The sequence below is a fragment of the Leuresthes tenuis genome, unplaced genomic scaffold, assembly GCF_036924035.1.
Source record: "Leuresthes tenuis unplaced genomic scaffold, fLeuTen1.0.hap1 SCAF_5, whole genome shotgun sequence".
NCBI lineage: Eukaryota > Metazoa > Chordata > Actinopteri > Atheriniformes > Atherinopsidae > Leuresthes > Leuresthes tenuis.
The window spans coordinates 31,770,602-31,842,690 of NW_027325359.1; the positions used below are offsets into that span (position 1 = coordinate 31,770,602).

The following is a 72,089-nucleotide window of genomic DNA, read 5'->3' on the forward strand; positions in this document are numbered from 1 at the left end:
ACATACTCAACAACTTAATGTCACTTCTGAACCCCAGAAAGAGGAAAGTTACGGGTGAAAACCGCAGTGATTTTGGTTAATTTGGAGAAACTTGAGGCATTAGACCTGTAAAAGCCATCTGTCCTCTGCTAATGTCTCCAAGAGGTGCTCAGTGTGGGCTGCACTTTATTTCTGAAAGGCCAGGAGGGGAAACCTGCTTGTGAAATCATCTTTATTCAGATAATTTATTTAATTTTCAACATTTGACTCAAATTTCATTATATCTGGTTTCCTTTACTTTTAGTTATAGCCACATTTATCTAAAATTTGTAGTATTCATATTGTCGATCCGTGCATCTGTGCGGTTTGAAATTCCTCCACAACCATGTGAGAGACTGATAAAGTCACACAGAAAAACCATTACTTCAACTTAGTGCTGCTTAGTGGTGTCTGCACCTTATGAACTTCTCATTGTTTTGACAGTGTAATATGTCGTGTTTTGTTGGTCATCTGAGGTCTTAGTTGCCTGATTTTATGAGCTGGTGTGGACCAGATGATTCTTTATCATGTCCTGATTCAAAAAATGCTCAGAACTGAAAGGTTTACTGTCTTTTTCACATGACTGTATTCCTCCGCTGAAACTATAAAGTATAAAGTAAAGCTTTATGCTCCTGTGATGAAAGTAGCTCATATTTTACTGGTATGACTCAGGGGCTGATTTCAGGGAAGAAATAAAAAAAAGTCAAATGATAACAAGGTGAATAGGTTGATTGTCAATTACTGCAAAGCACTTTAAGACACATAATTCTGCCCTGAGCGCGCTGACTGTGCCGAAGTTTACCCACAGCTCTGACCTCCTTTTGTGCAAAAAATGTAGAACATTTAGTAAAATAGAAGACCAAAGGATAAATTATGTGAAAACATCAAAATGGCCAAACACACAATTCAATAACTGAGAACATAAAGAAAGCACACAGCTCAGTTCACCTTGGTCTATTGCTGCTTTCAGAATCTAAACAGTTAGAAAAGACCAGTTTAGAGAAATCCTTAAGCAACAGCTCCAAACAAAACACAAACATTCTTCGGTTCAGACATTGTAATGAATGCTTTCATCACAATGCAGTTGTGCAATTTAGGTGCTGCAACTAAAACGGAGACCAAAGTAGAACAATTGTTTTAACCATCCACCACTGCAGGAAAAAGTACACAGGAAACGCTTTCTCAACTCACAAGCCGCAGTGAGGTGTAAGTGTTTTAAACATATGTAAAATAAAAAAAGGAATGCGGAGGTGACAGCTGAATGCAGCGTGATAAATGAGTCACCGATATCACAAACCCCCACACCAAGACCTGTGGTGCCAAACCTTTATCGCTGGTTTGTCAGCATTTTACCAGAGATGATGAGTAGCAGAAATCAGCCAGGAATAGGTAAGTTCCCTCCTCCGAACTTACATAATTAGTTGGGTTAAATGTGCAATCAAAGTGTCACATGATCTCAGTATATATACACGTGTTGGGAAATAGTCTCCTGCACCGCCGAGCGAGCAGCCCAGTTAGGATCGAGGAGCTCCTCAAACAGGTCAGAGTTATAAAGAAGTACAGATGAGGGTTGGGTTGCAGGAAATATGGTAACCTCTGTTTATACCGAGGTCGAAGGTCATCGACACAGCTGGCCAAAACTGAGTGAATGATGGATGATGCTAAATACAGGCAAATTCTTCAGGGCTCGAAACAAAGGCTCCACATAAGGTGAATACTCACCTTTCCTGTGTTTCATGATCCTCAACTGTTCTGCAATTCAGGATATTTGGCCTGCAAAGAGCCGTAGATATGCAGTTTTGGTCAAATGACAGAAAGCCCATAAAAATCTTTTTTATTCCAAGTTGTTGGGCAACAAAATAGTCCTGTGGAAATAATCATTTTGGAAAGCACAGTGGACAGGCTGCAGATGTCCAGCGGGTGGAAACGGCTGGATATTCAAAGTATCGACCATTTCTTAAGTTTATCCTTACATTAAATATGTCACAAACTCTTTATAAGCCAGGACTATGTCTCCAAAAGTGAACGCTGTATCAGTTAGGTGGATCTGGTGCAAAAGCTTTGTATAAATTTCATTGCACAGTAATGGGTTACTTAATGTAGCGCCAAAACATATGCCATCCCACTTCAAAGGCACTTCAAAGATGCACTTCAAAGATGCAGTCCAGCTCAAGCCAATTAGAATTCAATTAATTGTAATACAATCATATTAAATTCATTATAATTCAGATTAGCCCAGTTCATACAGAGTCAATAAAAGAAAAGTCGCCTTGCTAAGGAAACCAACAGATTGCATCAAAACTTCACTTCAATCCAAGTCCTCAGCGTGCACGAGGCGACGGTGGAGAGAAAAAACTCGCTTTTAACAGGAAGAAACCAGAATCAGGGGGTTGAGAGGACAAGTGGTAAATGGACTGTACTTGTATAGCACTTTTCTGGTCTAACTGACCACTCAAAGCACTTCTAACACTATATGCCACATTTACACACACACTCATACACACATCTTAGTCTGTGTATAACTCACTTCCTATCTATTCACACACACTCATACACTGATGGATGCAGTGGTAGGCAACGTGGGGTTCAGTGTCTCGTCCAAAGACGCTTCGACATGTGGCCCAAGGAAGCCAGTGTTGAACTACTGACCCTCCGATTGGTGCATAGCTCCTCTTTCATCTGAGCTACAGCTGACAACAAGCGCCATAACACCAGGCCAGGGATACCTGCTGAGAAAGAGAAGGTGGCGTCTGATTCCTGAAGCCAAACTGGCAGCTGGTTCCACAGCGAGGGGCCTGATAACTGAAGGCTCTTCCTCCCATTCTGCTGTTAGAAACTCTGGGAACCACAAGTAAACCGCAATTTACTGAGAGCAAAGAGCTCTGTTGGGAAAACATCCAACTATGAGATCTTTAAGATATGATGGAGCGTGGTCATTTAGAGCTTTAAGAGCTTTCATAGAATTTTAAATTCTATTCTGGATTTCACCAATGAAAAGAAACTAAAACTGGAGAAATATGTCATTCTCATCAATGACGACTACTGAATCATTCCAAGATCCCTGATAACAGTGTAGTGATATCAGAGCAAAATTAAGCTTCTTTTAAACAGGCATTTCTTTTCTGTTCAAGAAAAACTGACCTTAAGGGATTTCTCCCATCTCTACATCGCAAGCTTGTAACGTCAGACGCAATCACACGCTCCAGAGTGAAGTCATTCTTTAATTACGATGGTCATCCATCCTCAGCTCACATGTTCACATGTTTACTAGATACATTTATCACAGCAGGGAACAGTGTTGTTGTGCTTTGCATGTTTAACAAACCTGCCCTCGTGGTCGTCTTACTTCTCACTGAGCAAGCTCTACTCTGCCTTTGTTCTAAGTGGGAAGGTTTGCTCTGACCATGTTGTGTATCACACGTCCAGAAGCAGAGACCAGATGTGGCTGTGCTGCATTTGAGGCCTTGCTATTCTCTGTGAAACAAATCATTATGCTCTTGTTGTTACGCAACTTAAATAAGCTGCTGTCAGCAGAGCGCCAGGCTGGAACGAGGCTCTGTGTTGACAGCAGGCTGACATGTAAAACACAGCCAGATGGGGGGGGGGGGGGGTGTGCTCAGACTGGTGCTACTTGATGGATGGAGTCCAGATTCAGAGGGAAAAATAACATACTTTGTTTGGATTCTGTCTTTTTGCTGTGAATATTAATTGAGCCGTATGATGGGAAAGAAACCTGAAGCAGTGCCGTGTCGGGTTTATCGCCTCTTATGGGGAATAAGTAATGTCCTCAGGGAAAGATTATCATCACTTCACAGGAAGGATTTCACAGTTTAAACCACATTCATCAAAGCCGGTAACACTGTTCAGCAGCAGATGCTATTAAACAATGCTTCTCATCAACAGTAATGGACCAAGTTGGAGATGTACGCAGCGTAACTCGTAGTAACGCATGTGTTCAGTTAATAACCGCGTTTAAACATTTTGTACATATTAAGCTCATCGAACAATTATACTTGGAGACAACTTGGCATGTTTATCAGAAACATGCTATTAACTCGATGTTAATACAGTGGCACACGTCGTTCATGGCAGCAAACTCTGCTGGAACATTCCCCTGAAATATAGTTTATCCACTGGGCTCTTATATCCTCTGAGGCTGCTGCCAGATGGAAGATGCATGCTCCTCAGTACAGCTGACAGCAGAACATTTCCACCAGAAGCTGGCTTCATCCATCTAGCTGGGCGGATGTGAGTGGGCGGGGCTTAGCAGAGGAGGTGGAGTCAACTGAAGGAGTGATGTAAATTCGAAACAAAATGTTGTTTTACCACAACGCACCACAACGTTTTGCTTTACGGTCGCTTCACATCTTTATGGTGTCAAATTCACGTGTATGGCTGTGCATGTACAGGGCTCACATGGTTATTTGCTTTTGCGACAGTCAGTGTGGTCACATGCGGGCAATCGGATCGGATTAATGGCTAAATTACAATAAGATTGAGTTATTCAGTTCATGTCAACACCTTAATCTGACAATAAATCGAATCGGGTTACTTACTCGCCGCCGTCAGAAAGAAACAAACAACGCGATGGAGAATGCGCCGTTGTGCATCGTCTGTTCCATAACCAGCTCATCACAAATGGAGAGGGACGCAGCTTCATCTCGCTCTGCGTTCCCCATCTTTCTGAATGCCTGAGTTTGTTGTTGTTGGTGGTGAAGACGCCAACAGGAAGTGGCTCTATTAGCGATAGCTGAAATGGGGACAGCGCCACCTATCGTACCGGGGTATGACATGCTTTGTGCCAGTGATTCCATTCATTCACCGCCATATATCCAAGGATAATTACCCTCAGATAAGGAGCAGAACCCAACTGTAGCTGTAATCCAGTTAATCTCATCATGTAAACCCACTGACTAACGTTACGTCTCACAACTGTTGGGGAAGCCAAAGAGCTACAAATTCTGTGGTGGAAATTGCCATCAGGAGAAACAGGAGATATCTTAGTGGGACGCTGAACGGTTTTAGAACAGGCTGGGTGAAAAAAAAAAAAAAAAAAAAAAGAGCAGTTTAAAAGTGATCGATATGTTCCCCGATCAACTGGTTATTGTACGATTACCGACTGGCCCAGAGGGGACGTTTTAATTCAGAAATCCTTTCCTTGAGCCAGCTGACTTTTATCCACATGGGAGTAAAGTTATTCCACATGTTCCACACTCAAGTAAACCGGTGGGGTTAAATCATCTTGGATCAATGATCCATTAAAAAGAACATCACAGATACGAGTTCTGTACAGCTGCTCTGCTTTGGCTTCCATTTCCTCCATAATCTATTCCTTCTGAGCAGAGGTGATTTCTGCACTTAAGAGCAGCTAAACAGGAGTTCATCATTTTCAAAATGTGTTTTAGTGGCTCATTTGGTAAAGGTACTACTCTTGAATAAAAAGTAGCCCAAGACCCCTCCTGAGAAAAGTTTAGTTTACAGCAGGACGTCCAAGAATAAATTCCCAGGTCTTTTTTCCTTTTCTTTTCCATTACATCCCTGGATAACACCCCTGAAAACCAATGTTTGTGAGCACAGTTAAAAACAGCCTCCAAGAAATAGGTATTTTCTTTTTCCACAGGATCCGACCACCTTCTGAAACTGGAATGTAAAGTAATGTTATTGGTCATTAAACCAGTTAAGGGCATCACAAAAAGCCTTGATTGGTTTACTTTGTTGCATCGGTCCTGCTCAGCACATTGGTTAAGCCTGCAGTCAACACTTAACAGGTGTAGATGCTCTGAATGAACAACAAAACGCCTGCTTTGTTGAACATACTGTTTCACCTCGACTTGAACGCACCTAAATTGTTGCCTTTCACTGAAGATGGGGCACTCAGAAAACACGAAATATAAGTTCACAAATCTTTTGTCTGATGGTTTCCTCACACACTGGCAGAAAAATGACATAAACACATGGTATACAGTACAAAAACAACTTTATTTACAAAAAAACAGACCACTGCCCCTGTCCCACAAACCCCGAAGTCCAGTGATTTCTGTGGAATGCTGTGTCTGTGGTTGGGAATTTACTGGACTGACAGGAACAACACCCAGTACAAACCTTCAGTATTTTTCCACCCACTTATTTAGTCTGAGTTTACCCATCGTCTAATGACACAGTCAGACAAAACACTTCTTATACTGCGGCCTGAAGCGTACTCTGAGAGCGAGGTCAGCTTCTGTTTGGCTCCCAGTCGTGAGTGAGTGAGTGAGCAATATGTATGAATGAGCTGGCAGAAAATGAGTCATTAAAGAACCAGTTCGGGGCTCAAAAAGATGTTCAAACAATGGGTCTATAATCTAATTAACACGTTAAAATAATCACAAACAGAAGCTCGTCTCTTTCATGACAAGGCAAAAATATTCTCAGCTTTCAGGCTTTCATAGCCCTCTGTCCCAGCAGTGTGAAATTCATATCATGAGTACGTAAGATGAACCTTCTGAACCAGGTTGATTTGAAAAAGAAAAAAAAGGCACTCAATCAGCTGTTATCGCTGGCTGAGAACGGATGCACAGATGATTCCGGTTTGGTTTGCAGGCTATGAGCAAAGATGAGAAGAATTCACACAGCTTTATGTGCGATGATAAAATGCAACAAAGTGAAACGAAGCCGGCACTTTGAGTTGTTTCCATGCTGAGGTGCTGCATGTGTGGTTTGAGCTGACAACAGCAGGGAGGATGTGCCAAAAACTCACTTGAAATTCTTAGTAAGTGCGTCAGTGAACACGTCTGTGTGGCATTACTGTTCACCAAGCCGTGTGGGAGAAGACTGTCACACTTGAATGCAGGTACTTAAATTGATAAAAAAAAAAGGGTTCCTGTGGGTTTTAATCGAAGGTGGCTGATGAGAAACGGTTACAAGACGGCGTGGTTTGTTGAACGTTCCCACGCTGCGTCTGTGAACTGTTACCAGAGAAAGCCAGAAAGCTGAGTCCTTAAAGGGCTCGTACGGTTGCACAGCTGCATGTGTGCGTCACACTCATCGCGTTAATGCATTCGTAAAATGAATGCACTGTGGGTCTGCGTGCGTTTTTAGAAAGCGTAACGAGTGCGAATGTCCTCCAGCTTCTTGGAGACTTCCGGTGGCGTCCTGTCCAGCTCCTCCGCCACACTTTTCTGCTTGTGTGGATCCATGCTGTTGAACTGCTCACACAGATCTCCATCAATCACATTCTGGAGCAGAAGAAAACACAGAAGACAAAAATCTGTTAAATGTTCACAGAGGGGCTGATGGACAGTGATGTCAGCACCTCGTTGCTTTCAGAGGCTCCAGGCTCTGAAATTAAATATCTGTGACAGTTTTACCCAAACAAAGCATTATTAGAAAAACTCTGACATCTACATGAAGGCTGCGACTGTAACAGTAAGCACCGTTTCACACAACATCTGCACTCTTAAGCTGGATTTATAGTCGTCCGGAATGTTGCCAGCATCGACGTGACATCCATTGAGCAAGTTCTGCGTCGAGGGAACACATTTTTGGGGGGGGGGGGGGGGGGGGGTGTGTGTGTGTGTGTGTGTGTGGCTGTGTGTTTGTGTGATTTAAGTGATTATAGCCAAATCCTTGCCTTGTCTTCCGGTCACAGTTAACAACAGTAAACGATGGAGCAGCTGTATTTGCAGTTGAAGCTCATCAATATTGAACAACAAATGCTTATATTGCAAATGTTGAGGCGCAGGCGACAGAGAGGATGTTTGCGGAGGTGGTCTGTGCGGTGTAGAAAGAAAAAAATAGAAGGAACACCGGAAAAGGCAACTGCTGGAAATTACGTTCTGAGCAGACCAATCACAGCCCTCGTGTGGTTAGGATTTTTGGGAGGTGCACGTCAGGCTACGGCGGAGGGGCAACGGCGACATCACGTTGAAGCATAAACTACGACATAGACTCATCTTAGATTTGATGCCAGCGACATGTTCTACTGAAAACAGCTGGCAGAAGGAAAGGCTCCCGTTAGAAAACCTGATTTCATTGTTCATCATCCAACTTTGGGAGGCTCTATAACATTAGATCATCATAAATGTGTCAGACACCTGTGGTGAGAGGAGAACTACACATTACTTTATTATAATGAGCAGACCCATCACGTGTCTGCAAAGGACTGAGGAGTGCACGGGATGAAGGATTTAATGCACTTTTTTGTTTCGACACTGCAGCTACATCCCAGCTGAGTGTAAGAGCCGCCAGCTTCTCTTTACAGCAGTCTCCTCCTTTAGGATTTCACTTCACGTCTTTCTTTAACCTCATGACGGCTGAATCAAGACAGTTTTTTGTAGGTCACGAGTCTTTGTGATGCTAATGAACGCAGGCGTGTTAGCTTTGCACACCTGTAAGAAGGTGGAACACGAAGGCATGCCCGGCGAGCACCTTTTTCACTGAACGAAAAAAGAAAAGACAACATAATTCATCTCTACTGACAACACAAACCTTGACTGGGAAGTAGTAGGACCTGAAGCTGAGATGGTCTCTGCCACAGAGAGGAGGGAACTCGGAGCGCATATGCATCTCCAGATGTTGGAAGAAGTCGTGATCCTGGATAGAAGAAGGCAAAAAAACATGAAAAACACGAGCAAATAAAAGTCATTACACAAGATAAGCTGCATTACAGTGAAGTCTATGAGCCAGCAGACAAATCTGGTGACCAAACCTGAAGTCTCTGCAGTGGGCGTGAGCTCTTCAGATGTTCAAAGCTTCGAGGCGTTTACAGAAACATCCGAAGTCAGGGTGAAGGCCACAAAGCCCAGCAGGACGCTGTTGGTTATGTTCAGAGGTGCTGATGAATTTCATGGAATTGGAAATCTACACGCCGAAGTGCTTTCTATTAAAACATCGTGACCCGGACGCCACTGCTCCCCATGATGAGACCCAATAACAGCACAGCAGCTATGAGCTAACAGAGCTATAGTACGCGTTCATGCATTCATTCTTCTTAAAGTATTGGTGAAATAAAGACAGATAATGCCTTATTTAGAGGCTGCATCGTCCCGTTCACTCCGTTATATGGAACTCGAGAAATCTAAATATCGACTTTCACCAAACTGTTCTAGGTTTAAAAATAACAGAGTTCCTCTTTAAGACAACCAAATCAAACATGTTTAATATTATCGTTACATTTTAGTCTCGTTTCTGCAGAGGAAGTGTAGAAGAAAAATGCAGTAGGTAAAAAAAACTGGTTGGAACCGGCTTGGTCCGGTCTGAGAACACATGACATCATCACCTCAGACGGAAGGAAACTGAGATGTCGGCTGAAAGCCAAACCAATCGGGGAGAAGTATTGAGCGAGATCCAAAAATATATTTTAAGCAGAAATTGAGTGAATAAAATCTGTACGATGCGATTATAATAAAAAAAAAAAATTAATTAAAAAAAATTATTTTTCCAGAAAGAACTGGTTTAATCCTTCTTCCTACACTTCATTTTTTTACTCTCTCCAGTGTCTTTTTTTGGCTATTTCTGACTAACAAACTTTAAAAGAATTCTGCTTTTGCCACCAGTACTAGTGTAATAGGGCACTTTTAATAAATGTTTGTTTGGGTGTCCACATCGGTTCAATTGGACCGTACAAAAGGACGAGCAGGTTCTTCAGCCCACAACACTGCAGCTGTGCTCGCCACAGAATGGTGGGAATCTCCACCAGGTGCATGATGGGATATTTCCAAGACCACATCAAGATTTTTCTTTGCTAAATCTTTAGTCTGTGACTGAAAACTCGGTCTTCAGATGTGAGAGGGTGTCGGCCGTCGGTCTTTAGGCACCATTTGATGCACACATTTACTCAGTAAAATCAACTAAAATAAATGTGACTGATGGTTTTGTCCAAGTTTTGCAGCTTCTTCTTTCAGCACGTGTGCATGCAAGCTCGGTGGAGGAAAAAACACTCATGTGGCGTCGCACAGCATTTCGAGGGTGAATGATATTTGATATTTTCCACACATGTACGCTTGCATTTTACCTCGTGTGAAGTGAATGGGACCAGTATACCGATGCCGCCGGACAGTGTGGTGTAGACCAGGGACTCTGAACCTCCGGGGATCAGAGTGGTTTTCTGGAGCGACAACACGGTCTCTCCTACATGGTAGTTCACTATAATTTCAGCCTGGAGGGACAGAAAGTAAGAAGTGTGTGAGTGAAAGAAAAAAATGATGTGTTTTTGTTGTCACATACAGCTGGTAACTTCAGTCTATCCACAGTCAAAACTGAAAATTATAGAGAATTTAGTTAAGACATGAAAAATTTGATCACATAACAACATGTCAGATATGTCACCTGAAGCCATTTTGGGTCTCAGCTCCCAACAAGATCCGTCTGTTCTGGAAGTGCATTAAGGAAATTAAGAGTGCCAGGGTCAAAGAGGAGGCACGCTGTCATCCTCTGCTTGGAGGAAATTGCTATAGATGGTTTAACCCAATAGCCATCAGAAAACTGCAGCACCAATACTGAGAGGTAATCATCAGAAAGGGGCTCAGCTACAGAGGCTGCACTGGGTGGTGATAAATCCTGGGCTGATCAAGATAAGTTTAGGACATACATGATTCTGACAGCGTGAGACCAAGAGAGCAAAAGCGAAGTTAAAAAAGACTGGCGTGGAGACACGAATGACTTAGCCTTGCAGAGGACACAGCCTCCCTCTGATGGGGAACAACAGCTGCTCTGTGTGAGGCTAACAACTTGGTCTCATGAGAGGGGAGACACAAGCCCTTCGCGTGACTCCTCATAAACCCCCCCCAAAGTAGCCACATAATGTGAAACCTTTAGATCACTGCAGATTAGGGCTGCACGATTATAACCAAAACCAGAATCACGATTATTTTGATCAATATTGTATGTAATCATGATTATTAATCATGTGGGGACAAACATGTATTTTTATTGCACCATTTATATAAAAAAAACAACGTGCCAACAATTTTCAGTGAAAAATTATACTTTAAATTAGAATAAATGATAAATAATGCAAAATAAAAACAAAAACCTAATCATTTTAAATTTTAAAGTACTGACTGTATTGATCGGACACGTCTTTGGCCAAATAAAAACACATTGCGTCTGTTATTATGGGGCGTCTTTGGGAGGTAGATGGATGGGGTTCTGCCCGGTGCAGGCTGCTGTAAAGATGGGTCGGGTTCTGCCCGGTGCAGGGCTGCTGTAGAGATTGATGGGGTTCTGCCCGGTGCAGGGCGGCTGTAAAGATGGATGAGGTTCTGCCCGGTGCAGGCGGCTGTAAAGATGGATGGGGTTCTGCCCGGTGCAGGCTGCTGTAAAGATGGATGGGGTTCTGCCCGGTGCAGGCGGCTGTAAAGATGGATGGGGTTCTGCCCGGTGCAGGCTGCTGTAAAGATGGATGGGGTTCTGCCCGGTGCAGGGTTGCTGTAAAGAGTGATGGGGTTCTGCCCGGTGCAGGGTTGCTGTAAAGAGTGATGGGGTTCTGCCCGGTGCAGGGCTGCTGTAAAGATGGTTCGGGTTCTGCCCGGTGCAGGGCTGCTGTAAAGATGGGTCGGGTTCTGCCCGGTGCAGGGCTGCTGTAAAGACGGATGGGGTTCTGCCCGGTGCAGGGCGGCTGTAAAGATGGATGGGGTTCTGCCCGGTGCAGGGCGGCTGTAAAGATGGGTCGGGTTCTGCCCGGTGCAGGCTGCTGTAAAGATGGATGGGGTTCTACCCGGTGCAGGGCTGCTGTAAAGATGGATGGGGTTCTGCCCGGTGCAGGGCTGCTGTAAAGATGGATGGGGTTCTGCCCGGTGCAGGGCTGCTGTAAAGATGGGTCGGGTTCTGCCCGGTGCAGGCTGCTGTAAAGATGGGTCGGGTTCTGCCCGGTGCAGGCTGCTGTAAAGATGGATGGGGTTCTGCCTGGTGCAGGCTGCTGTAAAGATGGATGGGGTTCTGCCTGGTGCAGGCGGCTGTAAAGATGGATGGGGTTCTGCCCGGTGCAGGCTGCTGTAAAGATGGGTCGGGTTCTGCCCGGTGCAGGGCGGCTGTAAAGATGGGTCGGGTTCTGCCCGGTGCAGGCTGCTGTAAAGATGGATGGGGTTCTGCCCGGTGCAGGCGGCTGTAAAGATGGATGGGGTTCTGCCCGGTGCAGGGCTGCTGTAAAGATGGGTCGGGTTCTGCCCGGTGCAGGCTGCTGTAAAGATGGATGGGGTTCTGCCCGGTGCAGGCTGCTGTAAAGATGGATGGGGTTCTGCCCGGTGCAGGCTGCTGTAAAGAAAGAGTGATGGGGTTCTGCCCGGTGCAGGCTGCTGTAAAGAAAGAGTGATGGGGTTCTGCCCGGTGCAGGCTGCTGTAAAGAAAGAGTGATGGGGTTCTGCCCGGTGCAGGGCAGCTGTAAAGATGGGTCGGGTTCTGCCCGGTGCAGGGCGGCTGTAAAGATGGATGGGGTTCTGCCCGGTGCAGGCGGCTGTAAAGATGGATGGAGTTCTGCCCGGTGCAGGGCGGCTGTAAAGATGGGTCGGGTTCTGCCCGGTGCAGGGCGGCTGTAAAGATGGGTCGGGTTCTGCCCGGTGCAGGGCGGCTGTAAAGATGGGTCGGGTTCTGCCCGGTGCAGGCTGCTGTAAAGAGTGATGGGGTTGTGCCCGGTGCAGGGTGGCTGTAATGGTTGTCTGGGTCGGCGCGGGACACGGATTTTGTGACACTACTTTGTTACACTCTTTGCAAATAACTTGTTCTTGTTTAACGTCACTTACCCTGAATCCGAAACAAAATGGATGTCGCCCCGTCTAACTCAGACTGTCCAGCTAGCTGCCTTACAGTGACTGGATCTACATGATGAGATTAACTGGATTACAGCTACAGTTGGGTTCTGCTCCTTATCTGAAGGTAATTATCCTTTGTTACATGGCGGTGAATGAATGGAATCACTGGCACAAAGCATGTCATACCCCGGTACGATAGGTGGCGCTGTCCCCATTTCAGCTATCGCTAATAGAGCCACTTCCTGTTGGCGTCTTCACCACCAACAACAACAAACTCAGGCATTCAGAAAGATGGCGAACGCAGAGCGAGATGAAGCTGCGTCCCTCTCTATCTGTGATGAGCTGGTTATGGCACAGACGATGCACAGCGGCGCATTCTCCATCGCGTTGTTTATTTCTTTCTGACGGCGGCGACAACAACAGTAATATCGTCTCCTTCGACTTCCGGGTGACGATTGCGGGAAAAAATCTGGAGCATGCGCAGAACGCTCGATCCGATCCACTGTCGTCTTCATGCACGTTCAGTGCACGTTTGGATCAGTTATCTCGGGTCTTGATTCAATCACAAGTAACCCGATCCGATTCGATTTATTTGTCAGATTAAGGTGTCTACATGAACTGAATAACTCAGTCTTATTGTAATTTAGCCATTTAGCCGATCCGATTGCCCGTATGTGACCGCACTGACTGCAGCTTAATGAAGCCTTAACCATGCTTTCGCCCCCTGGTGGTTGGTGGAGAATGTGTGGTTAGAGATGCAGGCAGCAGAGCTCGCATTTTGAATGTAAATATCGTTGAGGATCAGGTTCATTTAATTGTGGACACCAAAATCGTGATCACGATCAAAATACGATTAACTGTGCAGCCCTACTGCAGATGGACCAACTGCTTTGGACAGAGGTGGATAGAGGGCTGGGCAACACAAGACAGACAACTCAGTACCTGACAAATATTCACTAGGATTTGGGTACAATAGTAACGTCTGGGACGGTCTCTGTAATGAGAATGTAAAAACATCTAAGCTCTGCTTTGATGTGGGTCGTTTCTAAGACTCGGTGTGTTTTAATGACATCACTCCTTCAACTTTCCCCTCTTCCTCAGCAGCCTTACTCAGCATTGCCATATGATTTTGTGATTGGTTGATACGGGGCATTTTTCCCCCAATAGGGAAAGAGGGTGTCATTTCTTTTCTGCTTTACTCAGAAAAGCCTGTTTTTACCATTTCTTCCTGCACCAAACGTGATGACAATATTCAGGAAAAAGAATGGCGGAAATGATTAAATCACAAGTCTGCCGTTACTTGGTCTATCAACAGTTTAAAAACTGGTGTATAGTTTGAGCTCCACACAGTAATGCCGCGTCACCTTAAATCAATGGGCGCAGCCGTCGACTCCAGAGGGTTAAACACACCGTGAAGTCCCTTGTTTTCAGTTAAAGTGGGTGTTTTCCAAAGCAATGCCGATTCCCAGGCGGTGTTTATATAAAGCTTAACTGCATCGCTACGATTTCAGCTGCATTCACAGGTTGAGCGACTCGCAGTGACTCGCAGCTGGGATGAAAAGAGAGTGCCCGCGCTGATCTCTGGAGCGCCTTAAAGCGGTTTTTAATCAGCACTTTACCACTAGTTGCTTTTTTTAAAAAGTATGTGGACAAAGCTGCTAGGTTGCCGACAATGAGGAGAAATAGTTAACTGCTGTGAAACCTCACTTTGTTGCTCACAAACTCGAGGAAAAAGGTTTCGGCTGCGCTATAAATGAAGACAGATTCTGACTAATTGATGTAAGCAGTATTTAAGTTTTTAAACACTTAAAAAAGAAAGATATGGAATATATAGAAAGAGTTTATGTATACCGCTCAGCCAAAATATACACAAGCCACAGCTCATATCCTTGGTTCTCCTGCCTTATGCAGTGCACCTTGGTGAAACCTGAAAGCTTGATTGACCTTTGGAGCTGTTTGCAGCCAAGTCCCACGTGTTAGCCTGCTACCATCGTCTTACTGTAATAAACTCGACACGCATCCTCCAAACTCTGCTGTATTTTCCATTTATCAGATATTCTGCCATATAGTAACAAACACAATGCTAAACATCCAATGGCAGCTGAAACATTTTACCCAAACCTACAGTTGTGAACGTCAGGAATCCCGAAGAAAACAGGATCGATCGTCTGAAGCCAGAAACGCTTTCACAAAATCTGGTGCCAGTCCTTTCAAAAGTTGGAGACATTAATCCTGAGCTGTGGTCCCATAAATTGTACTAATCACACCTTTAAAACTTAACAGTTGAACCAAATTATGTGCATAAAAAACACAACTTGTGATTGAATTTAACGTCTCGGTTAAATCAAGGCGTGTAATACTGGTGTGTGTTTGACAGCACTCCGCTGGGCTCGGCTACTTCACTGCGATGCGATTGGTCCATTCATACTTTAAATAGTATATTTTGTGTCCTAATGTGTGCTGATCCTTTGTATTTTTTGTATAAGCAGCAGGAGACTTGAATTTCCCTGAAGGAGTCATCCAAAGGGATAAATAAAGTTGAGTCTAAGTCTCTAAGTCTTAAGAAAGGTGGAGAGTCTCAAGAAACTTGCTCACAACAATGGAAAAAAGGCCCTGCCAGCTATCAAAGGCCGAGTGATTCAACACAACTGATGAGATGTTTTTTTTGTAACTGGAATTGAGGGAAAGATGGATCAGTGAGGCTGATGTGCTGCTGGGGAAGGGAAAGCCGTTAAAACCTGAAGAGCGGCCGTTAAGTTACTCTGCCATGAAAGAAAATCATTTGTTTCTGTCGGGTAGAAGGTGAAGAATTCAACACTAACAGGGTTACAACTGTTGACTCACACATCAGCAGTCGTTCCAGTGGCAGCGGTTTAGTGCAGATTATGGTCCTGTTACTAAAACTGAGCCAAAACATTAACTCCTCATGCCTTCCATCAACTGAAAAATCTACCTCTGACACCTGCTCACATCTCCAGACAAACTCATTTCACAGACTAAGACTCGAGGTGTTGCAGGGTCACTATTTCTAAGACGACAGCTAGATTTTTCTGATCATTTCCCATCATGCACCTGGTGGATCGCATTCGTGCTGCTGCCATAATGCAGTGAGTTTCTCCTGCTTTTGTACGGTCCAGCTGAACCATACTTCTTTTGCCTCATCGCCATGGTTACTCTCAGCCAAAGCTTCCCCCGCTTCCCGCTTGAAAGTTCAACAGAGCACGTTTTGATTGAAAACGCATCACCGAAAGGCACAATTTGCGTAAAAACAAGACTAAAGCAGCCTGGATTGAGTTTTACGACCACCTCACACCAAACGATGAGGTCATGGGAGCACGCCACGACACCCGTGAGATACAGGAAGCTGGACACAACTTTGAAATGGCTTGTAAAATCATGTAATGCGCGGCCAGCCTTAAAGTGAAAGTCTTTTTCTGCGGGAGTTCTGTTTGAGTACAAATAATTGTGTAAATTTTAATCTAAATTGGTATGCAACATTCTTTGCCTGTAACATAACCAAATAACCACACACTATATGAGATCTGGGACAAAGACAGTGAATCCCTTCATTTTGCTCCACAGACAGCTGTGTTTGCCTGAACTTTTTATTTTGAGATAAATTAATTGAATAAAAGAGGAATGCATCTAATTTAATGGAAGGCATCATCTAACCCGGCCATGTAGGGATAATCGAGTTCAACTGGCAGGATGCAAATTCATACAGACACATACCTCATTTTGGATACAGTCTGGGCGTTCACACTCGCATCTATAAATAAACTCGGTACATTTCCAAACTAAAATGAATCAAATGTGTGCAGAGGCAAAAATAGCGGACAAACACTGTGTCACAAAGAAAACTGGGACCAGCTCAAAATGTCTAAACTGGAGGGACTTTCCCAGTTTCTGTGCTACCTAAACAGTTTCTGACCAGGATTGAAAGTATTGGGACGAGAGATGTGGAGTTTCTCCCGTGTGTTGCATTTATGAGGAGGTTAAACTTGTGGCTGACGGAGGTCAGAAGCAGATTAGCACTGGACTGATATTTCAGCTGCAGCAGAAGGTAGAATGAACCCTTCAGCTCTGGTTCAGAAGAGAAGACAAGACGACGTCTTTAAAGGCTGAAGAAGCGAGACAGACCCTTAATCTCTTTGCTTCTCTTGTTGAAGACAGAGTTTAACAGAGAATTGGACTTTTAAAAGCATTTTAACACTTCAACTGGAGTAAAATTGTATAAAACGAAGCTCTCGGAGTCAGGCATCGAATCACAAACTTTTCATCAAATAAACAAAAGAAGTCGGAAAAAGGTAACAGCGAATAACCACAAGGAACACTGTGCATCTCTTTGAGAAAACAGGGGTGTACGTGCATATTAATGCAGCTGAATTCCCATTAAAGCTGCTCTCAGTCCCATATAGACTGCGTCTGCGCAGTGAAGTCAGCTGTATGCACATGAACCAGCCTCCCACACGTCTTCCTCCAACCATAGCTCGACTCAACTGTCCACGTAGCCGTATCCACCGATACTGTAAATCTGAGAAGAATCAAGCGCTAATCACAGCTAACGGTGCAAAAGGAAGAGGTTACCTTCCATGGCAGCATGTCCTTTTACAAGCAAACATTGGGCCTCCTGCAGGAACATTTTAGTGAATTCTAAATTTCTCTCACTTTTTTCGTAAGGTCTCGTACGAAGACGCCACGTCAGATTCAACAAACGCTCTTAACTTCGGGAAAAGAGTGCAAACGACCTGCGGAAATGATGAATGCCACTCCTGCACATTTTAGTACACAAGGACATAAATTTGCATATTCCACGCCCAAAATAATACCATATAAGGCAACGCTTGCTCTCTCCTGTGCCTGGAAGTGTTGAGTCATGAGAATGGCATCAAGGTGCTAAAAGAACAACTTTACAGGTTCTGAGACTGAAGTTCTGCTTTCAGAGATCCAAAAAGAAAAATCTGGCATTTTTAGCAGTGGAACTACAGGACCTGCTAAAGCGAAGAAAGCAACTACGAGTGCTGTTAATTCTGTGTCACCGAAATAAAGAAGAAATGGTATGATATGAAAAAACGTCTCGCCATGGGCAGGCGCTCCATGACTGCAGCTAAAGTCATGCAATCAGCCGTTGCCTCATCGTGACGGCACTTTGATGGGGTGGTCCATGGGGGTCTTCTGGCACCACACCTTCTGGTCTGGGCGGGTTCAGGTAGTGGGAGACCCTCGTTCATGGCAACATTGTGCAAAAACGACAAATTCTCTTAAACAACTTCAGAACAAATGTGTTCGTACTAACGGTTCCTGCATGAGGCCCAGTGTTCTTTTATCATCTGCCATCCTGAGACTGATTCAACCTCACTGTTTTTGTCATAGTACGTACTTTAGAACACCTTCTATAGACCACGGGAGACGAGCATGGACAGACTCTAAACATGATGTGTGTCAGCGTTTCAGCCTCTGGGGATGACACGTGACCCGGGTCAGGTCTGACATGCTCTGAATTCTGGGCTAATGTAAAAGTAACGACATCTACAACAGGACACATGCATTTTATTCCAGGCAAGCACTGGTAGGCTGCGATACACACACTGACAGAAGTTTAAAAGATATAAAACACACTTAAAAACTTCCAGAAACAGAGAGGACAGATTGATGAACGAGGGCTTTACCTTCTGTGATGCTCCATTAAGGAGACCTCTGTCCCATAAGGCTTTGTTTCCTGTGGGGTCTTCATCCACATCGTCACTGGTGTTGGGGGGAAGACGCACCTGTGAAAATAAACCAGAAATCAAAATGTTTGGACTGGAACGTGCATGTTCACACACAAAGCAAACACTCCTCGTCCCTGCACTCACAATGCTGATGTTGCCAAACTTGTCAGCAGAAGCCATGGTGTCATAGTCGAGCAGACAGGCCGTCGTCACCCAGCGGGGATACGTGTCGTCCGCAAAGATGATCAGCTGGTTCTCGTTACGCCGGTAACGGACCCAAAAGAGACTCTCCTGAACATCGGACACGATTACACGCTGGCCGATGGTGTAGATGCCAGTCACCAGGTTGGGAACGTGCTGGGGAGGAGGAATTAAAGCTGTGAGGCACTCAGGGAAATTTAAAACAGAACATATGGTAAAAGCCAAACAATTATGCAGGAAACAACTGTCACAGGTATAATACTGGTCTACTGCACAATGCTTAACAAGCCGGCGTGATCCGTCTTCCATCTGGAGCACATGGATTCGTGCACGCATGTGGTCCCAATTCAAGCCAACAAAATACATCTTTCTTACATGAAAACATATTTGGATGTGCACAAACTGGTCAATTTCCACCTCAGAGAACATCTGCAAAGCTTTTGTCCAAACAAGCTCTAAAAGCAGCAATTTGAACATCAGCTTTCAGGCTGCTTAACAACACATTTTCACTGCAAAGACGATTTCAATCGCAACACTGTTACTGTCAAAATGTGCTTTGCTCCAAAGCTAATTTACAGTGACATAACTCCTGAAAACACAGACCTGACAAACTGAAAAGGGACAATCTGAAGCACACACGACAGCTGTCACTTCTGGCTGACAACAGGACTTTCATTCTTGGTGAAAATGAGGCATTTCCTGTTCTTACCAAACTCTTTCTTTACTTTAACTGGTGTAAGTTGAATTCTGATGAACGTGTTGAAAGGCTGAGACGAGTTTAAATGCTTCTAAATGTCTTCTGTTCACTCTTATTGTTTCTTGTAACCCATTAAGCCATTAAGAGGAATTTGGTAAATAAAAAGGTGGAAATGCAACCAAGAGAGCCTCTAATTTGACCATAATTACCCTTTTCAGGCATTTTTTCCTAAGTCTGTGTAATTACAGAACAATATAGCCGGAGGAGGGCTGAAACAAACATTCCAAATAGGTTTTTTTGGCTCAGTGTCACACCTCAACTGTACAATAAAAAAAGAGAATCGATACAAACCTGAACAATTCAGGCCTTAATGGAAGGACACGAATGCTTTCCCTGACTTGTGGGTAAGGTGAAAGCGGTTTTCTCACCGAGCTGTGGCTGAACAGACCGAAACTTCAGCATCTGCAGCCACAGTCCTAATTAACCTGCTTAAAGAAGTTCTAGTGGAAGCTGCTTTTTGCTGGTGGAAAACAAAGTGAGGGGAAACCCTGTTTTAACACCTCTCTGTTGGTCTGTCAGAGATGGAGTGAACTTAACCTGCGACTTCATTTTCAAATGAAAATCAGATTTGGCTGGTGAAATGAGGAACTTTAAAACAAAGGGACTGATAAAACTGCCTTTTTCACCCACATATATGCTTCCAAGAAACAAAAACCTCATCTTAGGGTACCAGAGGAGACACTGCGCTCGTATAACTGCAGGCTGAGTGGTTGATGGTTGAAAAAAGGTAAGTTTTTAAGTTTCATGGCTTAAAATGGCTCCTCATGCAGTGAATACGGGATACCTGAATCTGACCCAGGATCGGTTCCTCAAATCTTCTACAGGGAACATATGCGCTTAACAAGCTTAAAAAGCAGATCTTTCAGCATCGGGGAGGCTTAGAAGCAGGTCTTACCTTGTTCTCACACTTGCGGAGCAGCTTCTTTTTGCCCAAATCGTAGATTCTCAGCAGCTTTCCAACTCCAACCAAGACTCGTCCCTGGAACGGGGCGATGGCCAACGGCACGTCCTCCACTGGGGTCTGGAATTCAGAACAAGCTCTTCTTTAAAGTAGAATCAAACGTCAAACCGAACACGGCTTAACTGTGTTCTTTATTTTAAGGAGTTGTGTGAAGTACTTCTGGGCTAACAGCGACTCGGACCCTCCAACATTTCTATAGAAAATGGATTTCTAGAACAATAAACTATTTAAAAGTCTGAATTTAGCCTTAATGTTGCATCAAAAAGATAATTTCACTTTAATTAATGACAGAACTCAAAACCTGATACAGATAGTTTGAGCATTGTCACTAAATACTTCCAGGAAGTACCTTCACCCAACCATCGTTTCCCTCCAGAGGGAGCAGCTAAGCTACTTATTTTAAATAAGAACTCACTGACCTCCTCTGTGGCCTTGAATGGGTCATATCATTCATAGATGGATGTTTAAGGTTAATCCTACCAAACCCAGCTTTGAGTTAGAAGGGACTGTGTTTACCGTTTAAGCCAGACAGGATGATATGAGGTTCATTCATCACAACAAACTCACTTAATGACCTTCCAGGAGGCTCCTGTTCTTCATGCAACACTTTCCAAGTGATTTCACTCCACAACTTTCTTCTTTGCTTCTTGGAAATTTGTTCCATCTTGTCTGCACTTTTGTCCTAAGTGACAGCTTCGTCTCAGATGACAGTTTGACTGCATTTTCTAACAAAGCTGGTTGTTTTCCACAACAATGTGTCTTTAACTACCCCTGTATTACCGTCTCTTGCACAACTGGGATCATTTTTCAGGTCTTTTTCCTTGACTCTTACAATTAAATTAAGTTTGTGTGTGATCGTTAAATGAGCAGAAACGTCTGTATAATGCTAGTTCTGCACGGTGTGGACACCTTCAATTACACACACAGAAACAAGCAGGAGAGATGAAAGCAGTTTGGATGGTTAAAGAAGGCCCACACACCCTGCATCTGGAAGTGGAGTTACAATAAAGAAAATTATATTCAAGGGTTCTTTTATCCCAAATGCAGTAACTGCAGTCAACAAACTACAGTAAATAAAGTGTGAGCACAATATATGTTCTGGAGCTTTGTTTTTATGCATCCATTTAACTGGTAAGACCAAAGAGAAGTTACCTGCCCCGACTGGAAAAAGTTCTTCCTTTTTATTTCAAAGATCATATCAGGAGTGAGTGATTCAGTATCAACAGCTTATCTCAGTGAGTTTGGTAGGAAATGGAATTAAAAAAAAGCATCCACAGGCAGGAATGGAGCCTTGTCTTGTACCACAAAATATATCCGAGAGCCTGGTGACCATGACAGTGGTCTGCACACAGGAATGTTTTCGTGTGCATACATTGGGCTATTACAGATGAAATGCCCATATTTTATAATAAACTGTAGCACGTCTATCCACACGCATGTTAAAAAAGTGTGTCATGACCAGACAGAATTACCCAAAACATCAGATCTGGTTAAGTGGTTGGGAAATCCCTTCAGCTCAATGAAAAGAAGTGGCTGACCCCACTGTGAAATACAGTGACTCATCACTTACAGCCCATGTTGTTCCACATCAGGTAACAAATGCGTGTGGGCTGATTCACCCCGATTGTCTCCACCCGGCTCCAGTGTCCTGGGAATTGCCCAAAGAGCAGCATGGGACGCCACGGTCGCCGACATCCGTTTGTGTTATCGTTAAAGCTTTATGTGGGGCAGGCCTCGCCGATGACTCAGAGGACACTTTTCCCTTCGAGTCAAATCTTTATCTTAGAATTAAACCTCTTCGTCTCAAATCATCTTTCCTTTTCTGAAGGTATTCTGAGCAAAGCAGATGGACAGGACATGGGAATCTTCGTCCCCATTCCCCGATATCAGCCGGGAAAGCTAAAAACAAAGAAAAACATGTGACACTCGAACCCACCTTGTGCACAAACTCCAGCTTCTCCCCTCCACCGGTGAGCCGATAGGTATAGATAAAGCCGCCGCCCACGGACCTGGGGTTGAGGATCATGTCTCTGGCGACGCCCACCAGGACATACCAATCATCTCCAGTGTTGGTGAAGCGACACACTGCAACACTGAAAAGTTGAAAATGGAAAAGTGTGAGTGAAAATGTATCGAATCAAAGAGGAAATAACGATAAATCTTTTTTTAATCACATTAGCACAGAACTGAACGCTTAAGGCTGCCTCTGAGTAACTAAAGCTCCACATTAACATGATATGTTTATTACTGGCCAAGCGAGGTCTGGAAAAGCCTGTTTTCAGACAACAATGATCGTGCTGCTTTGTGTTGTTCAAAAGACAAGTTCCACGCACAGGAAATGTGATGCTGATGGTGAGGACAGAGGCCCTCTCCAGCACCGGAGTGCAGATTTATCACTAACAACATAACGTTAGAAAGAATTCAAAATGGCACGCTCATTCCTCAGATGTACAAAGTTTGAAATGTGCCGACTCATCCAACTTTAGCTCTCATCTGTCTGTGTTGCCTCTGCCGTCTTGATTGGGGAGCAACTACCGGCTTCCAGAAACAGACCGCTGCCAAAATGCTTTTACCGCTGTTGAGAAGAAGAATCCCAAATACACACTTTACAGATGCTCTGGTGTTCTGACTGGAAGGATGGCTTTTGTGCATTTTTGTGGCAAACTTCTAAGCTTACTTTAGAGGAGGAGTCAGCTGATAGTAGAGCGCCCTCTCCTGGGTCAAAGGCCAAAATACTCTAACAGCTCAATGCAACTTTGACTGCGGTCCGTTGTCTGAAGTGCTTACAGTCAAAAAGTGTTTGGAGATTAAAGTTTACTCATGTTTGAACTAACTTCTGACACTGAATGAAAATCGGTTGCCCTGATGCGCAGGGAGCATCAAACTCTATTCAACCGTCTGTTAAGAAGTTCAGACGGTACAAATCCTCATTAACCATCCAGACATGCTTTATGCACTGTATAAGTTATGGTGTTTCAGTTAACCTTAAAGTCATTTTAAAATGATCCGTTTCAACATGTGCTTTGTGTCCTGCTCACCTGAATGCAGCTTCGTTCTGCTCCAGCTGCACCTGATCCAGTGTTGCACCCTGTATGGGGTTGACCAGTCGCACCAGAGAGGCCCACTGTCCAGCTCCCGCTTTAGGTGCGCCAAAAATGGCTTCTGGGAGATTCTCGTTGAGGAACGCGGCGGCCATCTCAGCTGCCAGCTCTCGCTCGTCCTCACCAGCGGCCTCCACCATCTCCTACAGAGACACAACACAAGTAGCGGTTTTAAATGGGCTATTTGGTTTGTATTGAATTGACTGGCTAAAAAAAAAAAAAAAGTCACCGCCTGGATTTAACTAAGCAAATGATGCGAGGTTGCTTGAGTTAGTCAGGTCTATTTTCAAGTTCCCAAAGAATGAGGTCAGCTGACCACTGAACATGCTGAATGAGCAGGTTTTTCTTTCCAGCAAAAGAGTTTCTTCTTTCTTGATGGGACAGGTTCATTTCAAGATGACAATTTTAGGATTCATCAGGCTCCAACAGTGAAGTGAGTGGTTCAGGGAGCATGAGACGTGATTTTCACACGTGGATTAGCCAACAGAGTCCAGATCTTAACCCTTGGTCAGGTCACCCGATTACAAACTAAATGAAAGCAAATGTGTGTGCAGAAAAGCTGCAACTTCTCTGGTCCAGTGATAACATGAACAGAGCTGCTTTTGCAGTGCTTTGTTCTGCATTTTGGGACTAAAAACCCAAAATAAAACCCAACAAACGCTGGAGGTCATCATTTCCAATTGATTTAGCTAAACTTTGTAGCTGCCTCTAGTACAGAGACGCTGGGAAAAGCTGTGGCTCACCAATCAGACGACTGGACCATCTAACATTTAACAAGTGTTTTCAAACTCCACAGAAGACTCACAGTTACCCTCTCAGCACAAACGCCTTCTTTTCACACCATAAAACTGTGGGTGACTGGGGTTTACCACACTATGTAACTCGTAAGTTCTGAAGGATTTTCAATCAACCACTTATCTCGCACGGAGTGCACCTCATACCTCAGCCATCTGTTGCTTTCGCTGAGCTTTGGTCGCCTCCGTGTAGGCGTTGTGGTCAGTCTCAATCAAAATGAGGTTGTTGGTCTCTGGATGGATTACAAACTTCCTTGGACTGTACTGCAAAGGAAAGGCCACCTGGTTGAAGACGGCTCCAAGTTTCTCCAAAGCCAAGATTCTGGAAAGGGATCAGACGCTTCGTAAGTAAATCATTTTCAGCCTGAGGAATTCCGCAGCCTCTTTGCTAATGGACAACACACCGAAGGCAAAGTCACACAAAGTAAGTTCATCCATACCTCAGTGTGTTGGTGGAGATCGCTACAATGCCTTCCGGGCACTGCTCAGAGGCAAAGCCAGAGGCATACTCCAGAGTTTCATACGAGAGGGGGGTGAGGTGGAAGCGGGACTGGTAAGAGTAGCTGAGCCACGAACGGCTGGACATGGCCAGCACCTGTCAATCAGAGCAAACCGTGTCTTAGAAGTGCAACAAACTGGGATTCAACTAGTGATTTACCTTTATTCAACTGTTCTTTATGGTAAAATGACTTATCCTAGACAACAATGTTTATTTGTTCATTATAAATAAAGTTCACATACGGCTTCCTGCCCCTGCATCCTGACTCTGAACAGTTTGACAGGTCGTGACCCCAGATATCGTGTTCTGGTATCAGACAAGTCACCGGTCACAGGGTCCAAGACGGTCCTCAGCAGCACGCCGTTCTGGGGGAGGGGATTAAAACACACACATTACATGGTAAACGGATAAAGACACAAAATGACATGTGATTTAATCATTTTCTCTAGGCTGAACTTCTGCCCGTTTCAGTTTTTTCTTACAACATAACGTATCGAAAAGTGGAAAATCAGGTTAGAATATTCTTCCTGGACGACATCCAACACAGATGTTGTTCGGGTTTCATGTCATATTGCAGGTATTTCATGTGGAAAACACAGTTTTCTTTGTGCTTTCACAGGGTGAAACTTAACAGGAAGCCTTCTGGAATTAAATGGAATGGATGAATACCTGAAGCCCGATGTTGAGGTAGAGGAAGCCGATGGTTCCCTTATCACCAAGTTCATCTTGCTTCTCAACGCCTCCCATCTCTACGATACACAGACTCTCTGGCTGGGCAGGAAGGGCCTGCATACTCAGCGGTTGTAGACAGTCCTGAATATGGTGAAGATTTAAAGTGTTGAACAGTCTCAGCATACACAAAACACTTTTCAGTGGTATTCTTTCATGGCCTCATCAAACCTTTATAGAGTTTGGGGAACATTACATTTCCAAAATAAATAAAACCAGGTCCATGGTAAAGAATGAACCATTTTAATGATCAGGCAACAGCTTTCCTTACTGTTTCAGGACCTGTCCCAACAAGCAGCAAATGACCAAACCTGAGGTTTGTTCAGGAGTTTCAAACTCAGACACATTTCTAAAGTTTCAGTCCAAGTTTATAGGTTAGATGTGTCCGACAGTCATGGAATGCAACAAAGTGACTGTGAGCCTGAGGGCGCGTAAAGACACAAACACAACTAAAGCTCCAGCGCTCAGCTGTGTTCAGTTGGCAGAAATAAAATCATCTGTCTTGTGGGAGAGCAGGGCCTTGACACCGCCCGGACCGGACCGGACCGGACGTCGCGTCCCTACACCGCCCGGACCGGACCGGACGTCGCGTCCCTACACCGCCCGGACCGGACCGGACCGGACGTCGCCTCCCTACACCGCCCGGACCGGACCGGACGTCGCCTCCCTACACCGCCCGGACCGGACCGGACCGGACGTCGCGTCCCGACACCGCCCGGACCGGACCGGACGTCGCCTCCCTACACCGCCCGGACCGGACCGGACGTCGCCTCCCTACACCGCCCGGACCGGACCGGACGTCGCCTCCCTACACCGCCCGGACCGGACCGGACGTCGCCTCCCTACACCGCCCGGACCGGACCGGACGTCGCGTCCCGACACCGCCCGGACCGGACCGGACGTCGCGTCCCTACACCGCCCGGACCGGACGTCGCCTCCCTACACTGCCCGGACCGGACCGGACCGGACCTCGCGTCCCGACACCGCCCGGACCGGACCGGACGTCGCCTCCCTACACTGCCCGGACCGGACCGGACGTCGCCTCCCTACACTGCCCGGACCGGACCGGACGTCGCGTCCCTACACCGCCCGGACCGGACCGGACGTCGCGTCCCGACACTGCCCGGACCGGACCGGACGTCGCCTCCCTACACTGCCCGGACCGGACCGGACGTCGCCTCCCTACACTGCCCGGACCGGACCGGACGTCGCGTCCCTACACCGCCCGGACCGGACCGGACGTCGCGTCCCGACACCGCCCGGACCGGACCGGACGTCGCGTCCCTACACCGCCCGGACCGGACCGGACCGGACGTCGCGTCCCTACACCGCCCGGACCGGACCGGACCGGACGTCGCGTCCCTACACCGCCCGGACCGGACGTCGCGTCCCTACACCGCCCGGACCGGACGTCGCGTCCCTACACCGCCCGGACCGGACCGGACGTCGCCTCCCTACACTGCCCGGACCGGACGTCGTTTAAGGTCAGAATGAACCCCATCTAGACAAAGATGTAGCAGCATTCTCAGACAGCAGGCGCCGAATAGAGATTGGTTTTGGGCCACATACACACAGAATGATATAGAAAAGTATAAGAGTACGTCACAAACTGAGTTCACTGCTGAAACGTGCATGTCTCTGTGACGTTCTGTTCAACAAATTCGCCATAAGAGGCTGACCACGACGAGTCTGACTACTCTTTTATCCACAATGCAACGGTGACCCCACATCTGGACAATTTTCTGTTGTTTAAAACAATTAATGTAAGACAGGAGGAGGCCCAACATGAGCCGAACTCTGAAGAGTCAGAATGTGCAGCAGCAGCTGGTAATGGTCGGATAAGCTTTACGTTCCGTTGGGACGGGCGTAACTGTTACAACAACACACACAAACAATTAGTGGCCTGAGAAGACAGAAAAATGTTTGTTTATTCCCTGAAGGAGCTTTATGCCAAACTCTGCAACATCTACGAATTCCAAACCAGCATATTTGGCTCGTTTGGCTGCACGTAGAATTACTGATCTCCCGCCATCATCCAATTTGAAAGATGGGCCAAGTCTGAGGAAATAGTGAAACTACATCCACACCTCATCAACTGTGACTCCTGAGTGTTAGATGCTGACCGTCGGGGTTTACGTGTTTAACAAACAGGTTTCTGTTCGTACCGAAGGGTCCAGGGAGATGATTCGGACGGTGTTGTCGACCAGCCCAACAGCCAGGAAGCGGGAGCGTTGCTCACCAGGTGGGACGTTGGCCAGGCTCATACAAACCACATCTGCAGACATCTCCTTTCGCTCCGTGTACTCATTCAACTGGCCGGACTGCAGAAAAAAGCGAGTGTCATTACATCCCTTTATTTTCCCTTTATTAGGTTGAAAAACTCAGAGTGATAACCCTTTTCAGATAACTGAATGTAATTCAAAGCACGTTTAACTCCCAAAATATAAAAATCACATTACCCTTAATCAAGAATAAATTCATTTTCTGTTGACATTTTTAGCCAAAGCAGAAAAAGATACAAATTAAGTAAGTAGTCTTTTCCATTCTGACCATGTGAGTCTTTCTGCAATAAATACATCAACACACACAAGCATCTACTTTCTTACCGGGTCCATCTCAAAGTACACGAGTTCCCCTCCAGTCAGGGCGATAACCACCTGCCGCTGGTTCACAGCGCAGCGGACGATTGTTTTTTTACCAGGAGTTTTCCACTCATTCACACGCTTGTCTGCTCGAATGTGGCGGATACCATCCGGGTAAACCTGTTCGAGTGTTGGGAGGACAGACAGAAGCAGGCCGATCCGTTTGTTGCTTGGATTTAAAACCGTAGCAGGTAAAATGTACGATTACACACGCAGAGAAGCAACTAATCTATCACCTAGATGTAAGAAAATGGTGTGATCCAAGTATTCCACCCACCTGCACAAGGGCATCCTCACCAAGAAGAGAGCAGGAGAGAGTGGGCGTGGTTCCCAGAAATCCAGAATCTGTCACTTCCTCTACCGTCTCCCCAATGGAAAGAACCAGAGTAGCGTTGACGAACGACACGATGATGTAGGCATCAAACTCATCTAATGAACAAAAAGAAAACAAAGGAAAGGGAGTGATGATCAGACGTGAACGGTGGGAAAACATTCGTATTTAAAGGAAATCTGTGTTCTTTTCCATTTAACAAACAAGTGGACATTTGGTCGGTCACACTTGGAAAATGCCCCGTTTTACACTTTACGTCACATTTAGTGATGTAGTTTTCTGAGCAGATCAGAACTCCACTGGGCCCATCTGAACCACCAGGAACTAGACAGAGAAAAGCTCTTTTTTTAAATAAGGATGGAAATGAAAACAGGATCCAGCAGGATTAGCTCTATTTCTAAATCATAAATGACCAGGAGGAGTAGTTATTCCTCCATCCTGAGCCTCGTGTCGGGTACTGTTAAGGGAAAGATTCGTGCTGAGATCAGAGAGGTTGAAACTTTCTCCACGTTTCATCAGAGAAGAGACATGATAAACTCATCACATCCACAACACGCTCTTTATAACAGAGGCTTTATTTAACAAGAAAGACTGGAAATGAAGCCTGTTAGTTCTGTGGATTCTTGTGAGTTCACGAGATGATCCATCTTGTAAACGCCAAGCTGCGACCATGCCTAAAATCACTCACTTATCACTTTTTTAGAGGACTACACACTGAGTTTACCTATTTTTTTTTTTTCCTTATTGCTGTCCGAACAGATAGTGAGATTTTATAGAACTTGTATAGTATATATAAGTATACTATACTATACAGACTCACTTGTTTCCAGTAACATTCATACCACCCCTATGCATATCCACCTTTTTGACCCACGCCTCCCTCGTCGCCTTTTTACCGATCCGTCACTCTTTCTGCTGTTAGGCTGTCGCTCTCTAAGGGAAACCATCTCCCTCTGAATCTGTAGCAGCAAAGATTTTAACCAAAACATCTACTCTTAGCAAAGCCTGCCATCTAGTGGCAGTGAGTAGAAACTAGATTTGATGTGCTTTGTGGGACTTTTAACCGTTTTAATCAGCGTGGGGGCTTGTTGGAAGTCCACAGAATAGTTCAGGTCACTGCTACATCCACAGTAGCATCAGAGGTTAACATCTGTGGATTTAGTTGCCGCTGTCGCTCAACTGACACCTGCTGCAGTTCTGTGCTGCTGTCACGCTTTGCAGCGACTGTCGGGCTCCTCTTTCCAACACACGTAAGGCGAACTATCAAGCTTCTGACTGGTTTATAAGCAGTTGAGGTGTGAGGAACATGAACGCCGTTACCTTCTATGTGTCTGCGTACAGTCCACACAGCATTGGGGTTTCCAGGCAGCTCAGACACGGCCATCTCTGAAACCTGACACAGACGAAGAGAAAAGGAAACAAAAAGGAAAAATGACTTGTTTTCCAGTTTTCAATCATTTTCTCCTGATACTTTAACTGCTTGTACCAGGGATGTTATCTGGTCATATAACCATTTATCAGTGTGTTTAAAAGGCAGGGACCACACATTAAGTAAGTCAGAGTAATTCAACAATCAGCAGAACACCGACAGACATTTGAACTTTTTTCGTACTACCTGACAATGTTTGGGTTAGTTGCTGAAAAACTGCAAATATTCAAAAAGATTTAGGAAACTTCCACATTACGTGAGCAACATGTAAATCAATTTGAAGTCTTAAATCATAGTTACTGAGTCACTGACGACAACGAAAGCTAAATCGCTCTTTCGATTGATCTTAGGCTGTTGATACTTCGTAAACAAATTCTTTTGAGACCTCTAAAAACACTGCATTTCATTTACAGAAAAAAACTCTGGGTGACTGTTAAGTGTTAAAGGTGTGCCACAGGGTTCCATTCTAAGACAACTTTCACTCCCGGCCGGGGCTTTCTGCGTGGAGTTTGCATGTTCCTGTCGTCTTCGGGTTCTCTCCGGGTGCTTCCTCCCTGTTCCTCCCACGTTTGGTTAATAATTCTGAAACTGACCCTGGAAGTGCGTGTGAGTGGTCTACTTTTAAACTTCTCATTACAGCACATCATTCTGTTTTGTAAAACGTTGTCACTGGCAGTGCATTTTATGGACCGGTTCTTTGGAGCGCCTTGTGATTTGGTGCAATATTGATAGATAAATAAATAAATGCAGCCATAAGCCACTTCTTTGCAAACTTTCCAGAGATGCAGCATGTCGACATAACTACACACAAACTTCATCCACATCAGTAAAGACATTGTGAGTTTTTAAATTGCTGTGCTCCACACAAACTAAACTGGATAAGTTCATCTATTTTAATCAATTTAAATCTCTTATGGCTGACCGTGTGTCATGAATACATGTTTTTCTTTGAATTGGTGTCAATTACACTCATGTCCTGGGCTTGTTTATAACATCTTAATGTGCACAAACCTTGGTTTGTTATTGCTACTCCTGATGTATGCAATAATTCACATTCTTACTACTTTGTTTGATTTCCTTTTAAAAGTACTCCACAATAGCCAAAAAAAGAGATACTCAAACCTCCTTTTGGATTATCTCCCATTGTTATTCACCGTCTGTGCTTCCGTCAGCTTTAAAAGGCCTTTTAGAGGCTAACATTTAAGAACTATATGGGCGACGTTAAACTGATGTTTACAAGTTTCAGTGTTGCCTTTTCACATTAAACCCATCTTTAAATGTTCCCAAAGCTAAAAGAAGACGTAAAAACACTAATTGTTGCAAAAAAGCAGAAAATGACAAAAAACATACACTGGTAGGAGAGTTTACTTTGCATTTATGCTGAAATCAGAATAAAAGATGGACTCTTCAGTTTTTACTCAGAGAAGAGACATGAAAACTTCATCAGTTTCTCAGCCAGCAAAGTGTGTTTTGATAGTAGATTTGATTAGAAGAGTTTGTACCTCCAGTCCGTGTCGAAGGACCCGAAGAGTAGACCTGGGCCCTCGTCCACAGGCCACATACAGCTGAGGTGTGTCTTCATTTGCCAAATCAGCAATCTAACGAGCAGGTAAGGAAACAGAGTGGTTAAAAACAAAGCAAATAAATATATTTTCCCACAATTTCCTCATTAATAAATCCGTGTTTGAATGAGTGACTTACTTGACATGACATGATGGGTGACAGGTTCTCTTGTTCATCCACCAGCACCAAGTTTTTGAGTGGGCGGGGCTGGAAGAAGAAGGTGTCTCCCTCCTCCAATGGCATCGCAGACGAGAACTCTGGCTCTTCATCATCGTCACCCAAATGAGCGATCTGATAAAGGTAGCTGAAGTAAAAAAGAAAGCACATTATTAAAGAGTGCTGAAGAGAAGGAAAAATCTGATGTGCAGTTTAAAACTTACTGGTTTCCAAACTCTGAGGACACAAACAGGAAGCCTGTCTTCAGGACACACATGGCTGTTGCCACGGGGATTGTGTCAAAGTACTTAAGTCTGATTTCTGTGACCTACGAGACAGAACAGATGTCAGTCATACATGACAAGTATATACTTTTTAAGGGATATTTAATGCATTCAACATATCTGCAGCTACTCACCATTTCTTCATCTGTTTCCAGAGTGACCTTAAAGATGTCTCCCTGCTCAGTCTGAGCCAGGAAAAAGAACATGGACTTGGTCTTGTGGGTGGCTGAACAGACAAATATCATGCCGCGCTCCGGGTCGTCCAGGTCATTCTGTGGGATGGACAGAAGGGGAGAATAAGTAAGCAGAACAAAGATTAACATGCACACAGAGGACAGAAAAAAGATGCAGTGGGTGACTTGCACAACAACGAATTTTCCACAGACAGGGAAAACGGGTCCACGTCTACTCAAAAATGCAAAGATGGACTCACCCTGCGCCGTGGGATGGGACAGCGGATGTCAGGCTGGTCTCCAAAATTCTTGTAAGTGATGTAGTTTTCCGAGCAGATCAGAACTCCACTGGGCCCATCTGAACCACCAGGAACTAGACAGAGAAAAGCTCGAGTAAGGTGCGTTTCTTTTCTTTTTAAAATAAGGATGGAAATGAAAACAGGATCCAGCAGGATTAGCTCTATTTCTAAATCATAAATGACCAGGAGGAGTAGTTATTTCTCCATCCTGAGCCTCGTGTCGGGTACTGTTAAGGGAAAGATTCGTGCTGAGATCAGAGAGGTTGAAACTTTCTCCACGTTTCATCAGAGAAGAGACATGATAAACTCATCACATCCACAACACGCTCTTTATAACAGAGGCTTTATTTAACAAGAAAGACTGGAAATGAAGCCTGTTAGTTCTGTGGATTCTTGTGAGTTCACGAGATGATCCATCTTGTAAACGCCAAGCTGCGACCATGCCTAAAATCACTCACTTATCACTTTTTTAGAGGACTACACACTGAGTTTGCCATTTTCTATTGCTGTTCGAACAGATAGTGACATTTTTTTTAAATTGTATAGTATATATAATTCTAAGCAGGGCTGGGCTATATGGCAAAAAAGATCTTATCAATATATTATCGATCCCAAACTTGATCATGATATATAGAGCGTTACTGCTATGTGACACCATGCAAACACTCCACTGTGCAAACATATTAGAAATTTTTCTCCCCTTGTGATTAAATAAAATCTAATAATTATCAATTGTAAATTAATACTCGCTACATGACAGATTTCTGAGATGTTTTTTCCTTTTAACAGCAGGAACGAGAACATTACATAAGCAGTGGCATGAAGATAATGTGTTAAATCTAATATGACTGATGTGAACAGATGGATTCTGTGTGTGGAAAAACACTGAGGCTGGTGTGTTAAGTTGTGCTACAGCAGTTAAAAGCCATTCAATTAAAAAGAGGCCCTGAGTAGTGTTTAAAGGTTTGCTTTCATTATGATGACTGATTGTCTGAAGTTCACTCGTCGCAGACAGGTTTATGTGATCGACTGTCAAGTGTCTTTAGAAAATCAAGCACTTTTCAGAGAGACCTGACATCTACACAAGTTTTCTTTCCAGTCAAATCACTTAACAGGTGCTCAAGAGCAGCTGAGAAGACAAACGACTGTTTCAGACCTGATATACGAGCACACGTCCAAATAATTACCAGTTATGAGGAAGTTTCCATGCTCTTCCAAAGCCTCGCTGTACTTTCGGACAACGTGATTCAAGCCAAGATCCAGCTCATAAAAGGTGAGTGTCTGTTGTGTGTTTGCAGCGGCTTCTCCCGTTGGGTCATTGTCTGCTTCCTGGAAAAAAAAAAAAAAACACTGGATCAGAAGTTGTTCAAATGTATCCATCATTACCTTCTAAAATGCTTTCCAGAGGATTCTCATCAATCAGGAATGACTGAGATCAGATGATAAATATTTCTCCAGTTAGAGACCAATCGCACAATAATCTGAATTCTATGAGCAGCTTTCTGTAATCTAACAAGCCTTCGGGTGCTACTTACTGCAGTTCACCCCGACTTACCTCATAGTCCATTTCTAAGCAGGCAAACATTGGATTTTCAAAGCCAACATCCACTCCAACTACATGATAGACCAGTGTGTTTGCTTTGTGGGCTTCCAGGGGAGAGGAGATGGTCAGTCTCGCAGCAGCATCTCTGTTCAGAATATAAACCAGCTTCTGTTTCTCTATTGCTCCTAAAGAAGTGGAGGACAAAACACAATGAGAATTCCTCGTTTTATTTCATTGGCTCAATTATAATCCTTGCTTATGAACATTTCCTTCTCTGAATTCGTGGAGGTATTGGGAATAAACCCTCATATTTATTTAAGGACTACTTAAACTTGGTCACTTTTGGGGTCTGTTTATGGTGTGATCAGACTCAATAATAGGTTCTGCTAGGTAAAAGAGATTTCTGTGATTTTAGACCTTACCGATCATAACAGCTCTGCCTTTAGGGTCAACAGCCAGGAACTGTCCGGGGACGATACGCCGGCAGCCGCTTTTCCCAAACGTCTCCTGATGGATCTTCTCAAACATGTTTTTTGATGGATGATACTCCAGGATGACGATACGACCACTGTCGCTTCCCACTACAATGTAATCTACAAATACACACAGAAGCACGTTTAAAAAAAAAGAAAGAAAAACTAAATAATCACATCTAAAAAAATCTAAACTGGGTGTCACAGCAGTTTGTAACTGAAAAATCAGCTCATAAATCCCTCCATGTATGTAAGAACTGATCTACACAGACTCATATCCTCAGAGGCTCTCTGGAGTCTTCTTAAATAAAGATGCGCTGTTCATTGGGGGAAAAAGCTAGAACTGTACTCGCATGAGCCTGAGGGAGGGAGGGAAATACCAGGCATGCAGAGGGAGAAGTGCTGTGTGATCTGCTCCATGCAAAGTCATTTTTGCTGATTTATAAAGGTTTAAAATATCATATTGACACTTTCTCAGACACAAGCACTTCGGTTACATACCTTTGGTTCCTCCAGTGAGCCTGAAAGCCATCAGAGATCTCACAACACCAAACACTTCGACTGTGAGAAGAGTGTGCACCTTTCCTGTGTTGGCATCAGGTCGCAATAATTCCAGGATCTTTCCTCTGGAAACAACAATCTCCTGCATCTTGGTTCCTGCAAAACCACAAACGACTCACGTCAACATTTGTTAGGTACCAGGTGGTTTTCCACTTTCCTTTTAAAGTGAAGTCAGTCAGTCAGAAGTAACAGGACACAGCCTTAGAACGTAGTTCTTACACGATGAAAGAGGCTAAAACTATTTGTAATGGGCCGCTTAGTGTGCCGTCCTTTAACTCTGACTCAATCATAAACAACAACAGAGACTGCACTCCCAAACTTCTTTCGAAGGCAGGATTCTGTTTACAGAGAGAATAAGAATCCTATCTAAGGCTGCAGTGTTAACGTCACGTCTTAAATTGGGTGAGTAATTTTGTTGATTTGCGTAGCATTCTTTAACGTATCACACTGTTTACATCCATCCACAACAAATCTTCCAAAGTGTGTGAATCTTTTAAACAGACACCCAATAAAATGGTGCACTGCACGGGACGTACGGGAAAATGCAAAAGCACAGAGAGCAGAGCGGAGAAACAAAAACTAAATACTGGCACACTTAAAACTGTCAAGCGACCGTAAACCAAAACAGCCTGGAAACCAAAGTTGTGACCTGCATCATCTCAGCCTCCAGGTGCTCCAGGGCAGTTTCAAGCCAACCAAGTGCATTACAAAAGTAAATGTGCGTCAATATTAGTCAGAAATACATAGATTTAAGGTTCACAGCTTATCTAATGTTTCTTTAACATGTAGACATATTCAATAAACCCAAAATGCAAAACATACTACAACAAAGAAGACTGTGTCTAAAGCAGAAGAAGAAGTGAGAAGAACAAATAACTATACCAAACAGGTAGACGGGACAAAGATGGAGGCAGCTCACCTGAGAAGTTTCCATGGATGGCATGGGTGATGCCAGTGGCGCGCTGCAGGGTGATGTTGTACAGAAACATGGCTCCCTTTTAGTGGCTTCCACAAAGTGTCCTTCTGGAGCTGCAAACAGAGCAATTAGCTCTGGTCAGAACTAAAGATAAAAAGATGGAAACAAAAACAAGCAGTGAATGGGCTGCAAGACATAACATGGAGGAGTCAAGCCGAAGCTAATAACTCCCTGACAGCTATGAACCAAAACTGAGAAACGATAGTCCAGAGGTGACAAAAATGCACCCGTTGAAGAGAGTAATTTACAAACAGTAGTACTGTGGAACAAAATCCAGGTGAATAAACAAGAGATGATGAAGAGTTTTCTGCACGCAGAACTTCGCAAGTTATTGATGTTTACGTGCCTTCGTTAGCATTAGCATAGCACTTAAAAATAACCTCCAACTGTTGCTTCCTGATTCAACTCTGTAGCTGTACACAGCAGCAAATAATATTTTAACATAAATCCAAACGGTTCGCGTCGTGTTAACCGCCATTCTTCAAGTTGAGGACGCCTTTTCATACAAAGCGCCACTTCTGCCTGCCGCCTCCACGTCTTTCATATTATGAAAGCCAAATCGGTCACTTTTCACAAGCATAAGATATGCAGCTAATTGCAATAAGGCTGCTAATTTATATAATTTCATATTTACCTGCGTGTGTAATGAGATGATTCTGATTTTTGTGGATAAAATTTCATGAACGCAAAGATTTCTCTGAAAGCCGACGACGGGGAGCCGTTAGTGGGGTCCTTCCTCTAGCATCATAGCGTCATCAAAGGTGGCCCAAACTGTGCCTCATAGAAAATAGGATGTAGTGGCGCATTGTAGCCAGCAGATATCAACAAAGACCTCAAGATTAAGGGATTTTTATTATTTTTCAAAGCAATTGTCTAAAAGATCAATTAATTATCTAGCTGCTGGAAAATATTTCAGATTAAATTGTTTATGATTTTAATGAACCACTTTTCACTTTTTTTGCTGTTTTTTTCCTGTCTACATATGTTAAAACAATTATTCAGAATCTTAGTGTGAAATTAGATACTGAATAAAAAACATTGTCAAAAATGGTGTAGTTTAGCAAAGGGCTGTTGCAGAGGTGAATATTTTTCACAGTATGTTCTGAAACCTATCGCTCACCAGGTTGCCTACAAAACTACTCTTCTGAGTTTTCATTTTCTGATTCATTCAGCACCGTTAATGGGCCATGAAACTGGGAATCCATCAGAACTGATGCTGTATTACCTCATGTGGAGTACATCCACTATAAAACACAACTGAGGACACTTTGGCTGTAAGATCCACTGCTGATATCATGGTGAATTTAGAAGCTTTTCCATGTTTTGTTTATTTTTCAGGCTCATCTTGAAATAGATTTAAATATTTTTCCCTCAGCCTATACATATGATTCTTCTTAATAAAGAAAAAAACACAAGTAGTTTATACATTTGGCAGACGCTTTTATCCTTACACTGATGCTTTTTATCCTTTCAGACTTACACTGGTAGGCGGATATGGTAAGGGAGTCTTGCCGGAGGACCCCTGCGGTAGTACCTTTCAAGCAGGGGATTTGAACGCAGGTTACCCACATGAAAGGTGGCAATCTTATCACTATACTATCCAGTTGTTCTGTTTTGTCGACTTATCAGAAATCAGAAACTAAAATATCTGACCTTTAGATTACTGAAAAGGTTTGTTCTGCAGCCACAGGACCTGGGCACCTTGCAGTCATTGAGTCCACCATGAACTCCTCTGGATACCAAAGTATTCTAGAGTCAAATGTGAGGCCATCTGTCCCACAGCTAAAGCTTGACTGAAACTGGCTCATCAACAGGACAATGATCCCAAACACAGCAGCAGATCTACAACAGAATGTGTGAAAAAGAAAAGAATCAAGGTGTTGCAATGGTCCAGTCAGAGTCCAGACCGCAGCCTGACTGAAATGCTGTGGTGGGACCTTAAGAGATTAAGACAATTAAGACTATTCGAAATTAATTCAAAAGTATATAAATGGTTAAATGAATACATTCATATGGTGATAAATGCTACTAGAATTTAATGAAAAAATAATGAATGCAAAAATTATTTAATATAATGTGAAATAAATAAATTTCTCTGCTTTAATTTTAAACTGCATTTGTTTTCGCTTGAGTTAATGTTGATATGTATCTACTTTTCCACTCAGTTTTAGATTTAATTCATTTAATTAAATTTTTTTAACTGGAGTGTATTTAGTTTCTTTGTTAATTTGTTATTCTTGTATTCTTTCCTCATTACTCTCATTTATATCATATTGATGGAACTGTTCCCTCTAAATGATTTCTTTCTGATGTTTTCCCCTTTGCACTTTCTCCCCTCGTCTATTTCCCCGCGTTTTCATTTTACATTTCCCTTGTTTCCATTTTCACATTACTGAACGCATTTCTGCTTGATTTTGCAAGTGAGGGGACGTCTTTTCAAAGTTTCAAAATAAAAATCAAAGAAATAACTGAAGGAATTTAAATAGATCAATACAACAAATAAACAAAGAATGAAAATCAAATATACTTCAATTTTGAAAAAAGACTACAATTGAAAACTGAGAGGTAAAATAGATCAATAGAAACATTTTACCATTTCGTTTTAGTAACATTTACAATCAGATTTGTATTAATTTCGGATTATGGCAGTTTTAGGCGTCCATAGATGTCATAAATGTGGTTTTGTTTACAAACTCATGTCCTCACAACATGACTATAACACAAGTAAACACACACAATCTTGGAGTATTATTTAATTGTGAAAAGGTCAAACAGGAAATTGTAGATTTATGCTGGTGAGCATGACAACAGTGGCCGCCGGGTTCTACGAGGACCGTCCTTCCCAGGAAGACCCACACCGAACCGACGCCGCCTCCTGCTCCTCCAGCCCCGCCGTTGCGGGTCGTCCTGGGTAGCAGCCCGCGGTCCTCTGCCCGTGTTGGACACCGCCTCATCACTCATTTACATTCAGCGTGTCGGTTAGCAGGCTTTAGCCTCCTCAACATCTGCTCCCGATGCTTATGCAGAGCTTGGCTCAAGCCGCTTACGTCTTTTTTTCTTTTCAGCTGAAGTAAGTCTGAATTCTTCAGCTTGTTTGGCTTTTTATCCAAAATAAGTGAGGAGATAAACGCGCATCTCAGATCCAGACAACGTGACTGCGTGCTACGAGAGCCGCTAGACGCCTGAAATAAGCATCGGCAGCACCGAGCGATGCTGGAAGGGACCCGGTGTTTGAAGCCTGAAATACAACCGGCAGAGAGAGGTGAGCCTATGAAAAGCTATATTTTACGCATTCGTGTGTTTTTTTTTCTGGGTGGGCATGATGAAGAGGCAGGCATCATTCTCCTCCTCTGGTGTCAGCTGCTGATGTCGGACGCCATCGGCTGTGTGAGTCTCTCTGGATGGCGCGTGCTTGACCTTTCAAAGTGTTTTCCACTCATTTGCAGCGGTTGAATAAGACACATTTTGGGCGTTAATTTAGCTCAATCCTACCGGTTCTGATCATATCAGGAAAGAAGTTGCAGTTAAATAAAGAAAATCTACACTCGAAGTCAGATTTAGTTACTGAATGCACGTGAAACCTGGTTATTTATGACCATTTTGCTTCTATTGTAGTCGGTGTGCAGATGTGTACAATCATCCCGTTTTAAGCCCAAACCACGTTAAGAGCAGTGACTTGGTAGAGCTTGACATTTAAGCACGCTCACCCCCATCTGCCTCCACCCTAACCTCCCCTCTGTGCCTTCTTTTTGCCTCCCTCCTCTCCTCCAACCTTAACTCCACTTCCTGCTCTCCTTCTCCTTATACACACTTGCATCTCCCCACTTCTTCCTCCCCCTTTTGTCCTCACAACTCTCATTCATCTCTTTTCCCTTCCATTGATTTAGCCGGTGGCGTTGCTTAGAGACAACAGCAGTCGGACTCTTGAAGGGTTGAGTAGATGGAGGGGCAGCTTCACCTTCTCAGAAAAGGAGGTGCAGATCATAAGAGTCACTCTCAGAATCCCAGGCACGCTGTCTTGTATTTAGGTTGTTTTACCATCCAACACTGAGATATTGCCACCACTTAGCATCGAGAACCAAAGTTGAAGCCTCTAAATGTCTTTTACAAATCTGCAAATATTCAGTTTATAATGATGTGGAATGATATTTAGTAAATTTCTGGGGGGAAAAAAGCAAATCGAGTTAGCTCGACAGAAGCTAAAGTTAAAGTCAGAGATGATGGGGGCCACGTCGGTGGTTATTAGCTTTCTTTTGCTGGATTTCCATTTCCTGGTGACGCAACTCTTAAGCCACCTTTTGAAAAGCTGCTTCCACTAACTGGTTTGAAATGAATAAACTAGGCAGCGTAGTGTCGCCAGAGGGTGGCTGTATCGTCCATAATTGCCAGTGGTTGTAATTCAGTAGAAGAAGAAGTGGTCCTATCCATCCATTTTCGCAGGGGGGCTGGAGCCTATCCCAGCTGTCATTGGGCGAGAGGCAGGGTACACCTGGGCCACACAGAGACAAGCAACCATCCACGCTCACACTCACTCCTGGGGACGATTTAGAGCCATCAATTAACCTGACATGCATGTTTTTGGACTGTGGGAGAGAGAACCCACGCATACACAGGAAGAACATGCAAACTCCACACAGAGGCAACAGCCAGGAACCTTCTTACTGTGAGGAGGAGATCAGCTTTCAGTGCTGTGAGAGAAGTGAAGTGAAGTGAGATGACCTTCGGGCTGTCAATGCAAGTGGTTTGAGGTTAATGAGGCAAAGATGGAACATTTCTATCCAGTTACTGCTTAAACGGTCTAAATGAAGAACAGCAGCGGAAGCCCAACTCTGAGTAACCAAAGGGCTTCTCCTGTCTCCCAGAATGCTCCCAGAAAAGTTGATATTTTACACTTTGTCTGCACAAAATACATCAGTTCCCTGCCACCTGCTTTAATCAGGAGGTACAGGTGGTTGAACTGAGAGGTTTGAAGAATATTAGGACAGAAAGAAGCGCTTGGGGAGAGGAATGCTGTCAGGAAATTCTTAATAAAACATTAATCATGACATAGTTAAACAGAACAGTCGAGATGTACTTATAGGTCTGACGTGATTCAGTTTATTTGGAAATCGCTTTTGGCCAAATCCGAGTTAAATTAGTTTTATGGACGGAATATCGTCTGTGATGAGTCCCGAGAGACGAATTTGTGTTTTGTCAGCTCCAGTATCAGCAGTTTAAAATGAACTCGGCAGCGAATGAGGACCAAACGTGAAAATGAAAACCTAATAAACCATTTTCTGCATCAGCAGCTGAATGTGGGAAGATTCCCAGTTTTTAATTTTTTTTGCAGCTGCGGCTCAGCAGGTTTGCATGCGTAACATCATGATAGTTGATACAACCCAGTGTCATGGTTGCTTTTGACAGTATGAAGGACAGACCGTTCATCCGCATTGTCTCAACATGCTTTGCACTTGGTCTCAGTGTCGGGCGTAAGCGTTCTGTACATTCAGGACTTCTGTCCGATAACTTTTAAACCTTCTTTCAGTCTGATTTTGCTGCCTGAGATAGATCATCAGGGTCATGACTCACCGAGGGGTGGACATTGTTCCTTTTTTACAAATATCTTATACATAGCAGAAAAATGACATTTTCTTTACTGCAGGTGAAGAGGAAGTAGAGAAAAAAAGGGGAACAAAGCATGTAGAATTACACCTTTTAGCTATCAGTCCTTTTATGTCCCTTTTTGCCATTGTTAGGATACAATGAGCATCCACTGTCTGTCGCTTGGTGCGTCAGTTCATAGTGATGGTTTTCTTTGCTGCCATAAGAAGGATGTTTATCAGGGTTTGGATGTTTTACACACACACTTTCTTCCAAATGACACGAGTAGAGATAGAATCGCAGGATCACATACTCTGATATGTGGCTGAATACTTTCCCAGAAAGGTTGTATCTCTGACATGTCCATGTCAGTTGAATCCATGTGGTGACAGAGCTTGGTTCGTCCAAGTGAATTCTCTCCATTTCTGTGGTTGTGCTGTAGTTTGATGTGTTTTCCAGATGTTATACCTCACCTTTTTAACAATTAGACCAAATAAACTTTCCAAAAAGATTAACAATTTCCACTTGGATGACTCACCATTAAAAGTCAGCGACCTCGCTGTGAGCAGCAGTTTTTAGAAGGTTAAAACCAAAAAAACTGAGGTTTTCTTTCTGTTAAATAGGCCTTACATGCAGGTGTAACGCAGGTCTTTATTAGCATTAATAAACAGATAATTTTCCATGGATCATAAGATCGTAAGTAAAAACCTGTGTGCATTCACTGAATTTATAGGGAAAAACAGTGATGCTGCAGAAATAAATCCAGCAAACTCATTTATTTTCACAAAGTTTTCTACCTATTTATTTCTCCTCTTTATTTATTCTGCAACAACATCATTTCCTTTTGGGCAACGATAAAATATTGAATTCAATATTCAGCTCAACTTTATGTTAATTATTAACGACTGGTTCAAAGTGGATTTTATTTATTCAGACACAAAAACTCATTTACTGCATCAGATCTGTACGAGTGCATTTTTTATGCCGCCAACAGGCATCAGATGCTGACTCGGCTTTAGATAAATCCCAATGTGTGCGTGCAGGTATGCATCACGAAGTCCATAAGATCACAGCTACACTTCACTTTTGAGGGAAATCCTGGGGCTTAACTGTAAGCAGGGATATAGTCCTCAATCTAGCTTTGCTATCTGTGTCGAGTCATTAAAACCTTCTGTTCCTGCTTTGGTCGTTAACAGTTGTGAAGTGATTAAACCGGCAGGTTGTCACTCCTGCACGAGTGGAACCAACCTGCTGGTTTAATTTGACATGTTACCACCTCTGCGACACACAATAAACTGCTCTCAGCTTTAAAAGTCTTTTTAATAACAGCTTTGGTGGAAATGGGTGCACGAGTTGCCACACATCACATGCATTCGATGTACTGTGCACAACAACAGTCCGATTCCTACTCTGGATCTTTCCTGGTTTCAAAGGAGGCTTAGATGCTGCTTTAACAAAGCTGCCCTGTCTTTATAATCATGGCGAATATAACTGCTAAACCCAGTCTATTCTAAACATAATCTTGTATCGACTGTGTGTCTTGGCTCAGGGCTTGAGGTGGTTTTCAGTTTTTATGTAAAGTTTGTCTCACATTTTCACTATGAGGAGGACTAAAGCGCACCTATCAATTTGTCAGACTTAATTTAAGTTTAATTTGGGGGCTAAAAAGCCCGAAATCCGCCTCAAATCTGTCTGCAGTGGGAACATTATCTTCACGGTGGAGAACCTAATCAAAGCTTAACTTCTTATCTTTCACTCATTTTAACATCCTCAGAGCTGGAAAGCCATGCTGAATTGATGAAATCACAGATTATTTACATCTTTTTTGAATAATATGAGCAGCTAAGTGACCAGTAAAGGTATTCTTTTATCCTTTTACAGCCCGCACTGATTTATGAGGCCTTCATGGACTCTGAAGTGGATGTTAGCAGAGGCTCACAGAACCGCATCCATTAGCAAATCACAGATACACACCCAGTTTAGAAAAAACAAGATGTAAACAACCGACGAGCCAATGAGACTTATAAATAATGAATTGTGTTTAATATTTAAAGTTTCTTTCAGATAGGGGAACAGTTTTTGCTCACACATGCTGAATGTGGGAAGTTCATTACTGAAAAGGATCCTCAAAGCTGCAGTGTGAGACAATCACACGTTTGCTTCAGAGACACATTATCCACTTAAAATGATACACCAGGAAAAACTATTTAGAGAAAATGAAGAATAAAAGTATTTCTCGTGTGATTCATCGTATCCTCTGACATTTTATGAGAACAGTTTTTGAACAAGATAAGTTAGTGTTACGAGTGAACACTGCTTTTAATGTAGCAGCAGTCATCAAATTTAAAAGGGTTTCACATGAATGTATCACAGCATATAACACAAAAAAGCTCCACTGACCTTGGAAATCTGTAAAAGTGCTACTTCATGAAAAATGAAAGTGTTTTTATGGGTCATTTCTGACTGATCCTGAGACACTTTACTACTAAATGAAAAAAAAAATGAAATGAGTAATGATCAGATTATATTTGATAGCATTTACACAAGATAAACAACAGAAGTGTACCATCATGTGAAAAAGAAATGGACCCTCTTTCAGTTCTAAGTGTTTTTGTATCAGGACACAATATAATCTGGTCTTAAAATGAGACAAATACAACATCACATCACACATTAAACTGTGTCATTATTTACTGAAAAAAAGCCAGGTGCTGTTGTTCAGTGAGTGTGAGCAGCTCTATAAAAGCAGAAGTTCTGTCAGCATTCAGGTGTGTGTTAACACGATGCCAAGGAGGAAAGACATCAGCAATGATCTCAGAGAAGCAGCTGTTGCTGCCCATTAATCTGGGAAGGGTTAGAAGGCCATTTCCAAACTATCTGGAGTCCATCATTCTACAGAGAGAAAGTTTATTCACAAGTGGAAAACATTCAGGACAGCTGTCAATCTTCCCAGGAGTGGACGTCCCAGCAAGTTCACCCCAAGGTGAAAAAGCCCAGAGCTACATCTCAGACTCTACAGGCCTCAGGTAGCATGTTAAAGGTTAAAGTTCATGACAGCACAGAGGGTGGTGGAGGGCTGATGATCTGGGCTTGTTCTGCAGCCACAGGACCTGGGCACCTTGCAGTCATTGAGTCCACCATGAACTCCTCTGGATACCAAAGTATTCTAGAGTCAAATGTGAGGCCATCTGTCCCACAGCTAAAGCTGGGCTGAAACTGGCTCATCAACAGGACAATGATCCCAAACACAGCAGCAGATCTACAGCAGAATGTGTGAAAAAGAAAAGAATCAAGGTGTTGCAATGGTCCAGTCAGAGTCCAGACCTCAGCCTGACTGAAATGCTGTGGTGGGACCTTAAGAGAGCTGTGCAGAAACCAATGCTGCAAACCTCAATGAGCTGAAGCAACGCTGGAGAGGAGAGTGGGCCAAGATTCCTCCACAACCATGAGAGAGACTGATAACGCCCCACAGGAAACCATTACTGCAGCTCACTGCTGCTGAAGCAGCTGGATCAGGGGATGGACTAAACTAATAGTGATCCAGTGTAATATGTCATGTGTTGTTGTTCATCAGAAGTTTAGTTTATCTCAAAGACCTGGTGACCAGATGATTGTAACTGAACGGTGTTCTTTCTTTTTCACATGACTGCACGTGTTTTGACAGTTTACAAATCAATTCTAGCACCACAGAAACATGAGACATCCGCCTACAAGCTAAACACTAAGCCAAGTGGTTGCTAATAGGATTCTTACCTTTAAACCATTCACACACACACACCTACTCAGTCTTCATTATGCAGCTGCTACATTCTGAGAATACCAAGAACAGATTTGAAATGTAAATCCCTTCTGATGAACTCTGTGACCATTCAACCGTGTCAGTTCACAGTGAGCTAACAGTTTTATGTGCTCACAATAAAAAGAAAGAACATTCTCACATTTGAAGTATATATTTGTTTTTCTTTTTAATCTTAGCTTTTATTAAAATGCACAATGATGCCAAATCAATGTGCTGTTGTTCAGTCTGATGTCTTTTCAAAGCTGTGGTGTCTTTAATTGAATGGGCTACTATTACAGGTTGAACACCGGTAATACAGGAAGAGGCTGACAGGGTGAACCACCTGCTTTAATAAAAGCAGGTGCCAGCTTTTGATGAATGATCCTCTACCCATGTTGTGATCAAAGAGTTGTCCCATCAAAGGAAAAAAAAGGAAATGTTAAATGACTATCGTGAAACGCAACAGGATACGGGTGGTGAAGGTTCTCTAAAATATTTGATTCTGTGGTGATTAAGTTAATGCGAGGCACAAAAGTTGAGGTTAGAGGCCTAAAATCAGCTACTGAACGAGCTTCATCATGAAAGCTTCAACGGGGCAGAAAAACCTGGCAGAGACTACAGATTTATTATTTAATAAGCAGAAAAAAATTCAGTGATGTGCAGTTTAAACACTGCCTCGAGGCAAAAGCCCTCCAGTGAAGCTCCATTTGGGGGATGTAAGGAGAGACGCCCCGTGCAGCAGCGAGCTGAGTTCCTGTTGTGTTGAGAGTGAAGTGAAACGCCCTCTTCAGCCTGTGGGACACATGTGGGACACACACTTAATCCTATTATTTTAAACTACTTAAGAGTAACTGTTTATTTTATCACATCCACATCCACATACTCTATCTAATCATTGTAAGCCACTTAACTTGACACACATTGAACTCATTTATTTACATGTGTAATTAAGTCAATTGTTGTAAAAATCTCTGTATAAAACCAAAGGAGGCCAGGTACTTCTCAGTGTGTTGTATTGTTAATTACATTATGCACACTAAGTAGCTTCTCATTCATTCATCAAACAACCAGGACTGAAAACGCAGTTTATGGTTGTGGAAAAGATGTTTCAGAAGCAAATAAAACGAGGAGACTGGTGAAACTACTAAGATGAACAACTGTCCAATGTATGGAGGGAAAGCGTTCAGAAGAAAACCTCGAATCATCACAGAATGATCAGAGTTTACGTCCATGTTGGAAATCAGAATGAATCAGAGCATTTCTCACATGCACGATGCGAAGAACTCAAGGCCATTCAGTTCAGTTTGTTTCACTTTATTCTTTATATTTGTGACCACTCAACAATTAACACAAAGCAAAAACAAGAGCTTAAAAAAGAAGGAATATTTGCAGTTGTGTTGGCGTGATGAATCCTGATATTAGTTCAAAACAAAGTGGAAAAAGTAAAAGCAGAATAACTAAACAGGTAAACAGGCTCCTGTTACCTGCTAAAGAGCTGACCCATTTATGCGAGTCAGGCGTGTCGGAGCAAGGACACGTGGAAAATGTGTAGGGTGGGGTTAAAAGATTACACTCAAAAGAGAGGTCATCAGGGATACCACGAGGAGAATGTTAGGATTCATTGGGCACAAACTGTGGAAGAGTGGTTCAGGAAACGTGAGACCTGACCTTAACCCCACTGAGAATGTCCGAGACGTGCCGGAGAAGACTTAACGCAGCGGTCCGGCTCTGCGTCACGTGAAAAATCGATGCAGCTCTTGCTAGAAATAATGTTGCGATATTGGAGAAGCTTCTGAAATGATGTCATAAACTCAGCTGAATGCACTCATTTTGATCAGGCAGCTGCAAATCAACCAGGTGGGACTTGTTTGTGTTCATTTTCGTTTGCATGCAACATTGTTGTGGGTCATCTATTGTAATTATATCTCCAATAGAGCTCACTTAGCCACTAAAAGCATCTGATAAAGATGAAATGTAATTCCATTTCTTTTGTGATCAATGCTCCGATAAAAGCGCACTTTGTCACTGATGCTCGACGCTGAAAGCTTGTTCTGGTTTGTGGTCTGAAGAGAGGAAGTACACCAGTTCAAAAACTTTGGACTCAGGATTGTGCCACAGAGTCTTAGCTGAAGTTGCCTTGGCTCACTTGTACAACTGTACACTGAAAAGATCACAGAGAGCTGTGAGTACAACGGACCTCTGGTGCAGCTCTTTTTATCCATGATTATTAGGCTCTAAGACGTGTTTACAACAACTGAAACAAGTGAAAATAGAGTCTGCGGGGGGGCCCAGTCACTCAGCCTCAGGTCAGACTAAAACACAGGAAACCCAAAAGCCAAGACACAATGAACTAAATCACCTAAAATCCATGACACCGACCTAATTATTTTCTGTCCCTTGTGTAACCCTAACCCACTTCCCTCGAAGCCCAGATGTCATACGTGCACACTCCAGCATCAGTGACGTGAATGACTGAGAGCCAAATTAGGACAGTTCATACAATTCAATTCAGTCTGTTGAATGTAACGCTACGGAAATAGCAGTGACTGATATATTAATACAGTTCCATCTTCTGCCTGCTTCTGAACACTGACTCACATTTTCATGCTAAACAGCTGAAAAATTAGAGCACATTTCAGACAGAAACTGCAGCCACAGTGCACAGAAAACGATGTCTCTTCACCATTATAGCATCTAAACCTATTGGGGATGTGTCATGTTGGTACACAGAAGGCTGGAGAGCGCATAAGAACAACAGCACGCCATCATCATGTGTCGTCCATTCGTGGTTTAAGAAAGCAGCTCCACAGGTTTTCGTCTTTTACACAAACTTCTCTTTAATAAGAACTGATGCACTGAAGGTGTTGGAGAGCAGGTGTAATAAAAACATCATGATATGATATTAAAATTTAGTCAGCACCAAAACCAGACAGCGTGGAATTACAACGAGCATCCCAGCGTCTCCTTCTTGATGAAATCACTGCCCAAAACCAGGTTATATCTCCAGGCTGTCGTATGCTTGGCCTGCTGAGGGTACTTTTGAATTTAAACTCAGCATAATCGTATAATTATAGATCACTCCTCTTCCCATGCACCCGATTCTAAGACTGCAGCTGATGATCTTTATTATATCATTAGATGTCTCCAACCTTGACTAATTAACTCATCAAGCAAAGCTTCAAATAGGTTAATCTGATACCCAGGGAGCAGCCGGAGTTTTAACAGAGCCACACAAACCTAACTGGGTTACCTAATGATTCAGTTACTTTTGCTCAATAAGGACTCTTTCCACGCCTGTTACTAACAAATGATTGACAGGATTAAAGCAGTGTTCACAGAATAAATGAGCAGACAGCACTGAGGTGTCAACCTGCTCGTTCCTCCTCTGAAGGCAGACCTGGGGCCTATAAAACAGATGCGCTTGCTTCGGATGTCGAATGGTGTGGTCATAAATAGTTATCACAAACGTTGGTGTATAAGGTGAAGAGTAAAATCTGGACCGGTCAGTAGCAGCCTTTTTGCTTTGGCCTTCACAATCACCACATTCCAGTCCAGTAGAACACCTTTGGGAGATTTTGGATTGATTTGTTAAGCTGATCGAGCCTCCTGGGTTAAATCGATACTTTCCCAGAAATATAACGAATATAACAGCATACAACAAAATCACAGTAAGCATCATTCTGACTGTGATTCTATGTTTTCTTCCTCTAAGAGTCTCATCATACGCCGATGCTTGATGAGTCGCTTTTGAACGCACAGTGTACCCCAACACGTCACTTTTAGATGTGCATGATTTCTCGGGCTGCAGCAAACAATTATTTAGGTAATTAAATATTCTACCGATTATTCCATCGATTAATCGGATGAAAAATACTTTTGCAATAATAACTTTTTAACCAGCTTTTACGTGTAGCCACCATCAAGGCTGGGCGATATGCCCCAAAATGATATTTATCTAAAAATATTTCTCGTTCTGATGTTGATGACGGTTACATGCTGCCATTCCAACATCTCGCCATTCCGACATTGGCCTCCAATTGTCGGAATGGCGACACTCAATTTTTTATCAAACGTCCCGTCATTCCGACACTTTTATCCTCCTATGGTCGGAATGGCGGTATGTTTTTATTTTTATACCGCCATTCCGACAGTTCCTTTTAATAGCCTATTTTTTACCCAAAACATTTTGCACTAATGATATGCCGGCGCAAATACGCCCTAAAGTTTGGCGCACAAACTCTGCACATGCAGAGGCCACAGCCTCACAAACAAACTTTAATAATCTATTATCAAAATCCCCTGAAATGTCAAATATAAAAATACAGATATTAATGTAACTCTGGCTAGACTGAAACTGCTTAAGCAGAAATACAATGTCAGTGAGCTGTCACAGCAGCCAGCTGGAGCGGAGTTCTCCACAGAGCCCATGCGTCTTTTGCACGCTGTCAGCATATGCAAAAGTAATAATTGCAATTACAGATATCACGGCTACTGCACAGGACACAGTTGCGAGCACTCTGCCTTGCCTTGCCAATAGGAGAAGAGAGAAATGACAGCATAGAACGTATAAAACACAACAAAATGCAGTAAAAACGTTTATTCATGTTATTCACGTGATTTATGAGTACTCGCTCCAATTTTGGGAAGCGCGGATGGGCTTTGCGCATTTGGCACAAACACACAGCCGTTGCGCAAGTCTTTATACAGCCTGTTGATATCTTAAGGACCTAACTGGTCACACCTGGGAGTAAATGTCATGTAGAGATTGTTTTTACAAGACATTACAGCTGAACATATAGCTTTCATCCACAAACCAACGTGGGAGAGCCCGAAGACGCATGTGCCAGACGCACATAGGCATGCGTAAAACCAATTTTGACCACTTCATGCTGTTTATTTGCTTTCTTTTAGTTAACTTTCGTTTCTTTTGGATTCTTGTGCGTGTTATGGAGCCGTTTTGGTCCATGTTTGTAAGCCTTTTTTTCCTGGATTAAATTTTCGGAAGTTGAAACAAGTGGCATTGGAGTGTGTGATTGAAAACCACCGCGGTCTGCTTCTCCTCCTCCAGTTGCCGAGACTTTGTGTTTTTAATAACGCTTATCTGTAAACATGTGTTAAACATATAAATTGCATGAACAGAAAGAAGGGACTCACCTGTTGAGTAACGCACATTTCCTTATACGGAAAGCCTTGTCGGAATGGTGGGACGTGTGAATGTCGGAATGGTGGGATGTCGGAATGGTGGGATGTCGGAATAGCGGGATTTCGGAATGGCGGGATTTCGCAATGGGTGTTGCCACCCATTGACGACAGGACACCAGGTATTTGCTTCCTAGCTAATGTCCAGCTGTGTTAACATCAGTTCTCTGTACTGTCTCTGCTTTCTTATACTGTGAAATGCAGCTGAAATCCTAATAAAGCCTCTTTTTAATTTGTTATTGTCTGTTACCAGCGAACACGGTGACTCAGAAACAAACTTTTTCTGAAATTTTGAAAAAGTAAAGTCACAACACATACTTTCTTTTAGCTTTGCATACCTAAACCAGGTTTTAGAGATGGCTCAGGTCGATTCATTTCCACTTATCTTCGATAAGAGAGAGTGTAGTGAGCGAAAAATGTGGATGCTAAATGGTTAAAATGACTCAAATTCAAGTGTATGTCACTAAAACATGAATTTCTGCCTCACATTGAACATATCTTAGTAAAATGATATCTGCTGGTGAGGCATTGTAGAGGAAAATTCCACCAGTCAGTACGATTACAGCATTCTGTAAAAAAAATTGTGATGACAGATTCCCTAAAGTACCCCCGGAGCAAGAGCCCTTTCCAATTCTGTCACAGATAGCAGCTATTTCGTGTAATGTAATGCCATACCTGACAGGTGCTGGCAGCATGACACTGTGGATGTAAAAGAAAGAAATTCTGCAGTGTTAGTTTGGGAGATTAAGTGTGACAGGGACCTTTCTGTCTGCCCAAAATGAGACAGTATGAATATGACTTGCATGGAAATATTTGCATAAAAAGCATCTGTTTTCCAGGTTATGTGTGTTTATCTATCAAGTAAGTCTGTGTGTGTCTAACGTGGTGTAACAACTATTATATCCCCCCTTCGTGCTCCAAAGGGGGCCATCAATCACATTGGCTTACTGGCCGTGTGAGGGCTTTGTTCTCTCAGGATTATTGCTGCTTTAAATTTCCTGTCCTCACCTGGGACCTGAGAACAGACGGCCTCATCACTCTCTCATCTCCGATGATCACCTTCAGAGCTTTGAAACGCTCCATCCCGGAGGATCTAAACATTTGATGTAACCTCTGCTGATTCAGTAACAGCTCTTCGGTCACAGTGCTGCCAGCACAAGTGTTAGAGCCAGTTATGAGCAGCATCAGAGGAAATGCTCCTGTCGCATTTTTCCATGCCTCCCTGAGCAGAATTTTCCCGTTAAAGTGACGTAAACAATGAGCTGCTTCCTCGAGTTTCTTTTCTTGCTGCCTGTCTCTGTTTTGTAAGGCAGCACATACGGGAGGAGTTCCCAGGGCAGCTGTCTGTCGAGCGTTCATCTCATCTCTTTCTCTTCTCACTGTAGAGCATAAAAAAGCACCTGTGGGAGATGGTGAGGGAGGGTTTCCTCCTGCTCTCTTTTCGTGGAATTTGTAGGTCTGAGGCCTTGTTAATCGACTTCCCCCTGAAACCACAGGGACTCTGCATGCTCTGTAAGCACCACCTGCTTTGAATTTAAGATGTACTCATTATTTCACTGCGGTTGATTAAGCATGACTTGACGGCTGTTGTGATTTAAACCAAGTTTGATGTAAATGGAGACGGTGGCGACCAGTGTGGCTGTTGCAGCTCGTCAGGTTGTGTTTACTCTGAAAGAAATAGTCTTTCTAATCGAGTAAAGACCAAAACTGTGACGGCTGACTCGCTCTGATATGCGGATGACTCATTGTCATGGTGACACGGACAAATTCTGACAAGAATATTTTAATACATTTGACTAAAATGCATCTAACATCCACGCAGTTTGGAAAAGGTTTGAGGCACATGGAGTCTGCTCTTTATCATATGCTAGTTTATCTTAAGAATATCCATTTTAGATATCAGACTCCATTCAGTTCTTATCTTCTGTTGTTGCGTAACGGTGTCCTTTCTGTTATCCTTTACTAAATTATATTACTCGGTATATTACCACACTAAAACTGCTCTTAACTCTGCCCTTTTGGAAACAACAACACACTGAATTAGTCTGCACCGCCACTAAAAACCATTGAACATGCTCCCCAGATTGATGCTACAGTTCATCAGGCCACGTTTACTGACGTTCCACCAGGAGGAAAACCCTTTTGTAGTGTAAAAACTCTGTGATTTTAGCTGCTGGTCTTGTTTAATCGGTTTTAATGTGAGTTTCACTTTCAGAGTACAGGATTTAGGATTATAATTTCAATGAAACATGCAGTGTGATATACTGTACTGAATTTGCAGCTGATTGCAACAGTATTTACAGCTGAAATAAGCACTATCCTCCATCACAAGAAGTGTTTCTCTGCTTAAGTTGAATTATTGGGAAGGCAACACCAGAACGTATTGGTTGTCAGGAAAGAATACAAACTGTTTTATATTTTATAAAAAGAAGTACAATAAAATATGATGTGAGACTAAAAACATAGGAGCACAGAGGAGTCTCCTAGCAGGGTTCATTTAGTTTTAGTCAGTCTTTTGACTAAAATGTGATTTAATTTTAGGTCATTTCATTGTATCACAGCTTCTGAAATGTCATGGCTCTGCAGGAGAATTGATGTGACCCGCAGCCGACCCAAAGGGGATTGCTTCCTCATGTTCGTTTACCAGACTTAGTAAATCTGTTCGATCGTCTCAATAGTGGACGCAGAGGTCACAGAGCTTATTCTTGGTAATCACCACTTAATCTAAAGCTTCTTTTTCCTGTTTACCACCGACTCAACTGATATAATAGTGTTCTGTTAAAGGGTGCCACTTTCACTTTGTGTTAAGTCCAGAGCTGATTACTGGAGTCGCTTGAAATCTTTGAAACGAGGGAACGTTAGATAGGCACAACTTTATTGTTGTTTCGATAGGATTTCTGCAAAAAAAAAGCTTAATTACACCTAATTTTTGTATCAGGGTCTGTATGTGCACTGTGATAAATGTTATAGTTACATGCTGCTTAGTCAAGTTTATCACTGAGGCCTCACCAGGTTGCGCTAAATTATATCGGTGTTTGTCACCCAGTTACTTTGTTTCCAGCCTCACTGTGACATCGCCTCCACTATAACTAATTTCCTTAGGGGAAAGTATGTGGTACCACTGTTTCTCAAGTCAACACCAGTATCCAGTATTCAGAATGGAGCTTCAGAGAGTAACAGCTGGTAAAATATCCATCCATCCATCCATCACAGGAAGCTGAAGCCTATCCCAGCTGCCACTGGGCGGAAGGCAGACACCCTGGATGGGTCGTCAGTCCATCACAGGCAGTTAAAGCCTGTCTGTGCATTTGTCATTTCACAGCCATGTCTCTGAAGTGCCAAAAACATCAAGCACTGCCTCTTTAAAATGTCCCTGTTGCAGCACGACTACACCATCCATTTCTAGTTCACCTGCAGCTTATTGGACCAGCAGTTCCTCATCCCTGAAATTTCTATTTGGTGTCACAATGCCAGAAGAATCAAGCCGCAATTATGCTCTCCATGTTGGTTGTTATGTGAGCATATTGTCATGTCAACACAGCGCCATAACCATCTGTACCGGTACTCAAGGTGCAATAGATGCAGATCTTAAACTGCAGGTGTCACAACTGAGAAAATGACCCTGCTACACAGCAGAAAAAAACCCTTGAAGTCGTAGTGGAAGCGCGCGGTTAGAACAACCAGATCTACACCAATCATTGTCTTCTTGATGGTTCGCACAGATGCATGTATCGACGAACTGCTAACTTCTACCCTGCAGGTATTCCAGTTTTTCAGACGTGGCACTTCTCCCTGTATCTGAAACAACACAAAACTATCTATCTTGAACTATCTAAACCATGAATATTTAGGTAAATGTGACATCACTAATGACACACACTTAATTGTCTTTATCCTTTTTTCTGTCTTTATTTGAAACAATCCTGGATGCAGTTTTCTCTCAGTCTGTCTGCTCACTCCACATCACACGTTGTACTTTTACCTTAATTTTTGTCCATTTGCACCGACTGTATGAACACTGCAGACTGATCACCATCATTTTACTGTGGGGTAATGTTCTGTTTAGCTCACTGACTCGCCACAGTGTTTATGCTACTTCCTGACCACAACGTGCAGTTTAGGGACACAGTTTTTAAGAATGGTCTGAACTATGTTCATACAGCTGATTTCAGTTAGTCCTCAAGTTTGTTGGAAGGGGAGACGACGACATGAAGTGTGAAATGCCTGTGAGAGAACAAATCATAAAAATACTTTGCATCAGGGGAATTGAGGGATCCAGCTTGTCTTGAGCTTGACCCACATACGAGGGATGAAAAATTGGGGATATCCTCGGTTCTGGTTCATCATTTCCATTTGTGTGCATGAGAAGGTGGCTGCATGCCCCTTTAATAGCAAACTATTCGCAGAGAAGTGTAAAACTGTTTTAGGTAAACACAGGTTTTAATCTCCATCTGACGGTGTTCTTGCTTTCCAGATGGTCTGTTACATTCTTGCCTTGGTTCAGCTAACTCCAAAGGACTAACAGAGGGTAATGACACCATTAACAAGTCTGCCAGTTACAAGGCGGTTTTGATGAAAAGAAAAGCTAATTGTTCTGAAGTTTGCTGGTGCACAACAGCTGGTGCACCAGCCACAGTGTGCAGGCAGAGTTATCATTGAGACTGGGCAGAGACTGTGTCAAATATGATGTGACAGCTCACTTTTGTGTGAAGTACAGTACTGTAAAAGTGTTGATCCGGCCCTCATTTCTTTCTGTTTCTTTCCAAGCAGCTAGACTTTAAAGTGGTCCTGATCAATAGTTCTCCAGCTTCCTGAAGGTCATTCAAATTTTTCTTTGGACATTTTGCTGCTTTCTCACATATTTTCAGTCCTTGTACCTGACCATTTTCAGAGGAATGTATTTTTCTTTGTTAAGCCACTTAACTCTGACCTATGAATCATTCAGGCAGAAAAAAGGCTCCTAACTCAAGGGATGAACCAGTGTTGTGTCGACACGTAACAGACAAGTTAGCAAAGAAGCCATTTGAAATTGGATCTTTAGGCACTTTGTTACAAAGACACATCATTTGTTCCCATTTCTTTTGTTGCATCTATGAAAAACAGCAAAGAAAACACAGTTTGACAGACAGAAAATAGGATTTCTGCAGCAACAAGGTGATTCCCAAAGAGCTGTTAGCTGAAAACTTGGCATATCTCAGCATGGTGTGCAGTGTGTCCTTAAAACATTTGAGGAAACTGGACAAGTGGAGGACAAAAGAAGAAGTGTCAGGCCTAAAAAACTATCTACAGCAGATGAACAGGATCTGAAAGTGATGTTCTTAAGAAAGAGGAAAAAATCCAGCAAAGACCTGACAGGACCTGAGAGATGCATCTGGACCTTCAGCTGATCCATCTACTGTTGGCCCAAGCCTCATCAGAAATGGTCTCCATGGAAGGGTGGCTGTCAAGAAGCCATTCTTAAGGAAGGGAAACAGGGAGAAAAGGCTGAGCTATGCCAAATGACACAAGAAGTGGACTGAAAATCAGTGGCAACAGGTCTTATGGAGGGATGAATCCTCCCCAGAGCCCGGACCTCAACTTTATCGAAGCAGTGTGGGATCATCTGACAGAGAACGGAACAACAAAAGGCAGCCAACATCCAAAGAAGAGCTTTGGGAAGATTTTTTGGTTGTTGTTGTTTTATCTACTGAACTAAAAATGAGCTCTTAAGCCAAGTTGATAACGTTTATATTCAGTTTGCTGTAATATGTCATGAAATATGTAGATGGTAGATGACAGATGGGCACATTTATAATGATAACATATCACTACTTGGGTCTCTCCTTTTCTCATGGCTTTTGAACCAGATCATACAGCGCCCGGACAGCCTGGAGTCTACTGAGGTGGTCTTAGCACTCTGAGTTTGCATCAAGGGCTGGATTCCAAAGTAGCGTCATCCCTGCCTGCCTGTATTTGGATAGATAGTCTCTGCAGCAGTAGCAGCTGGCAGTGAGCCTCAGGACGGAGGAGTACCCTGCTTGTCTTCCCTTTATTATTCCTCTCGCCTCTCACAGGACTGAAGACTAATGGATAGAAAATTAGATGAGCGCTGGAAAAGCCTAGCAGGGTTAGCAGTGAGACGAGTGGGAAGAAAAAAAAAAGTGCTACTTTATTTTGAAATGTGTCTCTTTATTTACATACTCAGATTTTTAGAAACACCTCTGTGTTGCACTCCAGCAAAAAAATACCAATGACCTCAGTGCTTAAACATGAGAAAAACAAAGAGCCAGTAATACTATCCTCAACTTTGATAGTATCAGGGATCTGCTTCCATTTACAGGTGATGTACAGTGGGTGGGAATTCTTTCTATTTATTGTTATTTAGTTGATTAAAAATGTGACCTTTGCCCTTGGAATAAACTCTCTATTGCTACTGTATACTGTAAGGTGTTAAGCTCAGCGTGCTAATTACTTCAGCTTACATTAATGTAGATAAACACTCATTTTAATCCAGCCTTTTCATTTTGATAAGGTGATTAAAAATGCTTTATCGCTATGATTTTAATTTACAGTTTATCCAGGATAATATACAAAGACAGACAACACTGTGCAAATCAAGAGTCATTTGGGCCATCATATCGTTAAACATCTCACATAATATGATTATTTCATGAATATTTTTGCTTTATATGTGCATGATGGCTTAAAAAAAAACTGGAATGCACCAAAAACTGAATGAGATCTGAGTCCACAGCCACACATCATCATTCACTACATTAATTACCTGAACTGGTGAGATAATAAACTATTTTATGCCCGATCCAAAAGAATCAAATGGGATCAAAGTCAACCAAGCTGATAGTAAACAACTGGATACATAAAAAAATTCATACACCTGGATCAAATCAAAGCTTTTCTTAGTTTTTCACAGCCAAAGCTGTCACTTGCTGATTTTTATTTAGAATTGTGAAGTCCTGAAACTAAGTGAATACATGCAGAACTTTACTAGAACTCTAAGTGGGTAGAAGGGACTTTTATGTTGAACATGGGCGTATTCGAACCACACGATTCCAGTCTCTTTAAAGGGGAACTCCGGGTGTGATGCTGTAGTGTCGCGAGATTGTGTGAGACTATCGGCAGATTCAAACAAGGTGCGCCTCAAATAGAGCAAACAATATAGTAAGATTATAATTACGCCAATAACTACTGTTTAAATAAATATATTATCGGGTGAAACAAAAACAAAACACTGGAGTACAGTGAAGAAAGCCCGGAGAGCCTCACAGATTTCATCGACGAGTGTTTTGACAGGATCGTCATGGGGAAAACTAACCAAACCCCATCTGCTAGCAGCAAGGCTTCAACCTCCAAAAGAAGTCGTAAGGAAGAGTCACCCGGAGCGACGTCTCCAGCTGGTAATGATTCGACGGACATTTTAACATCGATCGATAACAAATTATCCAGCTTCGACGCCCGTATGTCTCTGTTGGAGATTCTACACAGAGAGTTCCAGGCATTACGGGAGTCGTTGGAGTTCAGCCAGCAACAGGTGCAGACGCTGGCTGCAGAAAACGCAGCCCTCAGAGGATCGGTGAAATCACTCACCGAAGGAATGAGCCGGATCTGTGATGAGAATAAGAGGATAAAAGAATAAATTATTGATCTCCAGGCTCGTAGTATGAGGGACAATCTGGTCTTTTCTGGAATCCTGGAGCAGGCAGACGAGGATCCTGAACTCGCAGTGAAAAATTTCATCCAAAATCAACTGAAACTTCCAGTAGATGTAGTGAAAAACATTACTTTTCACCGAGTCCACCGCCTGGGAGGGAAGAGACCTGATGCCCGCCGACCGAGACCGATTGTGGCCAAGTTCGAGCATTTCCAACAGAAGGTCCAGGTAAGGGGCCGCGGCAGGGAGCTGAGAGGAACGGACTTCAGCGTCAACGACCAGTTTCCCAAAGAAATCCTGGAAAGACGCAGGGTTCTGTTCCCCATCCGGAGAAAGTTCATGGAAGGAGGCTCCCGAGCTGTCATCGCGGTGGATAAATTATTCATCAACCGGCAGCTGTACCGCGACCAGGAAACCACTCCTTGGCTCTTCTAAACTCCAGGTGATCTGTATTCGTTAACTTGTATGAATCATTTCACTGTAGATGACATAAGTAAGATGAAATAATCTATCCAATTCACAGTTATCTATCAAGGCAAAATATATAGCTCACTGCCAGTCTCACCAGCACAGGATGTATGCAGGTCATATGTGTTTATTTGGGTAAGTTTTTTTGTTTTTGTTTTTTCTATCTCACACTTTCACTCTTTTGCACTGTTTTTCTATTCTGTCTTTCTTCCCCAACCCGCTGCGTTTCCACCTTAATAAGTACGGCGCACATAGAGTTTTGAGCAGAGCACATAACCAAGTTCCACACAGCATCGACAGCGCAAGTACATATTGTAGCAAGCTCATATTGACAACTGAAACACCAACAATGGCATGTTCATGGAAGCATATATGCACACACACGCACGGGATGCTTTTAGCAAGCATCCAGCACTCACTGCGTTAGTCTGAGCATGTCCACGCTGAGGTTTATCTCATGGAATGTGCATGGAGCTGGGTCCAGGGAGAAGAGATTAAAAATCTCCAATAAATTGAAGGATTTACAGGCGGACATTGTTTTATTACAGGAGATTCATTTATCAAAGACTGTAGCTGATGTTCTCACCACAGCACAGTTTCCTCATGTGTACTCAGCCTGTTACAACTCCAGACAAAGAGGTGTAGCCATTCTGATAAATAGAAGAGTAAATTTCACCGTAAACAACACAGTTATAGATCCAGAAGGTAGATTTCTAATAGTTAATTTATCTATTCAAAATATGAATTTATGCATTGCAAATATATATGGTCCAAATGTGGATGACCCCTCATTTTTTCACTCCTTTTTCACTTCACTCTCTGATCACTCAGATAACACACTCATCATAGGAGGGGACTTTAACATGGTATTAGACTCAGGAGTAGACAGACTCAGTACTTCAGGAAGTCAGCGGAACTGGCAGTCCACGAATATTGTTAAACAGTATATGAAAGATTTTGGTCTTTGTGATGCTTGGCGCTCCCACCACCCCACTCTTAGGGAATACACCTTCTTCTCACCGGTACACCACTCATATTCAAGAATAGATTATTTCTTAGTTTGCAGTTTCTTGATGAGGGATATTTCAGACACCAAAATCCACCCCATCACTATCAGTGATCACGCTCCAGTTTCTATCACACTGAAGAATAACAGAGTTACACCACCAGCTAGGAATTGGAGATTTAATACATCATTACTAAAAGACCCTGATTTTATTAATTATTTCAAAAGGGAATTGTCTGTATATTTAGAAAATAATGACCTGCCAGGAATGTCAGCTTGTACTCTTTGGGAAGCCGGAAAAGCAGTTATGAGAGGCAAAATAATCTCTTTTTCATCAAATAAGAAAAAGAGGGAAAGTTCAAGGATATCAGATTTAGAACTCAGGATTAAATCATTAGAAATTGTCTACAGTACCTCCAAAGAGGAACACATACTGAATGAACTAAGAAAAGCTAAACTTGAATTAAACAAAATTATTGATAAACAAACACAGTTTCTGATACAAAGACTTCGCTTGGAGAACTTTGAGCACGGCAATAAATCTGGAAGGTTCCTAGCTAACCAACTAAAGAGAAACAAAGAGAAAACAACAATCACTTCTGTTAAAGACTCAAAAGGAAATGTCACCCATGACCCCGATGTAATCAACAATGCTTTTAGGGACTTCTATAAAACCTTATATTCATCACAAAATGATCCATCAGACAGTAACATAGATCAGTTTCTTAGTAATATCAACCTTCCAAAATTACAAACCGAACAGGCAATGGCTCTGGATTCACCTCTTTCAATAGGAGAACTCCATGAAGCCCTTCAACATATGCCTAGTAACAAAGCCCCGGGACCAGATGGTTTTCCAGCAGAGTTCTACAAAGAATTTTGGACTGTTTTGGCACCTGCATTTCACAAAATGGTATTACAAGTTAAGCAGAATGGCAGCTTATCCCCACACATGAACTCTGCTAACATTATCTTGCTACAGAAACCAGGAAAAGACCCCATACTTCCATCCAGCTACCGCCCAATATCTCTAATAAATGCAGACCTCAAAATAATTTGTAAAGCCCTTGCCAAAAGAATGGAAAAAATAACTCCACTTATAATACATCCTCACCAGACAGGTTTTATAAAGGGTAGACACTCATCCACTAACACTCGCAGGCTAATTAATCTCATAGACTATTCTAACATCAACAACCTGGAAACCACAATAGTCTCTCTAGATGCAGAAAAAGCATTTGATCGAGTGAACTGGACATTTTTATTCACAGCATTAAACAAATTTGGGTTTGGGTCACACTTCATCAACTGGATAAGGATATTATATAGCTCCCCCAATGCATGTGTCAGGACAAATGATCAAACTTCTCCAAGCTTCAGTCTGCAGAGAGGTACAAGACAGGGTTGCCCACTTTCTCCCTCACTTTTTTCTATTTTCATCGAACCTTTAGCCACTGCTATCAGACAAGATAGAAATATTAAAGGCATCCAACCCCAAAATATTGAGCATAAAATAAGTCTTTATGCTGATGATGTTTTACTTTTCCTTCAGAACTCACAGACGTCTCTCACTCACACAATCACACTCATAAATAAATTCTCAGCACTTTCTGATTACTCTATCAATTGGTCTAAGACCACAGTTCTGCCCATTAACTGCAGAGTCCAGAATATACCTGCGATCACTTTACAGTCAGGAAATCTTAGATATTTAGGCATAAACATTTCCTCCAGGCTCTCAGAGCTAACAAAGCTAAATTATGTGCAACTATTAAAGACCGTAGAGGACGATCTCTCTCGTTGGAAGTCCTTAGCTATATCACTTATGGGGAGAGTTACAACCATTAAAATGATGATACTACCAAAAGTTAATTATTTGTTCTCAATGATCCCCATAAAACCATCTGCTACTTGGTTTAAGTCACTAGATTCATGCATCTCCAAATTTCTGTGGAAAAACAAACCACCACGTATTAGTTTAAAAACCCTACAGAAGACCAAGGACTGTGATGGATTAGATTTACCTAATTTTCAGCACTATTCCTTAGCCAATAGGTTACAGTATTTATCAAAATGGTTTAAACCTAGCCCAATAGATGAACCATGGATAAATATAGAACAAGCATTGTGTGATAATCTGGAAATCTCTGACCTGCCACTTATTAGTCAAAACGTAAAAAATCACAAATGTTTCAAAAGCATTAACATCAGCACCTCTCTGACAGCCTGGTGGGAATTTCTTAAAATAACAAAGTCTTCAATTGTCCCATGTAAGCTTACACCCATCTGGAACAATCCTGACATACTGCAATACAAAAAAATGCTAAACTTTACTCTGTGGAAGATCAAAGGAATCAAACATCTGGAACATATAATCCAAAATGGAATTTTTATTTCATTTGATGAGCTCATATCACAACACGAGATAGGCAGCAACAAATTCCTAGAATATCAACAACTTAAGTCTATAATAACAAATAAATATATCCTCCACCAACCAGACTTACAACTCCCGACTAGGGTAGCAGAATTTCTAAGCATCTGCACCCCAAAACTACTATCAAAAATATATAAATTATTGTCTAAAATAGAAAACACAATGTCTCTTCCATCCTCAAAATGGGAGGCAGATTTATCCATCAGTTCTAGTCATAGCTTCTGGCCACAAATATGTTTGAACACCTTCAGAATGACTCAGAATTCTAATTTACAGCTCATACAATACAAAATCCTTCATAGAACACACTATACAGGACAAAGGATGTTCAGGATGGGTCTAACACACTCAAACATCTGCTCACATTGCACAGATAACACACCTCATGATTATGCACACGCTTTGTGGTTTTGTGCGCCTGTCCAGAAGTTCTGGCTTGAAGTCTGTGAGGACTTCAAGGGTTTTGGGGGCGTGTGTGTTCGGTGGGGTGTAGTGGATGGGGCCACGTAGGTGGTCCCCTTTGGTTGCACTCTGCAGTTCCCCGCCCCTGTTTTAATTACACCTTAGACATTACTACTTATCAAACACACTCACACACACACATTAGGTCTTGGGGGGTGGTTACACTGAGTGGCATCTGGTGGGCGGGGCTCTTTGGGTATGTAGGCTGCCCAGAGGGCCGCGCTCCCAGTTCTACAAGTTTGGCTGCCCCTCAATTTTAATCGCTCACTATTAGAAAATATTGAAGAGCCAGAAGGGTGAGGGGGGGGGTCTTCTTCCCACACCCCTGCTTCCTGGTTGCTGCTCGGGGCGGGAGGGGTCAAGAGGATTAATTAATTGTTCTGCTGGTTCGGGGTCTGTGGTGGCTGGGGGGCTTCTGGCCCCCTGGTGTGCCCGCTGCACTACACCCCAGCGGAGTCGAGGGAGGGAGGACGTGTGGATGTGTGGATGTATGGGACGTGAAAGTGTGTGTGGTAATGATTGGGCCTGGATCTGGGACTTGCTGTCGCCTGGCCTGCTTGTGCTTCTCCCGATGGGGGGGCGGCGTTGCCTCTCCCCGCTGCTCGCGACTTCACCCACCTGTGGGCACGTCTTGACTCCCAGGGCACTTGGCCAGGGGCGCTGGGGCAGGCGCTGACCCACTGTGTGGCTGTCTGGGGCGCTTGGCCCTCCTGGGTATTGGGTGGGGCCTCTGCCGGGGGGTTTGGGGGCGCTCGGGCTCCTGGGGCCCGGGTCCAGTGCACGGCCCGTGTCTGGGCGGCTGGGGCCTGGCGGGGTCGGTGGGCTGTTGCCCCTGGCTCCCGGAGGGCCTCTGCCCTATGCTTATGGGGGCTCTGTCCGGGGGCTTCCTCTGCAGTCTTCTGGGTGGATGCGTGGTTGTCCCTGTGGTGGGCTTCCTGGGTTCTGTGCTCCATGGGGGCTGCTGGTGGCCTGGATCTTGTGGCCCTCTCTGCCTGCTTCTGATTGCTGGGGGGGGGGCTGTGGATTGTGGCTCTGTACACTTATACACTCATAACTAAGCACGGTTACCATGTAGGACCTGTGTCATGGGTGTTGCATGTTCTCGCACAGAATGAGCTGTGCTGCAGCGGCGGACATCGATGACGTCATCCCAGTAGACGAGTGTGTAGAAAGCCCTCTATAAGCCCCCGATAGCCGCCAATAACAGCAACACAGCAGCTATGAGCTAACAGAGCTATGCCAGAAAATAAGGTCTACGTTTAAAAAATACCGGAGTTCCCCATTAAGTGTTATGGGGGCTGGAGGCCAGCCAGTGGGAAGGAGAAGATTGAAAATCACTCTAATCCCTCTGTTGTATATAAACTTGATAATCCCCTTGTTTCACTGTTGCTGCATTCTTTTTTCCTGACTTTTTTAAAGGTTTTTAGAGGCAAACATTAAAGGCAGCGGTCAGAAAACTCTGTTTGGGGAAGCATGGAGGAATTCATGTGGGAGCCAAGCTAAGGCTATGAAATTTTACAAATTTGAGTTGTTTTAGATGGTGAAAATTCTGACCGGTACAAACTACTCATAACTGTACCTTTAAGAACTGCTTCTAATATGACTGACTTTTTTTAATTGTTGCTCTTGCAAGTTCACAACTTAATTATGTAGTTTGTAGCAGTCTTAAAAAGTCTTAAAACTGAACTGAACTGAACTGAAAAACTGAAGGGGAACTGCCTCCAATGGTTACAAAAACTATGAAAAAGTTCCTGCCGTGCAAATGCACCATGGTGAACAACATACCTACCTGTAACATCTTCCTAATAGCTGAACAAAATGGTATTTCCGGATGCTGTTCGATCTGTTTGCGCCATTCCACTTATCCCAGATTTGATTATTCCCCTCATGTCGCGTCTTAGTCCCTTCCTCTAGAGATGTCCCAAATGTTGGATGACTTCTGCAAAGGTTACACTGGTGTATCCTCTCTCCTCGATTCTTCCTCTTTCAGGTGCATTTTAGGAATTGAGTCCAATAGACTGAAATTGAAGAAATGAGATGGATCATATCTTTCTAAGTGTCTCATTTCCTTGTTTTATACATGTTAATATTGAAGCCACTTGCACTGAATATCCTCACGTTTGGTAGGCATTTTCGAGGGGGGGGTGTTGGGATAAGAAACTGTGTCTGCATCTAGTGGTAAAAGGCAGATCTTTGCGTGGCTGGTAATACCATAATAATTTGTAATTTGTTGGTTTTGTATTAAAATGGAGAAGTTGGTGTTTTTTTTAGTGGGAACCAGTTTCTAAGGAGCCTGGTGGCCTTCAGTGATATTGCACTTCAACACCAGCTTAGAGTCTTTTGTTCCATTACAGTCAGTGTCGTGCACAAAGCCCGAGTGTACAAACTACAGCTTATAGATGCCAGCAACAGTTGGAAACATTTCAGCTTGGGGAGTTTTTCATGTAAATAGGTTCATGCAGGCTTGAATAGTTCTCAGTCTTACTGAGTTTCCAAATGTTTTCCTGCTTATCTGGTAAAACTAATCCATAGTTTCAGTCTAAGCTACAGGCTCATTTAGGAGATAACCATTTCTGCAACTTCCCAAGGTCAAGATGGATCGCTGTGCTGTAATGTCTCAGTTTTGTCTAAAATTTAAAGAATTGACTTGATTTGATTTGGAACAGCAGGGCTGTTAATCTCCCAAATGCTCAACACTCACATATTATCACCGGATGGGATTTAACATAATGAAATGTGGTTCATGCCAATGTGTCCGCACCAGCACCTGCGCTGCATATAGGTCACACAGCACTCACCTTAATAGAACTACAGATAAATATTCAGCTTGGATCAAAGATTTAAGAGCAATAAGTGTGAAAGAATGTGTGTGGCACAAAAAACGACAGCTGAGATGAAAGGAAAGGTGGAAATAAAGAGATACAGGGAGAAGTTGAGATTTGTGTTAAAGCCAGGCATGACAGGAGAATATATAACTGTGTGTGAAACAGCAACTTCTATTTAGAAGCTTGACAAAAGCTGCGGTTCAGCATGAATGTGAGCACTGTTGTAGCAAATAACTGAGATCCAGAGGAGCAATAACTCCTCCTGAAACTCAGGAAAAAAGAAAAGTTAGATTTTGTTATTATTCACATCGTTGAATTATGCTCCCATAGCAGCCCTCTTAAAACGTATCGCCCACGTTAGACGGGTGAGATGACTTCCGGTGCATTTGCATGCAGGAGTTTGGATAAAACAACTTACAATTCAGACTGGAAGGGAATAAGAACAGAGGCAGATATAAGTGGATGTGGGCAAAGTAGGCAATGATGAATGATAAAATAAGTAGGGTCAGCAGAAGAAAGCAGGAAAAAAGGGGGATTGGGTTTTAATAATGGGCCACCCCCTCACTACACTTTTCCAGCTGTCTGCGAAGAATTATTGTAAGTACTCTTTAGGTGCGCCACTTTTTTCCAGTGATTGGACAAATGCGATGCCATCTAATGTCTCATAAATCCTAAAAAGAAAGTTGAAGGAACAGCTGAAGACAAAAAGCAGTGTCCTTTCAACTTGAGAGTAATGACTCAGTTGTCAAGTAGATACATTATCGATGCTATCTGATTTAGGGCAGGAGTGGGAGGAGGAAAGGAACGGTAGACGGGACAAACTTTAAAGGGAGAACCATGGCTGGAAGGAGGAGGAAAGGCAGTCAGACAAATTACAGTTATGTGGAAACTTTTAGGACACGGTGAGGGCTGGTTATCAACCATTAGTAACAAAAGAAGGCAGGTGGAGGGAAGAGAGGAAGAGACAATGCTGCTCTTACATATAGCAGCAGATATGATGCCGTTGTTTCTATATTTATGCCACCACTGCATTAAATAACATTCAAACAATGCTTTTCCTGATTACATTTGCAGATGTAAATCTAGGCTGGAAAAGATCAATTCTCACATACTTTGGTTTAGATGTTATTTGTTTTTAGTACTAGGGGCACTGCTTTTTCAAAAGGGTCAAATGATTTACTGTTCCGTGTAAAAGCAGCAGGATGTGGGTTCAGGCACACACGTTTTGTTATATTTGCATGCCTACCTGCTGTAATCCTGCTATATGTCTTGTTGCATTAGAAAACAGAGTCTCTCCTCTCTTGTGGTAATTTCCCTCTGCCTCTTCCCTGTGTCGTGTGTAATAAGCATCTAAATTTGACTACACCGGTTAGGGTTCAGAGAAAAATCACTGTAAAAACCAAGCAGTTGTTGGAATACATATGCATGGTTAAGCCTGTTTATCCCTGCTAAGCCTCACAGTGCTTATCTCCGTAAAATACACAGTAAAATCAACGCGTCATACGTCATAACAAAACAAAACTGTTTAAAAAAGCGCATATTAAATTTATTGATGATTTATAGACCACATTTATCTGACCTCACATACAAAGTGCACATGTGTTTATATGCCATGCATCGGTGCTTCTCATGGATTTGTCCTGTGTGGCTGATACACTTCCTTATGCACCTAATATTGGGTATTGGGGTCAAGGTTTCGGTTCAGCGCACAAAATTAAAATGTAGAAAACTGCAGAAATGTAACTAACAGGACCTCTTGTTCTGCTTATAATATAAATGTCAGTAATGCATCAGTAAAACTCTGACCTGCATACTCTTCAGCAGCCCTGCAGGTTCATCCTTTGGTGGGCGGGAGAATCTGCCATTTAGGTTTATTCCTGATTTAATGCTACTATCATTTGTTTGTACACTGCATACATAGCAAACTCTTAATAATGCATACCTGGGATTATGCAGGCTTGTGCAATCTAGCTCTAGCTCTGCAAATAAAGAAAACACATTATGCCCTTTTTTCACAAGAGAGTCTTCATGAAATGTCTGTGTTGCTTTGGTAAAAATACTACAGACATACAATGCAATAGCTCCCTGTTTCCCCATGTCTTAACAGCTATGCTGTTTTAGAGGATGAGGTGAACCACTTGACTCCTCCCCTCTCTTCAACAGGCTGTGCCTTATGTCCAATAGGCGCACAGATTTGCACAAACAAGCAAGATTGAGTTTGTCGTCTCGTCATGATGTGATCAAGTCTGCCTTAAAGCAGCCTGGATTGAGTGTTACGACCACTTTACACCAAACGATGAGGTCACGGGAGCGTGTCACAACTCTCGAGAGATACTGGAAAACTGTCTGCAACTTTGACATTGCTTGAAAGATCGTGTAGTGTGTGGCCAGCTTTACATGTTTCATTTAGATCAGCAGCTACACGTATTAAACATCTCTCATGTTGTGGTTGCAGCTGTTGCCACAGACTTTGCTCTGAGCTACATGAACAAGGTTCACATGGAGGCGTTGGGAGGGAGGAAGGGATGGAGGACACTTGGATACATTTTAAAAATTACAATTTAAATCCCTTCAACTGAATTTTTCCTTGTTCCCCTCTGTATTTTATTTCCTGTGTAGAGATGCTCCATTAGTTTGTTGCTTTTCGTCCCCCACTCATTATCATATTAATTAGTAGTGCAAGTCAAGTGCATGATATTGAATAAGAGAAACTAAGCAAATACAGAGCAAAGGGGGAGAACATGAGATTGGTTGTTGTTTTAATTTGTGTTTAGTTTCCTTTGAGACAAACAGACTCAGTCATGATGAAGTCCCCAATAAAAAGCCATTTTAAAGCTTTACCTCACTTTGTACACTGACTTTTTTCTCTGTCTTGCTTACTTTATTATGGATATATAATTAGGTCTTATTAGATAAAATTAGCCAAAGCGCTGTTGGTGCAGTGGGGCGTTGTGTTCTGTACACAGTATACAATTCTGCAGCAGCTTTAACATGTAGCAGTGGGACCGAGCCCTTTATTGTCCACACTTACTAATACAAGACTCTCACAGGGCATCTATAGATGCAAATAAGTAAAGCCAGTGTTATCATCTGTTCATAGATAGGATTGATTGAGTTTTTTTACCTTTACCTAAACTTTCCTTATTTACAAACAAGCATTTCATGACAAATCATCATCTGGCATGACTTTAAGTAAAAAATTTGCTTAATTACTTACATATTTATAACTTTTGTTAACTTAAGTTGATGTTGTGTCTGGGACTGTAAAAAGAAACATAGATGTAGCCTCTAGGGATGGAAAAGTGAAGCTAATGCAAACAGAAGATGGCAGAAAACCAGTTTAATGTAACTTTCTGAGCCTTTTCAGTTAAACCTGGATAATAAGAACGTGAAGCTAAAAGAATGAGCTGTAAGAGCGTTTGGTAACTTCCAGGGATGGAAAAGTGAAGCTAATGCAGAAATGATAAGAGAGATTTCTGTTGTGGCCAAATGGTCAAAGAGAAACAACTTGCTAAATATCCACAATTGATTTGAATTTCAAACCTTTGTGTATCGATAGTACACCTTTATGGTATGTTTTTGTGTCATTTAAACACAATTTAAGCTCTTCGTGTGTTTTTTATGTGTCTAAAAAGGAGGTTAAATGGTTATCGGGACCATGCCTTCACAATACAAAGCATGAAGTGTTTCATGAAATATTTCAAAATGCTTCTTTAGCAAGGATGACACTACAGATTTCTCTGTAGTTTTCCCCACGATCAGAACAATATGTGAATATATCTCCTGGTCTTTTTGTCTGTTCCATTCTTCCTTGTTTCCTTACAAAGACTGGTGGAGGATCCTGTCCACGCTTTCTTTTCGTTTTGATTACTGTAGCGCTCGTTTCACCGATCTTAAGCCCAACACACTGACTGTGGGACTGTCAGTTGTCCAAGGTCAAAGAGGACCAGTGTGGAAGGTTTGTGATGATATCAAAGACCGCCGTTGTAACGGTTTTGTGGCCAAAGATAGACAGAGTGAAATTTCTGATACAGCCATATATTTAGGATGCTGTGTGTGACTGCTGCTTTGACTTTACTACTAACCAACCAGTAGGAAATTAGCATGAAAAGACGTGCCAATCAGTGCGATGCTGGTGACGCTCAGCAGGGCTGAGAAGGGCTGAGATGGGTGAATGGAAGTCAGATGAGCTTAACGTAACTTGAGGATTTCAAACAAAGAAGAAAATCAGCTTAGATGAAGACCACGTTGAGAAAGAAATGGTGGAGAGATTACAACCTGTGAGTGGTAAACCAGCGGATGAGTTAAGGAAGTACAGTTTATTTCTGTCGCATTTTTCAGGTCACAAAGTGCTTCCCAAAAAATAAAAACAATAAAAGCACAATACGGTGTCAAAGAAAGGTGAAGACTATATGCAGTACAGTTTAAAAACAGATGTTTTTAGAAGTTTTTTTGACTACGTCCACATTGCTCATACATCTCAGTCCAATGGAAGAGAGTTCAAAAGTTTACCAGCAACAACCTGAACTGCGCAGCGTCATTTAGCTCTAAGTCCTGCTGTTCTGATTGGGCTGCAGCAAGGCTCTGAACGTAAGAACAACAACTCTGAACTGCGCAGCATCCTTTAGCTCTAAGTCCTGCTGTTCTGATTGGGCTGCAGCAAGGCTCTGAACGTAAGAACAACAACTCTGAACTGCGCAGCGTCCTTTAGCTCTAAGTCCTGCTGTTCTGATTGGGCTGCAGCAAGGCTCTGAACGTAAGAACAACAACTCTGAACTGCGCAGCGTCCTTTAGCTCTAAGTCCTGCTGTTCTGATTGGGCTGCAGCAAGGCTCTGAACGTAAGAACAACAACTCTGAACTGGATTCTGAACCTGACCAGGAGCCAATGTAGAGAAATCAGAACTGGTGTAATGTGAGACCTTTTGTAAGCAGTTCATTTCAGAGCAGCTCTGCTCAGACAGGTAAAAAGGGAATTACAACAGCGAAGAAGCGATGAGATGAGCACGGACAATCGTTTCCATCTCTGCCAGGGATACAACAGACCTGATAAAAACACGAGGAAACTACTGTTTACATGCTGATCGAGGCTCAAATCCTGGCTCATGAAAACACAGATTACGTAAAGTAGGTCTGACTAAAGAAGACAGAAAATCCAGCCTCGCTCTCACCTTCTGGCCAAAACCAGCTGGTTAATGGCTGCTCGTTTTTACACAGCCGACAGGACAGTCATTTCTCATCCAATCAGCTCATAAAACCACCTTCAGAGTTCATTTTGATATTCTGATGTTAACTTTTGGAGCTCTGCGTGTAAAGCCACTCGGCATGCATCTGTCTTATTATTTTACTGGTTTTCTTTCATTTATTGTGAAGAATTTGTTATTTTAAGCTTTACTTTTACCTTCCCTTCCCTCTCTTCTTTTTTTGTCCTTGCCTGCTTCCCTCCATCCATCATTTGCTTCTGTCTGACTGTTAATTCGACTCTGCAGACAACAAGGATGTTTTTCTCTGTCTCAGCACTCACGATAATGACATGTATAATCAGGAAGAATTCAATTAAGTGATAATTTTATAGAAAATTAGCTTATTTTTCACTTCTATTCTTCAGGGATATTTCCAGTCTGTGGAGCCTGCCCACATGATTCTGACTTTGAGCGTAATGACAGGAGACCGTGGGACATCATAATTCTTCCCAGGATTAGGATAAAATTAGATTAAATCTTCTCCTCTTTCTTCTATTCCTCATTCCCTTCTTTATTTCTTCCCTCCTTCTCCTCTATCGTTTCCCTTTTTCATTCAGCCCCTCGTTGCCTCTCTGACTGCTGATTCAATCATGAACTTGGAGAAAAAAAAGATGGTTCATTCAGGCTCTGCAGTCATAACACTGTTGTAGAACCAGGAGGAAAGCAAACTGAGTTTGATCCTTTGTCCTCCAGGGTTATTCCCTCTATTTGACTTTAATCTTGAGCAAACTTTAAAATCAATGAATCGGAGTGAAGTTCCCCCGGTTATTAAATGTCATTGACAATGTCACTACTGCATGTCTTTAACATTTTTTATTTTGCTTTGTCTGCAAACCTTTTCTTTGAAGATGCAAATTCCCATCTGGTATGATTATCTTTGGGACCTCTGGGAAAACTGATGCAGGTGTTTTCATCTTCAGTTCAAAAATCCAATGCATGTCAGTGGCAGAATATCATAAAAACACCATTTAATCACCTTCTCCCTCCCCAGTGGACGCTTTTTCAGCTCAGAAGATGTTTGCCACAGGAGCTCATCTAATCATATTCATGCTGACATAGCCAAAGTAGGCAATCACTCTCAGCAAATGAAGGGATTCTTACTATTGAAAACACTGCTGCGATAGCCCTGACAAAGACAAAAATAAGCGAGGGCATAACTCACGTCCTATCGGACTTACATTTACCTCTCATGTCGGAGAGCAATGATTTGCAAGCGCATTGAATTGTCAGAAAAGATTTAGATTCTTTCCTTTGCTGTATATTTAGGTGTTGCAGCACAGAACAGAGACACTAACGAATATTCTATTTTATTCCTTTTTTATAATGAAAGATGGTAGGAAAGATTAAGTCTGAACATGTTAAAGTGATGTTGCAGTAAACTGCAGCTTCAGAAACATCAAACTCAACCAACTTTACGAGTATCCTTTACAGATTGTCAACAATCTTATATTCCCAGGTTATTTTCTTTCTTTTGCTTCCATTGTTGCCTTCCTCATGTTAACCGGCTCATGCGAGACGT

At 42.8% G+C, this 72,089-nt stretch overlaps 1 protein-coding gene across 1 annotated transcript; it reads right to left on the reverse strand.

Annotated features, from left to right (window-relative positions):
• Positions 1 to 5,978: 5,978 nt before the first annotated feature.
• On the reverse strand, positions 5,979 to 36,653 carry sf3b3 (splicing factor 3b, subunit 3). Its single transcript, XM_072386665.1, has 27 exons — positions 36,561 to 36,653; positions 35,870 to 36,010; positions 34,891 to 35,046; positions 34,339 to 34,509; positions 33,929 to 34,101; positions 33,561 to 33,702; positions 32,335 to 32,447; positions 32,036 to 32,173; positions 31,842 to 31,945; positions 31,600 to 31,765; positions 31,401 to 31,496; positions 29,790 to 29,862; positions 28,416 to 28,567; positions 28,103 to 28,258; positions 27,662 to 27,817; positions 25,437 to 25,580; positions 25,010 to 25,132; positions 24,709 to 24,863; positions 24,416 to 24,590; positions 23,412 to 23,617; positions 22,310 to 22,466; positions 20,308 to 20,433; positions 18,599 to 18,811; positions 18,413 to 18,511; positions 10,010 to 10,153; positions 8,485 to 8,589; positions 5,979 to 7,232 (listed from the first exon to the last, which is right to left on the reverse strand). Exons 2-27 carry the CDS (start codon positions 35,937 to 35,939, stop codon positions 7,092 to 7,094), a joined length of 3,654 nt encoding a protein of 1,217 aa, XP_072242766.1. The 5' UTR covers positions 35,940 to 36,010; positions 36,561 to 36,653; the 3' UTR covers positions 5,979 to 7,091.
• Between the last annotated feature and the right edge of the window lie 35,436 nt (positions 36,654 to 72,089).

Bases quoted from the DNA above. Each gene is read 5' to 3' on its own strand.
- sf3b3 (XM_072386665.1), bottom strand. From the start codon at position 35,939: ATGTTTCTGTACAACATCACCCTGCAGCGCGCCACTGGCATCACCCAT. The intron at 27,818-28,102 runs GTAAGAAAGTAG...TTTTTTCTGCAG, and splicing joins TGTACTTTGAGATGGACCCG to TCCGGCCAGTTGAATGAGTA. The intron at 23,618-24,415 runs GTATGAGGTGCA...GTGTCTCTGTAG, and splicing joins GAAAGCAACAGATGGCTGAG to GAGATGGTGGAGGCCGCTGG.